Here is a 72,089-nt window from a genome sequence, read left to right on the forward strand (position 1 = left end):
TTTGAGTGAACTCCGGGAGTTGGTGATGGACAGGGAGGCCTGGCGTGCTGCGATCCATGGGGTCACAAAGAGCTGGACACGACTGAGCAACTGAAATGAACTGAACTGAATTGAACTTAGACCTCTGTTACTAGAAAATTCCTAAAGCAAATTTAAATATATGTCTATGGCTCTGCTGAATCAAGAAGCCACCAGTTAATATTTAGAAAACACCTTCTGTTTGGACTAATAACATTGTTGATAGAATTTATTATAGAGGGATAACCAAAGTAAGTCTGTGTCTGAAAACCAGTGTTAAATCAATCTCAGAGTAGAGAGAAAGAACAGGGGAGTCCAAAAATCACAAGAAGTGCAGACATGGTCTAAGATCCTTGTCCTTCTGGAGCCACACTTTCTTCAGGGTCTTCATCATTATAAATGTTCTCTGCCATTTGCCACACTTGCATGATATTATCTTCTGATATAGAACAAATCACCCAAGGTTCGTTGGGATTCCAGGAGAAAGCAGATATCTTGGCAATGTGACCACCATAAACAAACAACAATTCTGGTGGCCCATCTTCTGCATCTTCTGGGGATTGTCACTCTCTAATTTTGCTTAAATCCCAGACATTCAGTCTATGATCAGAACCATTGGAAGCCAAAATAGTCTCATTGTGAGGCGACCACTGAACCTGGAATATTTCATCCTTACGTGAGTCAAAGGAATGCAACTTAAGTTTCAGATTTCTCAGATCCCACAGAGCAACAGTCTTGTCAGCTGATCCTGTGGCAAGAATGAACTCACTATAAGGATTGAAAGAAAGGCAGTTCACTTCAGCAGTGTGAGCATCAGCTGGGTGGCTTGGCTTGGAAGTATTGTTAGAACGAGTATCCCAGATCATGAGTTTCTGATCATCAGCAACTGACCCAAAGAGGACTCATGGAGCAGATGCCAGGAGACATCTACTACTGCTGTGTGCCCTGTGAAGATGGTCTTCGCATCCACAACTTTCCCTTTCTTTGGAACAGCACTGATGTCCCACAGGCAGATGGTGTGATCATCTGAAGCACTCAGTAGGTGCCCACTGAGATTTGGGTTCCAAGAAAGCCTGTAGCCTTCCTTCTGATGTCCACAGAGATGCAAGTCTGGGTTGTACTCTCCAGAAGGGTCTAGTTTAGAAGGATGTTTTGTATAGCCAAAACCAAGAACATCACTGGATGGGGTCTTTGTTGCAATGATGCAAGGGTTCTGGGCCATATAGCATGCCCTGTTTACCTCTCCTTCAAGGTTGATCTTGATTTCTAATACAATTTGCCCACTAACTGAGCCAAAACCTCCAAATTCTCCTTTTTCACCGTTGTGTGAAGCATCAAACTGAACATCATCGTTAGGGAGCTGCATGCTGGCTATCACAAGGTGGTTTTGTTCATCTGACGTGTGTGTGTCCCCAGGAGAAGTCGATGAATACTGAAATCTTTCCCTTCTGGTCTGGTTACATCTGGAAGCCACTATGCAGTTAGGCTAGGCCACTCCAGAGCATGGGTCATCACCAAATTGTAAAGAAAAGGAGTGTTCTTTTTCCATATTTTGTATTCTTCATCCATCACACATTCTTCTACTGCATCATCAAAGGCTGCTTCCTTGTCAGCCATGGAGGGTAGGCAAGCTGGTGGGGGTCCTGTGATTTTAAGATCTTTGAGACCATTAGATCAGAGATGCTAAATAAATAGAACAAGTACTAGATTTTTCTTCTCAGTAGTAGATTTTTCTCCTGAATTCCATCAGTCAAGAATGCAAAAAGAGAATGCAGAAACTTGGGGTTTTGCTCTTTTCACTCATCCCTTCTTTCTCCTCAGGTTATTTTGATAATTTTATGAGACTTCTATCCCTATGTTGTGCCCTCTTTTTTTCTGGCTAATAATCATTGAAAATGCATAAAATGGAAAATTTACATGCTTTATCTCAATAAATGCCTAGCAGAAACTGTTGGTAGTAAGTACTGTTTTCCCCTATTTTACTAAGCTGAGATCTACAGAGAGAGAGAGAAAGAGCGCGTGCGAGAGAGCGCGAAAACCTTTCCCAAGGACACATAATAAACTGTAGAGCCAGATCTTGAATCTTAAGAGTCTGGTTTTACATTAAGCAGGATTATTATAAGAGGACCCTCCCTAGGTGCATGACCTAAGCATATAATGTGATTAAAAACCTTCAAGTGGAGTTGGGTCTATAATTGCTACTGGAATTTAATCCTAGAATCTTACTACCTAAAAGATGCATTGTAAAAAGTTCTGAGGATACCACAAAAATGAAGAATCTGTAAGTCTCTTGTAACTTTGAGAGGTTTCTAACTTTGATAAAAGTTTTAGATAACAGTAATTGCTCATCAAAATACCTTAAAGATCTTTTCATATCACAGGATACATCTCAACTTGGCTAATTTACAGAATTTATATTTTACCCACCTTATAATGTACACATAACTGCTGAAGAATTTATGTAACAATATCCATCACAACAAATACATGAACGAGATATTAGAAGTCTGGGAATTCCCTGGCAGTCCAGTGGTTAGGATGCTGTGTTTCCATTTCAGGGGGCCCAGGTTCATCCCCTGGTCAGGGAACTAAGATCCCTAATCCAATTTATTTGTAAAACCCCATTACTTAGGCAGAATATTGTAGATGAGATCCTGCAAACCATGTAGTATGGCCAGAAAAGAGGTTCATTTGTAAAACTCAATTACTTAGGCACAATATTGTAGGTGGGAAGATGGTACTGAAAGAAGAAATGAAACACAAATCTGTTTTGTATCGCAGTTTTGCTAAGGCCAACCATTGTGTGTGTGTGTGTGTGTGTGTGTGTGTGTGTTTAGGCTTCCCAGGTGGCACTAGTGGTAAATAACCTGCCTGCCAATGCAGGAGACATAAGAGATACAGGTTTGATCCCTGGGTTGGGAAGATCCCCTGGAGGGACTGACAACCCACTCCAGTATTCTTGACTGGAGAATCCCATGGATAGAGGAACCTGGCAGGCTATAGTCCATCGGGTCGCACAGAGTCAGACATGACTGAAGCGACTTAGCACGCACATACATGTGTGTATATATATATATTCCAACTGAACTCTGTAAAAGATCAAAAAATTATAGTTGTAAAAGGAATTGGATAGGAGCTCATATAAAATACTTGGAACTTTTTGCTGGAGGCAGTAACATAATTCTTTTTTTTTTTTCATAATTCTTAATGAAGAGTGCCTGTGTAGTGGTCAGAGGTGGTACTTCTAGCTCAAGAAAAAAGGGCATGGGAAAGAGCTTCCTGAAGATTCTGTTAAATTTCTTCACCTTTTGGGTATCTAGTTTCTTCATCAGTACCAACTTGATTGGGGACTGTGCTCTTGTGAGCATTAAATGAAATAATATGTATAGCTGCTGCTGCTGCTGCTGCTAAGTCGCTTTAGTCGTGTCCGACTCCGTGCAACCCCATGGACTGCAGCCCACCAGGCTCCCCCATCCCTGGGATTCTCCAGGCAAGAACACTGGAGTGGGTTGCCATTTCCTTCTCCAATGCATGAAAGTGAAAAGTGAAAGTGAAGTCGCTCAGTCGTGTCCGACTCTCAGCAACCCCATGGACTGCAGCCCACCAGGCTCCTCCATCCATGGGATTTTCCAGGCAAGAGTACTGGAGTGGGGTGCCATTGCCTTCTCCAAATATGTATAGAAACAATATGTAAATGTAGTGCTAAGGCATCAACATGGCAAGGAGGAACCAAAAAGCCAATAATTACTTGATATTCTGTATATATGAACAGATACTTTTGAGAATCCACCCTTTTTAGGTGGAGGTGTATGTTTGTTTTCTCCAAGCAGCAAACACAATGGGTATAGAAAGAAGACACTGTGACCTTCATTTAGACCAAGCTTAGGTCAATCCTGGAAAACAGTTCCAGTTCCAGGTACCTCACCAATATCTATATTTTTTGACATTAAAAAAAAAAAGTGTACAAATCGATGGCTGCTTTGGCTAAAATCCACTTGGGAACAAGGGTATTTTTTTAGTGCCAAATTACCATCTTATTTTATTCTATGGCTAAAATCCCAAGAATTGAAGAGGAGAAACAGGGCCAAAACAAGTTTTTCTATTAAAATAAAAGGCCTTGAGTGATGAATGGAAACTTGGAACAGGTTTTAACGGCAATACCGGAAGCCAGAAATTAACTTAAATACAAACTTACCAATTTCTGGCATGCATCGAGTCTCTAATAGAATATTGGTTCTAATTTTAGTGAATTAGAAACATGTCTTACTCCAGGCAGTTGGTATTCTCATTCCAGAAAGGTCAACTTGTTGCTGGATTGGCCTGGACAATTGATGCTTCCTTGCTTTGAGTCATTGATAAAATGTTGAATAACTAAGTGCTAAGATCAATGGTAAATCTCTGCAGTCACCTACAAGAATTCTCCTTTCAGGCTGAAACATTCCATTAATAAACACTTTTTGTCACTGTTATCCAAATAATTATGAAATCATCTAATTATACTGTCCATAGCCTTTCTTCCTTCCTTTTGTCTGTAAGGATATATTGGGGGACTTTATTTAATGTCTTCATGAATTCCAAATAGACTGTGCCTGTAGCATTTTCCTTGTCAATTATTCTAGCAACTGAAAATCTAAAATGCCCATGTGGAATTGTTTTAAAAGTTTATGTGGTTGGTTTGATGTTACCAGTTTTCAGTTAAGCCAAAGTGGTCCCTAGTATGAATGCCTTTGTCTCTAAGTGCTCAAAAACAGTTACTTTAGTAACAATAGTTTGGAAGGAATTTATATCAGACTCAATGGCACTTTTTAAAAAACAGGAAATTTGGTACTCTAGTCACATCTGTAAGTTCCTCTAGAACTCTAGAAAATCATTTATTACTTGGCTCACTTATAGCACTTTTATGTTTCCTATCTCCTCACTGATCTTGAGGTTCAAGTTCCACTTAAACATTTTGCTCAATGAAAAGTAAAGAATTTGAGTGAGATACTTTCTAAATTTCTCTCAACCTTTAACATTCTGTGATTTTTGGTAGGCCATCTCAATTGAAAATAGGGATAGAGAAGCAAAGCTCTCTAATTGAATACTTCGATTGTATCTGTTGTATTACACTATCTGCCCCCAAGCTCTAGTATATTTCTCCCTTTTTATTATTTATCCAAAGATAGTTTGAGTTCCTTTGTTTATTCTAAGCAATTTTCAGATGCCTCAGTCTCGAATCAACAGTATATTAATTTCTTAGAACTAAAGACTTAAAGGATCTTTCCCTAAAAGCTAATGCATTCCCTCTGGAGGAAAGGGACTGTGGAAAAAATTCAACCATTATGTTAAATGAAAAATCTTTTTTTATCTCTCCAATCATTGGATGCTGTACCTGTAAAGAATGCTATAATCATATTTGTAAACATTTTCCTTTTCAAGATGTATAAAGATCAGAAATGCAGTTCCTTTATAACAAGATGGAATTTTAAAACTATTTTGGACCACACTAAACATTGGGATGTTCATTTGTCTCTGTTTTTAAATTATACGTCATGTGCTCAGTTGGTGGAACAACAAAAATACACACCTTAAAGCTGAAAATTATAACCTTCCCTGTTTGACAGATATTCCCATAATGGTCAGCCCAAAGCCTGATCCAACTAATGAGAACACCTTGTGGTCAAAAGACTCTAGATTGTTTGCTTCCCCAAAGTAAAATGACTTGTAATGACACTGATAATAAAGGAAAATGTATGTGAATTAGGAGAGTTCACTGAGCACCAGTATTTTCTCAGAGGCTTAACTGGGTTGTGTTCTGATTGGTTTCGCTCCTGTGTCCAATGACGTCACGATAGATGCATTTCACAGATACAATTAAGGGATATAATTAAGGGAGACTATTTCAGAGTTCTTGGCTAACATGGGGGTAAACAAAATCATGGGTTTTTTTTTGTGTGTGTGTGTGTGTGGTGTTTCTCATATCATGTTACTTTCTTTGTTAGTTATGAGCAGGGAATATCTTTTTTTTAATAATTTATAATTATAAAGTAGAAAGAGTGATAATATAATAATTCTGAACAGATCCTTTCTTAAAGAGTCCAGCAACTTTACAATTAGTTCCAGGTTTGAAATATTTTGAATTTCAAATTTTAAAGGAAGTTAAATCACTGCCGACTGTTGAACCCTCTCACCATGAGATCTGGGGGGAAAAAGGGAAGCGGTAGCTCTTCTTATATCTGCTAAAAAAGGATCTGAGGAAGCGGAAATGCCCATCACTTATTTATTGAGAGGTTTCCTACGCTGTGAAAAAGATACAGACACATACAACATGGCTTCTGCTTGTAGGTTGGTTATAATTAAGATAAAGAAATAATATTAAAGCATTTGGATGAATTAAAAAATGACACATTTAGAATTCTGAATGTCAGCATTTAGAGAGATAAAAAGACCTTATGTTTAGAATAGACAATGTTTCATGGATTAGGTAGGTTTTAAGATGGATCTTGAAATATAGATAAGATTTGGAAAGGGGGAGAGAAAAAATGAAGCTATTTTTATTTGAGATAATTGTACAGTGAAGTTGTAAATTTAGTTCTGTTCAAGAAACATTATTAAGTACCTCTGTGCCAATCTCTACACTGGGCGTTAGACATTACAGCATGTTTGGCAGCAGTTCTGTACTCTTTTGCTAGCGTATCTTCACATATCTTAAAAAAGGTGAATCTCTTGTGAGGAAACAAATCCCTTAAAGGAATTCTCATGACGTAAGTCCCTTTTCTTTGGTGATATAGAAAAGGACTGGTTTTTGTTTTCAAAATATAGGATAAGCTTAACTTTGGTACACATTCATCTTCCCCATCATCACCGACTTCCTGTCTGGCATAGTTACAGGTGCTAATCTTTGTTTGATACTTTAAAGGGCCATGCTATATACAGACTGTCAACTAAGGAGGTTATCTGATGATAAGAAGTTGTTGCATTTTGATAATAATAATAATGATAATAACACTTGTCAATTATTATGTAGGTTGTTTTTCTCTTTCCAGTTTTATTGAGCTATAACTGACATACAGCATTGTATAAGTTTAAGGTGTACAGCATGATGATTTGTTACATACATCATGAAATAATTACTACAATGTTTAATGAACATCCATTTTCTCATATAGATAGAAAATTAAAGAAAAAGAAAATTTCTTTCCTCATGATGAGAACTCTTAGGATTTACTCTCTTAACAGCCTTCATATATAATATTTAGCAGTATCAATTATATTATTTATCATCTTATACATTATATCCCTAGTGCTTACCTTATAACTGGCAGTTTGTAGGCAGCCCATCTTCTAACTGGCTTCATCTAACTCCCTGTCTCCTACCCTCTCACCTCTGGTAACCATAAATCTGATTTCTTCTTCTATGAGTTTGTGTGTTTGTGAAGTATAATTGACATACAACACTATGTTAATTTCTGGTGTACAACATAGCAATTCAATATTTCTGTGTGTTACAAAATGATCACCACAATAAGTCTAGTTAGCATTTGTCACTATACAGAGATATCACATTATTATTGACTATATTCCCATATTGTACATTTCATACCCGTGACTTATTTTATAAGAGGAAGTATGTACCTCTTTAATCTCCCTAAGATTGTTTTATATACATCGTTTCATGTAATTGTAATGATTCTATGAGTTTACTTAAAATTGTCTTCCCCAATTATAATGAGTAAGCTAAAGTTTAAGTTGTAGAACATGACCAAGGCCACATGGTTAGTCATTGGCAGGGGTGTGACTGACTTCAAAATCTGTATTACTACACTGTGCTACTCTGCTTTTCTGTAGAGGTTCTTGAAGGTCTGAGGAAAGAAAGGAGTGCATAGTGGTGTGGCTGAGGCATTAGTACTAATATTCATGGACAGGGCACCTGCCAGCAGTCTAAACAGTCCCATTCCAATAACTAGTAAGGTTGGCATGAGACATGTACAGTATATGAGGAACTAAATCATTGTAATGCCAGATACAGAGTACACCATCTCCTCAGTACATCTTTGAAAAGGTGGCTGCTCTGCACTGGTGCTGTTTGCCTTCTCAGCCACTGAGGGAGTAAGCACTAGTTGAAGCTTATGATCCTGACACATCAAGATGGACAACCTGGCAGATGTCCTTGCTGGAAGATGACAAGATTACTAAGAGGAGAGGCCTGATTCTTCTCCTGAGTTGACACTTGGGGGCTTCCATTAAAAACATTACCAAGCGTCTGTCATTTTCATCTCTTCTTAAGAGCCTGTGATCTTGTCAGGGGCACAGGTCCATGCATGGGCAGTGCCTAGTGACCAGGTTCCCAAGTTGTGGGCAGAGGTGGCAGTGACTATGAAAGCCTGGGAGGAGATGAGGGAAGAAAAGGTCATTCTTCCTGACAACTCCTAACTTGATTCCACTTATAAGCCATTTATTTTCAGAAATAAGTAATGGGTGAAGACATAGGCCAGACCTACAATTCATGCACTTGAAAGTTTAAGGCTTTCTGAGATCAAATTACCACAGCAAATACAGACAGAGTTACTATAGGGACATTTGGAAGGAAGCTGACAGAGGGAGAAGTCAGAAGCCTAGGAAAGGAGATAGAATGCGATGGAAATTGCTTCCCTCCCTGCACCCTTGAGGGAACAAAGAGGGCAAATAAGAAGCAGCACATAGAAGACATAGAAGGAAGAGAGAGAAGGAAGCTGGGAGCTTCTCTGGAATAAAATGAGTTAGGTTGTGGAGCTGTCAGAGGGTGCACCCGGTGTGTGGGGAGAAGAGATGCCCTAGTCCAGGCCTTTGAAACCTGGGTGCCTTGGCTCCTTCACCCCCTGAAGGAGCAAAGCATGTCAAATGTCAGGTCTTGTTCTAGTTTTGTTGCAGTTCATAGCTAGGAAATGACCCACAGCAGAAGATCAAGGGGTGAGAGGATGCTGAAAGAAGAGAAGGAGTTCTTTTTTTTTTTTTTTTAAACAACTGGGGCAATGAGTTTTAAACTCTTGTAGAATAGATGAGAAGGCCTGGGGAAAGTGGATGCTCAGAACAGAGAAGAGGCGATGACACAGCACAGAAAGGCTTCTTCTGATCCTTCTGCCTTTCTGTTCACTGAAGGCAACTGGTTATCCTTTTGTTGCCTCTGCAGCAATACAAGGGGTGTATTACACCTGCAGAGACCAGCAGGTGTAGAGGAGTCTCGTATTTATGGAATATGAGCTGCAGCCATTGAAATTGCTGCCTGGTAGTGTAAGATAAATCCTAACCTCCCACATTTTGCTTAATAACAGCAGACTTTTCACTGCAATGCATTAACGGATTCCAACTTCTGGACAGGCTTGGGAAATCAAGAGTAACAATCTTGATGTAATGGTTTTGCAGGCTCTTGACATTGTCATCCATTAAAGAAAAAAAATTAAATCACTTGAAAGAACAAAGAAAATGTTTTGGGTGATAAATGAAAAAGATTTGAAGTAAAATGAGGAAAAGCTTGAAGGAAGAAACTCTTTAAAATTTGACCAGATTCTCCCCACTATGATCAAAAGTGGTCAAGTAAGAGCTTAGCCTGCAGCCTCATGGAACCAATATTTTACAGAATTTTAAAACCTGAAATATTGGTTATTTGCCAAGGCACACACTCAAAGGCCATTCAGCTAGGAGCAGAATCGAGTGTTGGATCCCAGGATGCTAGTTTCAGGTCTGCACTTCCCACCCCCTCCCTCTGCTCTAGAAGTTGAACACTTTCTGCAGTATTTAGGAGTATTCAGGGAAAATGCTGGGGTCAGAGAAATAATCCCCGTCATCCTCCAGAGTGCCTCTCTCGCGTTTGTTTCTTTGAACGTGAAGCCGCCGCCCAGATACCAGTACTTAGCTGAGGCCCTCTGTGTATTTTCTTGAACTGCGCTTGGAAATCTTTTCCTGGGAGCTGATAGCTCGAGTCCTAGCGATTTAGCAGTCTTTGCTAGAATCTGCTTACAAGACCGGTGCAGCAGCCGAGGGACCGTGGAGACGGGCTGAACAGGACAGTGGGGGCAGGGAGAAAGGGAGTGGCCGTGTTCCCGCGGTCTGCGGGGATCCGGCGGGTCCGGGGTGCAGGAGCTGGGGCTGGAGTGGTTGGAGCGTCTGGGCTGACTGGGTCGGTCGCCGTCCGCCACCTCGGTGCGGAATCGGAGCCGGACTTGCTGAGCACTCCTCCCCCTCCCCTTCTGCTTCCTCTTCCCTCCCCCTGGACCAGCGGCGGCGGCGGCAAGGAAGCGAAGCCAGGCAGAGCGACTCGGTGGCGAGCGGATGAGCTGGGATATGGGGAGTCAGGGCTGGCGGCGGGGCCAGGAGCCCTCCGGAGGGCCCACGAGGGGAGCGGCCCCTGGCATTTGCTAGCGTTTGCTGGCACGTGAGGTGTGGGGGAGCGGGCGCTGGGCGGCACGAGCGGAGGCGGAGGCGCGGCCGGGGTGTGGAGCAAGGCTGGGGAAGCTGCTGCCTCCGGCCCTGCCCGGCTGCCTCCGCCGTGGCCGGTGGCTATGGAGCTGGCGGGCATCAGACCCGGGGCGACAGTGCATCCGCGACCCCAGCCGCCCATGTCCTGGCTGCCGCTGTTGCAGCTTCTCCTGCTGCTGCCGGGCCCAGCGGCCTCCCAGCTGCGATACTCGGTGCCAGAGGAGCAGGCACCCGGCGCGCCTGTGGGCAACGTGGCTCGTGCGCTGGGGTTGGAGCTGCGGCGCTTGGGGCCGGGCTGCCTGCGCATCCACCACCTGGGTGCGCCCAGCCCGCGCTACCTGGAGCTGGACCTGACCAATGGAGCGCTCTTCGTGAACGAGCGCATTGACCGGGAGGCGCTGTGCGAGCAGCGGCCTCGCTGCCTGCTCAGCCTGGAAGTGCTGGCGCACAGCCCGGTGGCAGTGAGCGCCGTGGAGGTGGAGGTGCTGGACATCAACGACAACTCGCCCCGCTTCCCGCGGCCCGACTACCAGCTGCAGGTAAGCGAATCGGTGGCCCCTGGAGCGCGCTTTCACATAGAGAGCGCGCAGGACCCCGACGTGGGCACCAACTCGGTGCAGACCTACGAGCTCAGCCCCAATGAGCACTTCGAGCTGGACCTGAAACCCCTGCAAGAGAACAGTAAGGTGCTGGAGCTGCTGCTGCGGAAGGGCCTAGACCGCGAGCAGGCAGTCTTGCACCACCTGGTTCTCACAGCTGTGGACGGGGGCAGCCCAGCCCGCTCCGGCACGGCGCAGATCTCGGTGCGAGTCCTGGACACTAACGACAATTCTCCCGCCTTCGACCAGTCCACTTACCGCGTCCACCTTCGAGAGGACTCGCCCCCAGGCACGCTAGTGGTGAAGCTGAATGCCTCCGACCCGGATGAGGGCTCCAATGGCGAGCTCATGTACTCCTTGAGCAGCTACACGTCGGACCGGGAGAGACAGCTCTTCAGCATCGACGCCAGCACAGGGGAAGTGCGGGTCAGCGGAGCGCTGGATTACGAGGAGGCCTCCTCCTACCAGATCTATGTGCAGGCAACTGACCGGGGTCCGGTGCCCATGGTGGGTCACTGCAAGGTGCTGGTGGATATCGTGGACGTGAATGATAACTCACCAGAGGTGGTGCTCACGGACCTGTACAGCCCGGTGCCCGAGGACGCTGCCCCCAACACTGTTGTGGCCCTTCTCAGTGTCAATGACCAAGACTCGGGTCCCAACCGGAAAGTGAGCCTGGCCCTGGAGGCCGCACTGCCTTTCCGACTGAATGGTTTTGGAAACTCCTACACATTGGTGGTGAGTGGACCTCTGGACCGGGAGCGGGTGGCCGCCTACAACATCACAGTGACTGCCACTGACGGGGGAGTACCACAGCTCACGTCCCAGCGGACACTGCAGGTTGAGATCTCTGACATCAATGACAACCCCCCCAGCTTCCCAAAGGACTCCTACTCCATCTACATCGAGGAGAACAATTTGCCAGGGGTGTTGCTCTGCACTGTGCAAGCGACGGACCCAGATGAAAAGGAGAATGCGGAGGTGACCTACTCCCTCCTGGAGAGGGAGGTTCAAGGGCTGCCGGTCACCTCCTATGTCTCCATTAACAGTGCCAGTGGCAGCCTTTATGCTGTCAACTCCTTTGATTATGAGAAGTTTCGGGAGTTTTTTGTGATTGTGGAGGCCCGAGACAATGGGAGCCCACCACTGAGCAGCACTGTGACCGTCAATGTGTATGTAGTGGACGTGAATGACCATGCCCCTCACATCCTGTACCCTACCTCAACCAATTCATCAGTAGCCATTGAAATGGTGCCTCGAACTGCCCCTGCTGGCTACCTGGTCACTAAAGTCATAGCCATGGACTCAGATTCTGGGCAAAATGCTTGGCTCTTTTACCATCTGTCCCAGATTTCTGACCTGGACCTCTTTAAAGTAGAGCTCCACACAGGAGAAATTAGGACTACCAGGAAGATGGGAGACGAGACTGGAACCACTTTCAACCTGACCGTGGTGGTCCGAGATAACGGAGAGCCATCGCTGTCAGCCTCTGTGGCCATTACAGTAGCCGTGGTGGATAGGGTTTCCAGAATCCTCCCTGACACTCAGAGACACGTGAAAAGTCCTCGGACATACTCTGAAATTACACTTTATCTCATAATAGCACTAAGCACAGTGTCTTTTATATTTCTTTTGACAATCATTGTTTTGAGCATCATCAAGTGCTACCGCTACACTGCTTATGGCACCACGTGCTGTGGAGGCTTCTGTGGAGTGAGGGAGAGGTGCCCTGCAGAACTCTACAAGCAGGCCAACAACAACATTGATGCCAGGATACCTCCCGGCCTCAAAGTGCAGCCGCACTTCATCGAAGTGCGAGGGAACGGCTCCCTCACCAAGACCTACTGCTACAAGGCCTGCCTGACAGCAGGCTCTGGGAGCGATACCTTCATGTTTTACAACACAGGGGCACAGACAGGACCAGGACCTGGGGGAGCCCAAGCAGCGGCAGGTGACAGCAGGCACCTCACAGGCCAAAGTGGGCAGAGTGCTGGGAACCTGATTATACTAAAAAATGAAGCTGTTTCTCAACATGAGGTGAGATGGTAGTCAAGGGGCCTTCCACAAAGTCATGCATTTTTCACCCCCTCCACCACTATCATGTGGCTGGCTTTATTGAGTCATTAACAATGACAAGGGTTATCTGGCATACTGAGTATATGTAGTACCCGTGACTGAGTTATAATCTTATGTGTTTTCCTCTAGAAAAAGAGCACTAGAGAATTGTTTTAGTTTCCCTTTTCTTTTCAGATATATGAAGACTTGACTATAAAATTGTTTGAGGAATGAGGGTTTGTCTTAAGTGTGGGATGTTCAAGCACAGCTTTGTAGAGAAATAGAATAGACCCGAGAATAAGATGGTGCTATCGGGAGTGATGTTATGAGACTCAAGGAGGAAGGGCTTGTGCCATGTCATCTACAGGGAAAGTTCTCTTTTGAAACCCTAGAGGACTGTTGTTTTTTCAAAGTTCTTAGACTTCAGGGTTATGGTGGTCACCTCTGTATGCTTTCCATACTATTTATACCTTGGACTATCTACAGTGTAAAGTATCTAGTTAATATTTCTGGATATTAGTTCATATTAGTTAATCCAGTTAATATTTCTAATATTAGTTTTGCATTGTACTAATGTGATATGATCTGCTAGAAACTCTTATCAGAGTTGATGAGACCATAGAATGTGGACCTCCCCTCCTCCCCACCCCAAAGACAAAGTTTGTTTTGGCTGTTTGCTGTGGTAACTCTTCTGTAGGGGCTGTCAGAGGAGATGAATGATGGTAAGGCCGGGAATCCATTTGTCTGGTTGGGCCATGGAGATGTTAGAACGAGTGGACTAGGGATGTGAGGGTATGGTGAAGCCTGGGACAAGCTGGGGTTGGGGAGAAAGAAAGGGGGGAAGAATCCTGCCCTTAGTCACCTTTCTTGGCATTGTGTGAACTCATTGTAAGAGGATTTCCCTGCACTTAGAGTAAGTCTGATTCCCTCTTAACAGTTTCTGAAGCTTTGATGAGATGTGAAGCAGCCTCTTCAAGGCCCTCTTGTCTTTAACTTAAATGATAATACTTTAAATAATACTTCAGTATGTTCCAAAGCACACGTTCATTTACTGAATCTAGCTACAAAAGCCTTGGAAAGTGGGACTTACTGTACAGGAAGGACAGGTGTTAGCAGATACACTGGTTTTAAGTTTTAAGTAGGCATAAGGTTAGTTTGCTCATTATATGAAGGATGTATATGTTGGATAGTGCATGTGTTTTGTGTAGTGTGTTTGTCTCCACACGCATTTTCTGTGATATTTTAAATAGGATTGCAGAAGTCAAAATTTTATCTCATAAATAGTGATAAATTGTCTCTTCCCAAACAACTACTTTATAGCTAGGACTTTCAGAGGTACTGCAAAATGAATTAATAGTATTTGTCCCTCCTATATTTTTGTGATGTGTTTTCATTGACATATTGCTGTCTTTTTATCCATAGTTTCACATTCTAAATTCATGCTCATCTTCAGGAAATTAATTCATAAGCACAGAATAGAACAGAGATGGATTGAGAGAATTTCCATGTACATTGAAGGTAGATTTATCTGAGGAGCCTGGTGTTAGTCAGTGCTGAGCAGTCACCAGAGGCAGATTGCAGATTAAGAACAAGGGGTGGGGAATCAAGGAGTTTCTAGAATTCTTTGGGTCATAGCTTTTGGCAGCATGTAGGGGAGCCTGGTGGGCTGCTATCTATGGGGTTGCAGAGTCAGACACGACTGAAGTGACTTAGCAGCAGCAGCAGAAGGGCTTAATTTTAAATAAGGATGCTGTAGACATTTGCTGAACAAATTCCTGAGAAGTCTTCGTGGGCCTCTCTACAGAGAGCAGGGCAGGTGAGCTTTGCTACCTGCTGTGAGCCAGAAGCGAGGGGAGTGAACTGTTACCCTCCCTCTCCTGACTCAAAGCTTGAGACAATTTGATATGTGAACTATTTTTGTCTCACACTGACCTGTGTGTTAATATGTGCTTTCGTTCACAAACCTTTAATCTAGGGAGAAAATTCTGTCAGAAAAGTGCTTACTCCTGTGGGATTTTGCCAGGAGAGTACTTGATTTTAATAATGGCAAATTTTTGCCAGACGCTTTTGGAAATTCAGTGCCTATCTGCAGCTCCTGGAATACTTGCAGTTACGTAGAGAGAGTGAGTCATGTTGTCATAGCATGGCAAAATGGGGACGGAAACCACTCAACTCTGAAAATCATCACTGCTGGATCAGCCTGTTAAAATCTTATGTTAGGCTTTCTGTCTTCTCTACCCAGTCCTTTCAGATGGCAGGAGAATCTTGGGGTGCAATTAGTCCCATGTGTCTAAAATTAGTTGGGGACTGGAAAAGATGAATAAGGAATTTGTGCTCACTGACCACCCAGCTATATATAAAAATATTCTGCACTGCAATATATGTATGGTTTTGTTACCTGTAAGTCATATATTAAACAAATACTTATCAACATCTAGCATATGAGGAAACAGAGGTTAAGTAACATACACAGTCACTCTACTAGTGGTATTTTAAGTCATATCTGTCTAACTCCAAAGACTGTGCTGTTTGAAATGTTATAGATAGAAGTCTCATTGTTTATATTCCTGTTGATATGGGATACTCAGGCATTTAGGCTACTGCTGATTCACCTAGAAGTGTCATTTAACTGCTCTGGAAAAAGAGGAATTCTTTGCATAAAAGTAGGTCACCAATGGGAGGATCAGTGAGTAAAAAATGTTACTACCAAACTAGCATATTTTTATTTGTTTTACCATTGACAAAACCTGTTCAACAGATCTTTTATCTTCATTCTTTCTCTAGTTTCTCTTGTTGCTTATTAAATATCAGTATTTAACATCAGAATAATCTTTTGGTAGATTTTATCCCCCAGTGAGTTTATTTCATGAGCCACTTGTGCAGTGAGGTTTTTGGAGTAACTGTTTAACAATGGGGCAGAATTTTTCCTTGGAGAGATCTGAAAACCTAGTATTGAATGTAGTTGGCACCCTCTTCCGAATCACCAAGAAAAGAAACCAAAGCTTATGGTGGATTCTGTGCACTTGTGGTCCTTGCACTTGTGACTGCTGATGAGTCACTTTGAGTGCTCTGGTCAGAATTGTCCAACTGGGCCTCACTGGGACTAGTTGGCCCAAGATGTAGACATCGCAAGAGAGTAGCAGAAATGAAGTATATTTACATTCACTTTCACTTATTTTAAAGCAATTTGGAGTCACCAAATCTTCAGTTATTTTTGCTGCTGTGTGTACATATTCACTCCAATTCCTGATGTAGTAACCTGGAAAGTAACCCTCCTTTCAGTGGCAGCTAATTTTTTTCCCACAGGACTGACTCTTCTAGCTGGTGACTGACTCTGCCCTGGATCAGAATGTACACTTCGTGTAAAGTGGCATTGTAGTGAATTCATTAAAAACCTCACAGTGGTCAAAATAGGCAAAGAAATTGTGTCTGAGCTTCCATTTCAATGTCTCATCCTCATATGGTCACTTTTGAATGGGTGGGGCTGTTTTGTTTTGCCATTTCTGTTTTGCTTATAGGGCTGTTGTGAGAAAAGTTTTCTTTGGTCTAAGAATACAATAATGTATTCACTTTACCCCCTTCCTCCCCTTTTCTACATATCAGCTGAGCCAGATGGAATTATGGCTCAGGTCCTCTCTGTCTCTTTATCTTGCACATATTCTGATTGTTGATGAAATCTGTTTACTGTAGCTTGAATGTCATTGGCCTACCCTTCGTACTGACCCAGGAGTGAGCCTGCACACGGGCATCTGGTCTAACTCAGAACACTCTGCAGGGACACAGCCTGGCATATTATAAATTGTCTATTGGCATGCTGTCTGTTTGACAGAATAGCAGAGTCGATTCTGGATACTTGCCTTGGTTGGCCACCAAGTTTTGCTCTCAGTGAGAGGTCAGGATGATGTCAGTTTGCAAATGTTTGAGGAAAAATTACCACCAGCAAGCCAGAGGTTTAGCTGAACTGTGGGGATTTACAGATGTCTTCGAATGTGACTTTTGTAAATTTCACCTGGCTCCATGTTCCTGTGCATATTATAGGATGAATATAAATTTGGCTTATTTGTATGATAATATTTTGAGTATTTTAATCTGAAAGCATGATTTCAAAAATCAAAGGTCAACAGAATTCCTCTGCAGTGTTTTAAATATGCTAGCCTAAAAATTATGCAACCTTTTTTCTTTCGAGGGTTTGAATTTGACAAATGTGAAGAAATCTCCAAAATCACAAAAATTGAAGAAGAATATTAGTTCCTTGGCACATGAACAACACTGGTTCCTTTCTGGCCTTGCAGGGTCAAAACTCTGGGCTCCAGGGAAGTGAAACTGTGAGTGAACAAGTAACTGCTGTGCTCGCAGGCTGTGCATCCAGAGTTAAGCAGACCCAGCATTTTCTGTTGTACTGGACCCATTATGTATGTTTTAAAGTTATGTGTACTTTATTTTCCTGCTCTGTGATTAAGATTATAAATGACTATTTTTAGAAGTAACTATTCACCTAGAGGGGGCTTCCCAGGAGGCACTAGTGGAGGGTTCAATCTCTGGATCAGGAAGATCCCCTGGAGGAGGGAATGGCAACCCACTTCAGTGTTCTTGCCTGGAGAATCCCATGGACAGAGGAGCCTGGCAGGCTACAGTCCATGGGGTCGCACAGAGTCAAACATGACTGAGACACTGAGTGTGATCACAATTCACCTAGAAATCTCATACTTATCATCTTTTCATTTTGATTTATGAGAAGACTAATATATAACATAACAATGATTATTTTAAATGTTAGATTCCTTTTTGCCTTGATGACCAACAGTTTTATGTGTTCATTTCCTATTGCTTTGTAACAAGTCACCACAGATTAGTGGTTAAAACTAATACTCAATTATTACCTGCCCACTGTGGCTGGCTTCTCTGCTCAGGTTTTCACAAGGCTGAAAGGAACATATCTGCCAGGCTGAGTTCTCTCTTGGACACTCCAAAGAAGAATCTGCTTCCAAGTTCATTCAAGTTGTTGGGCAGAATGCAGTTCCTTGAGGACTCAGCTCCCTGTTTTCTTACAGGGAAAGAAGGGGGCCCCACGGCCCCCTCCATCTTCAGAGCTGGAGAGTATTTTGACAGTAGTAAATATTTTCTCTTGTGGACTCCCTCTCATGTTCAGATGTCTCTGATTTCTACACCCAGATTTAAAAGACTGGAATGATTAGATCATCCCACCTATATTATCTCCCTTTTTTCAAAGCCAACTGTGCCATATAGTATGACTTAATCATGGAGTAAGGCCCATCATATTCAGTCTTGGAGATTATACAGGGCATTCACACAGGGTGTAGTGATCCTGGAGGCCATTTTTGGGTTTTGCCTATCATCATTTATATTAGTGTTCATAAAATATCACTGAAAAATTTGCAGTGGATACATCTTTAGTAGATTCCTACTAGGAAGGAAAAGGAGATGCTACATGTAGTCTTGTTTCTCAAACAACCATTTATTGATAGCTTCATGGATTTCCATAATAAGAAGATAGCATTTACTTCACTGAGTAGTCCTATGATTTTATGAATGGTATAGAGTATCTGTCCTGGAAAAGGTGATTCACTCTTTTGTAGCTCAAATATTCTATAGTATAAATAGTAAATAATAGCACTACAGGATAAATAAAATCTCAGCTATAATTTTGATAGAAATTTAAATGTATTCTTGTTCTTCAATACTACATTATGTGCATGAACTACTTAATTCAGCTTTTCCACTTCTGGAATTTTGTGACTTATTCTACTGAAGGACTACTCTTTGAAACAATATACTGGGGCTTTTTACCTATAAAACTTAAGCAAAGCTCAGGAATGTACCATCCAAGTATTAGGGAACTGAACATATGTCACATTGTATCAGGTATATCGGTAGTCAACCTCTCAGCTTGAATTTTTCCAAGTTTAACCAAGTTCAGGTGAAACCCATGTACATTTTTTTTTACCTTTAATTTCATATCATTTTAAAATTAATCAATATTGGGGGAAGTCAGTAGTAAAAAAGAGAAAAAAGTATATCTGTTATTCCATGCAAATTTATTTAAAACACAGACTTTCACATTCAGTTCAGTTCAGTCGCTCAGTCATGTCCAACTCTTGGCAACACCACGCACTGCAGCATGCCAGGCTCCCCTGTCCATCACCAACTCCCAGAGCTTGCTCAAATTCATGTCCATCAAGTTGGTGATGACATCCAACCGTCTCATCCTCTGTTGTCTCCTTTTTCGCCCGCCTTCAATCTCTCCCAGCATCAGGGTCTTTTCAAATGAGTTAGTTCTTGGAATCAGGTGGCCAAAGTATTGGAGTTTCAGTTTCAGCATCAGTCCTTCCAGTGAATATTCAGAACTGATTTCCTTTAGGATGGACTGGTTGGATCTCCTTGCAGTCCAAGGGACTCTCAAGAGTCTTCTCCAGCAGCACAGTTCAAAAGCCTCAATTCTTCAGTGCTCAGCTTTCTTTATAGTCCAACTCTCACATCCATACATGACTACTGGAAAAACCATAGCTTTGACTAGATGGACCTTTGTTGGCAAAGTAGTGTCTCTGCTTTTTAATATGCTGTCTATATTGGTCATAACTTTCCTTCCAAGGAGCAAGCGTTTTTTAATTTCATGGCTGCAGTCACCATCTGCAGTGATTTGGAGCCCCAGAAAAGAAAGTCTACCACTGTTTCCCCATCTATTTGCCATGAAGTGATGGGACCCAATGCCATGATCTTAGTTTCCTGAATGTTGAATTTTAAGCCAACTTTTTCACTCTCCTCTTTCATTTTCATCAAGAGGCTCTTTAGTTCTTCTTCGCCATAGGGGTGGTGTCATCTGCATATCTGAAGTTGTTGATATTTCTCCCAGCAAATATCTTCCAGCCTGCACTTCATCCAGTCCAGCATTTCTCATAATGTGCTCTGCATGTAAGTTAAATAAGCAGGGTAACAATATACAGCCTTGACATACTCCTTTCCCAATTTAGAACCAGTCTGTTGTTCCATGCCCAGTTCTAACTGTTGCTTCTTGACCTGCATACCGATTTCTCAGGAGGCAGGTAAGGTGGTCTGGTATTCCCATCTCTTGAAGAATTTTCCACAGTTTGTTGTGATCCACACAGTCAAAGCTTTTGGCAAGTCAGTAAAGCAGTAGTAGATGTTTTTCTGGAACTCTCTTGCTTTTTCAGTGATCTGGTGGATGTTGGCAATTTGATCTCTGGTTCCTCTGCCTTTGCTAAATCCAACTTGAACATCTGGAAGTTCACAGTTCACGTACTGTTGAAGCCTGGCCTGGAGAATTTTGAGCAATACTTTGCTAGTGTGTGAGATGAGTGCAATTATGTGGTAGTTTGAACATTCTTTGGCATTGCCTTTTTTTGGGATTGGAATGAAAACTGACTTTTCCAGTCCTGTGGCCACTGCTGAGTTTTCCAAATTTGCTGGCATATTGACTGCAGCACTTTCACAGCATCATCTTTCAGGATTTCAAATAGCTCAACTGGAATTCCATCACCTCCACTAGCTTTGTTCTTAGCAATGCTTCCTAACTAAGGCCCACTTGCCTTCGCTTTCCCGGGTGTCTGGCTCTAGGTGAGTGACCAAACCATCGCGATCATCTGGGTCGTGAAGATCTTTTTTGTATAGTTCTTCCGTATATTCTTGCCACTTCTTCTTAATATCTTCTGCTTCTGTTGGGTCCATACCATTTCTGTCCTTTTTTGTGCCCATCTTTGCATGAAATGTTCCCTTGGTATCTCTAATTTTCTTGAAGAGATCTGTAGTCTTTCCCATTCGATTGTTTTCCTCTGTGTCTTTGCATTGATCACTGAGGAAGGCTTTCTTTTATCTCTCCATGCTATTCTTTGGAAGTCTGCATTCAAATGGGTATATCTTTCCTTTCTCCTTTGCCTTTTGCTTCTCTTCTTTTCACAGCTACTTGTAAGACCTCCTCAGACAACCCTTTTTGCATTTCTTTTTCTTGGGGATGGTCTTGATCACTGCCTCCTGTACAATGTCACAAACCTCCATCCATAGTTCTTCAGGCACTCTATCAGATCTAAATCTTGAAATCTATTTGTCACTTCCACTGTATAATAAAATGTATAGTGACTTTCACATTAGTTAGTTCAGTCGCTCAGTCGTTTCTGACTCTTTGCGACCCCATAAATCGCAGCACGCCAGGCCTCCCTGTCCATCACCAACTCCCAGAGTTCACTCAGACTCACGTCCATTGAGTCAGTGATGCCATCCAGCCATCTCATCCTGTGTCGTCCCCTTCTTCTCCTGCCCCCAATCCCTCCCAGCATCAAAGTCTTTTCCAGTGAGTCAACTCTTCACATGAGGTGGCCAAAGTACTGGAGTTTCAGCTTTAGCATCATTCCTTCCAAAGAAATTCCAGGGTTGATCTCCTTCAGAATGGGCTGGTTAGATCTCCTTGCAGTCCAAGGGACTCTCAAGAGTCTTCTCCAACACCACAGTTCAAAAGCATCAGTTCTTCGGTGCTCAGCCTTCTTCACAGTCCAGCTCTCACATCCATACATGACCACTGGAAAAATCATAGCCTTAACTAGATGGACCTTACATGACTATCAGCCAGACCTACTTATGAGGCAGGCAATTTAATCTCTCTAAAATTCCAGGTTTCTAATTTTTGTAATTTAAGTATGATAATGTTGCCATTGCTTGGTAGTTAATTTATTTAAAAGGATTTTAAAAGCCTATCCAATACCTGAACCTTGCTAGCTTCTGAGGATATAACTATTATTATGAATATTTGAGACTATCTGTATGTTTTATAAACAAAGATATAATCCCTTCCATAGAGATTATGGTCTAACAAAGGTGTTAGGATAAATGCAGTAATATGTATAAAGTGCTTATCCCATTGCCTGGTATTGTGTGGATACATAAAACATATTAAGCACTTTCTTCCTTACCTTTTCCCTGCCTGATCTCATTGCTGTAAGATGTATCATAACTATGATTCTGGCAAATAAATCTCAGAAGCATCGTGTCACTGAAGAATTAGTATAGAAAATAGCAGCATGACAAATTACACGTTGCTGAGGAAGTGAGATTATGTAATAGACTGAGTTTCCTGGTCAATCTTGCTAGAACTGTGCCTTTCAGCAAAATGAAGTTGGTGATTTTGTTCCCAAGATCAGCAATTTTCATCATGGATGTTACCCGATCATAGAAAAATTGGCAGCATTTACTCAACAGATGTCAGAGTCTTTCTTGAAGGAAGGGCCTCATAGCTGACAAGCTGATACCAGTGCTACCAATCATCAGGGGAAAGCTGGTGATGACATGATTAATAAAAAGTATTTTGATCATTTTTCAGGTTTACCAAATGGTTGCAATTTTCTGTGTTGCGCCCTCTACTACCACTGATAGAAAATGTGCACCCTTCATTTCATATGTAGTTTTATGCTACTTTATGAGGAACATCAGTAACAGTTTGTGAACTCAAGAACCAAGGGTGAAACAACTTGTATGTTCGTATCTTGCCAACAGAATGGAAGGGACCAGAGAGGGCAGTTAGTATGTGGGGACATTTGAGGCAAAAATATCCTAGAGTTGTAGCTTTTTCCGGCACTTGACTTGGCTAAATCTCAGAATATCATCTAACCATCCCAAAGTCTGCCTGGAAGTTGAGATTCTGATCACTTCTTTGCTGGATGTTGTGAAGAAATATATTTATGAAATACTGTGTATCCCTTGAATGAACTATAAGAATGACAGGATCAAGACTTACTGACATTTTGAAATAGTTTATTGGCATTACTGTGGCCTTGTGTCTACCAAACATGATAATTATAGTCCAGAGGAAAATACAAAATACAACATCTTTCTCTTCATCTTTCCACTCAAATAGACTTCTGTATTCAGTGACAGGACTTCTTTATTATTTTTTTTCAAAATACTTTAAAAGAAATTCAATTGAAAGATAATTGCTTTACAGCGTTGTCTTGGTTTCTACTGTAAAGTGTGAATTGGCCATAATTATATGTGTGTATATATATATGTGCATCTCCTCCCTCTTTAGCTGCGCTCCCTCTCGCATGCCACCCCTCTGGGTTGTCACAGAGCACCAGGCTGGGCCCCCTGTGCTGTGCAGCAGCTCCCCACTAGCCATCCGGTTTACACGTGGCAGTGTACACACGTCAGCGCTGCTCTCTCAGTTTGTCCCACCTCCTTCTTCCCCTGCGTGTCCATAGGTCCTTTCTCTACATCTGCATCTCTATCCCTGCCCTGCAAATAGGCCCATCAGTACCAATTTTACAGATTGACAGGAGTACTGTAATCTCTGTTCATGAAAACACATCGAGAGGAACATCTGTCACAGGTTTTATTTAATACAAATTTTGCTAATTGTTACCAGAATAGTGGTGGCGATTGATTTTGTCCCCAGTGACTCCTGAGTAGCTCCTACTCAGCGCACAACTCTCAAAACAGTCTTCTGATACTCACATTTTCCTCTGTGTCCCCTTTACTCTGAATTGACAGTTTGTAGACACAGGGCAATACATCTTTCCAACACATAGGTGGTGCAGAGCAAGTCAGGTTCTTCTTAGGTCTCAGCTGCTCCCTGTTAAGCAGAGCTTAGCAAACAGTAATTGAATAAGAAGGCAAAGCACTCAGAGGAGCAGGAAACAAGTACAATTTTATGAAAAGGATTACACAGCACAACAAGGTCAAACCCTGCCACGGTTTGTTTTCCTCTCCCTTGTATTCCTCTTCGATCAGCAGAAGAGGCTGTTATCAGTTGTTGGCATTATGACTGGGCGCATCCGTCCAGGGTCAAACATGCTGCAGTCTGCAAAGCCAGCAGCAGATTGCAGGGCTCTGCAGTCCAGCCAGACCAGCAGAACTTGTGTAGTCCTGTGCCCTGTTATAAACTAGAATACCAAACTGGGGATATTGCCTTAATGGGGCATTTGAGGGCAAAAGAAATGAAAGCTTTTCCTGTTTCAGAACAAACTGTCCTTCCATAAGTGCTGCCTTAGGAACATAGACCTGTGTTTTGTTTTTTAATGGAAGTATAGTTTATTTACAATACTGTATTAGTTTCAGGTGTACTGTGATTCAGTTATACATATGTATTCTTTTTCAGATTCTTTTCCATTTTAGGTTATTACAAGATATTAACTAGAGTTCCCTGTGGTATATAGTAAGTCCTTGTTATTTATTTTATATATACACAGTAGTGTGTATTTGTTAATACATAGACCTGTTTGGAGCAAGACAAAGCCAAAGCTGATCCTCACAGCATCATTAAATTCTGTTTTCCATGATATTTAATCTGTGCATGGACCCTGATGAACTAGTTTAATTTTCTTCTGAAGTGCTGTATGTGTGGATATTATCTTAGAGTTGCATATGAAATGGCAACTTCAATATTTTCAATAGATGCATGGAGATATTTAAGAACCAACTTACTGATGAACATCATCACTAGGAGAACATTGTTTTGCCATATTAACAGAAACTCCCTTTGTGATTTTGCAGCCACGACAGCCCAACCCTGACTGGCGGTACTCTGCCTCCCTGAGAGCAGGAATGCACAGGTATGTCTTTCCCTCCTCCTTTTGTCAGAAGTTACTGTAACTGTGATTCAGATAAACTCTTGTCTTCATAGGCCAGAAGCAGCTGTCAAAACTGAGATGTCTAAATACTTTGCCAGGGGAATGAACTTATTTTTGTCTCCATATCTGGAAGTGGTCATTGCCAAATGCTTATCAAGTGCTGCCAAATAAGAGTGCCCTGTAAAGTCACAGGCAGGCGGCTGTGTACTTTCTCTCATGACAATTTCTATAAGGAAGTAGTTTCAACTTCTTTTATCCTTTTTCCATCTATACTTTCTGACCCTGCTGTAAAATGATAACTAATACTGATGCTTTGGGACTTGAGTATATCATATAATATATGCTCGTGTTGTCCACCTTGGTTTTCCATCACCCATTGACTGTTATATCCTATTAGCCACATAATTGTTATTTTTGTCCATGTTCACCCCTATTAGCATCTCCTTATCTTTTCCATCTTGTTGCTGTCTTATTGCCTGCCCTCAGTGGTATGGACTCCTCAGAGGATGAGCCACGTGAAGGGCCTTTATTGAATATCTGGAGACTAAATCAAGCTTACTTTTAAATTAACCTAGAGTAATAGCATTACTCTAAGGCTCAGATTAAATATAATTTTGCCTTCTCTACTTTGTCTCTTTGACAGTAATTGATTAACTACGATTATTCCCAGACCTGATCTAGTATTCATGCTACAGGGCCAAATAAAAGATTCATTATTTGTAAGTGTCTTTGGGAAACCAGATGGAGAGTGCCAAGCAACTAATGTTCACTACCACCAGAATAATTTAGTTTTAAAGAGGAAATAAACTCCAGAGTTAAGCCCCTCAAAATATCTGGGCAACTTTTGAGTAGATCTTTAACCAAACCTTGATCAATTTCTAAAGAGAGAGTTTACAAAGTATGTGTTGAGTTAATGAAAAATTGGTTTTAACCCATGAAAAATGTATTAAATTCAAATAAGTCAGTATATTCCCAACCATTTTATTTCACATTGAGCAGAAATCATTATATTAGGTGCTCTTTCTGAACAAGAAGTGATCAGTTGAAGACTGAAGATCAGTAGTTGGCATGGTGAGACACTGCACTAGAATCTGGTCATAATTTTAGGCCAGAAACACTCAGGCAGATGCCAGCATACTAGGTTTCAGAAATATTCTTTCTACTTGTTAGAAGCTATCTTATGATTTTTCCTGCATCTAAGCTATTGTGGTAGACTATATGATAGGAAAAAATATGGTTTATGTTACCAACTCTTTATCTCCCAGTTGAATTAGTACTTTATTTGAAAAGTACCAAAGCTATAAGATTCACCTTTAAAACTATATTAAAATAAAATGCTAAAACATATCACTTCCTTATTCTATTTTCAAATGAAAAAAAAAGCCATATGTGCTTCTATTCAGGTTTCAACTAAGATGTCGTAAGATTCAAGTAGGATAAGAAAGGAAATAAAAATTAAAACTAAAAGTTATTTATTCCTCACAGTGTAGTACATGGAACATATGTTAAGCTGTGAACTTAAGTAATACTCATCTTTTTCATGCGTATACTTGGCTTCCTTACCTTTCTAGCCTCAGATACTGTATACCTGTCCTTTGAAAATTCTGCTTGAGCTGAGCTGGTTCCCAGGGTAGTTATATCTTCAGAGAGAATCTAATTGAATCTGTATAATTTGTTGGCAGGCTCCAGCAACCCATCAGCAGTACCTGAAGGATATTAATATTTGGAAAAAAGGAAGATTCTAGGATATAGATGAAGGGAAGAATAGCAATAGAGCAGAGCTTATTGAGTGAATTTCCACTAGATATATTGTTTGAAGTCAAAGGGTAAGAGGATATTGGGAATTCCCTGGTGGTCCCGTGGTTAGGACTCTGATCTTTCACTGCCAAGGGCGCATGAATCCCTGGTCAAGGAACTAAGATCCCACAGGCCACATGATGTGGCCAAAAAAAAAGGAAAAGAATGTTGAATTTAGAGACCTTCCTCCGTAATATTTCAAGTTTGCCTGCTCTGTTGAGTCACATGACCCTTTCCGGCAGTCATCCTCAGTTTTACTTCAGTAACTTAATTCCAAGGTGAATCAATGTCTAGTTTCACAGACTTCTCTTATTTTGCTAAAGGTTTTCTTGGGTGATATTTATTCTTAGGGTTCCATTCGTTCCTTTCTTCATCCAAAACATATTTGAGAGTTTCATATGTGCTTACATTCAGTTCAGTTCAGTCGCTCAGTCGTGTCCGACTCTTTGTGACCCCATGAGTCACAGCATGCCAGGCCTCCCTGTCCATCACCAACTCCCGGAGTTCACTCAGACTCACGTCCATCAAGTCAGTGATGCCATCCAGCCATCTCATCCTCTGTCGTCCCCTTCTCCTCCTGCCCCCAATCCCTCCCAGCATCAGAGTCTTTTCCAATGAGTCAACTCTTCGCATGAGGTGGCCAAAGTACTGGAGTTTCAGCTTTAGCATCATTCCTTCCAAAGAAATCCCAGGGCTGATCTCCTTCAGAATGGACTGGTTGGATCTCCTTGCAGTCCAAGGGACTCTCAAGAGTCTTCTCACATACATAAATGAATATGATGTTCTCTCTGCCCATGAACAGTTTACATTCTATCTCTGCTTACCGCTAAGGATCTCCCAGTTCATGTCTCACTCCTTTGCAGTATTTCATGCGGAGTTAATCTCTTCTGAATTGGGGTCCATGAGTGGTGATGATAAACTTTCTCTAGTCCCAGGATATGTAGGGTGGATTTTCTTTGAGGAAAAAATAAAGAGTGATGAAACAGAAAATAAAGTTAGGGAATAATTGGGCAAAACTGAAATAATACTGTAGTTACCAGCAAATAATGTTTGTGCTTTCCTCTGCCCTACAAAAAACCCAGAAATCAGAGAACCAGCAAAAGAAACTTGGGGCTTTTGAAAATAAGCTCTCTTCATCTGCTTGAGCATTAAGATGATAAAATGGCATTTTTTTAGCCCTATGATGGGCTTCCTGTTAGATTTAATGAACACCACACGGCATTAATGAAAACCAAAATTGCTGTAAAGATAAAACACATTTATCTCCTGCATGGTGTAGCAGGCAGTAAGTCAGCAATGCTTTTGCATTTTATGCAAGGTGACTGCTCAATGGTAATTGCTTCAGTTTAAGCACGAGTAGAAATTGTTAGCTGCAGTCCTGCCTCCAGAGATGTAAGCACTTTCTGAGGGTGGAAGGAGAGCTGGAATGACATTTATGGTCTAACTTTTATTTGGGTCTATGTGTTTACTCAGCTCTGTGCACCTGGAGGAGGCTGGTATTCTACGGGCTGGTCCAGGGGGACCCGAGCAGCAGTGGCCAACAGTATCCAGTGCGACACCAGGTAAAGACCCAGGGTCTCTCCCTTCTTGTTTGAGTTCTGGAAAGTCATCAGACGACCTGTTTTTGTAAGACCAGGAATATCAGTGGCTCTTTTAATTCTTTCTTTTCCTTACATGTGTGACTTCCTCATGTACATGAGTATACACAAGTATTTTGATTTTCTTCTTAATGTACCTCAGTGGTTGGAAACAGGTAACATAAGGGCGTGTGTGCGCATAAACTTCTTTTCTGTAATAACCAGGTACATGTCAAATACTTAGTCTATCTGAACTACACAGACAAAATCTGGTGGCCTCATGCACCGAGATGACACTGTTAGCAAAGATCTTTTGGTTAAAGATGTTGGAAATCCACTCCAAATAGTAAACAAAAGGGAGACTGATAGATTGATTAATAGATAGACTGATGAAATGCAGCTTCTCGTGGAAGTAGAAAACTTGTCGGAACCAAGGCACCACTCTGTCTGACCTCAAGTCACAGTCAGGCCTCCTTCTTTCCTGACATCTGCATCTTTCAGTAGACTGACTTTTATTGCCTTGACATGCACGTTGCCAAACGTGACCAGTCTTGCAGTTTCTTAGTGCAGAGGACCAGTGGGAACTGATTCCTAATCCAAACTTTCAGGAAAGAGAATCTGCCAGGTGACACAAGAACCCAGTGGCTGGGTGAGCATTAAAAAATTTCCCAAATTCACATTTCCTTATTTTCCTTATCTTTCCCAGTCACTAAAGCAGTGTCATATAACGTAAATATGGCTTTGGAGACCCATCCTGGTGGCAATTTTCAGAAAGGAACAAATATAGAGGTTATAAATGTTGTCTAGCATAATCCTCTATAAATAGAACATCATTGTGGTGATAATAGTTACTAATTTTTGAGACACACTGTATCCAGACACTGTGCCGTGCATGATCTCATTTACTCCCTGAGACAGTCTTACATGGGATTTATTAAATCTCTGTTGTACATAAGAGGAACTAGAGACACAGAGAGGTTAAGAAACATACCCAAGTTCACATAGTTTATGGTAGAGGTAGGATTCAAACCTAAGTGTGTCTAACTTCAAATCCAAGTGTATCTAGTTCTTCTATTCATAGCATGGCTGGCTTGCAAGAATCCACCCAAATTCGAACATATATATATATATATATATATATATATATATATATATATATATGTATGTATGTATATTCACATACATAACAGATTATATAAGTGTATGTGTAAAAAGTTCTTTCCAAAAATAATCTGGTGCCTTTCAAATGATTAGGCTGTGCAAGTAACATGTGCAGCTAAGGGCCCATTTTTGCTGGCAGCTCTTAAGAGTTTTCGTTGATTCTAATCAGCCAGCATTTGCTATTTATGAATGTTGTGTAATTCAACTAAAAGTCACATTTGTTAAAAAAAAACAAATGCCTAAGTTAAAGCAATTCATTAGAGAGCTAATATTCCAGATGGCAAGGGGGAGAACGTAAAATAGTTCATTGACAAATTTGCAACCCCAGTGCCAGTGGTGGCATAACGTGGTGGAGGAGGAAGTGGTTTTAGACTGCCAAGTGTTGCAGGATGAGAGGCATCTGAGAGGTGAGAACTGCTCAATCAAAGCAGTGCCATGAAATCACCCCTACCATCCTGCCTCCATTTCAGGGTTTTTCTTGTTCTCATAGAGACTTTGCAGGTCAGGCTGGTGAGTCCAGAACTAGCTTTGAATACATTCTCCCTTTCATTGATGGTGCTAGTTGGTGTATATTCCTAGGCAAGTGGGAAATAGGAGCTGTTTATAGATTATTTTATCTGCATCTGGCCCAGGACTCTCCTTCAAATTCAAAACAATGTTAAGAACCCATCTTTAAAAAAAATTATTGAAGTATAGTTGATTTACAATGTTGTTTCTGCTGTACAGCAAAGTGATTCAGTTATACACATACATATGTTCTTTTTTATATTCTTTTCCATTATGGTTTATCACAGGACATTGAATATAGCTCCCTGTGCTATACTATAGGACCTTGTTGTTTATCCATTCTCTGTGTAATAGTATGCATCTGCTAACCCCACACTCCCAAGCCATTCCTCCTCTAGCCCTGTTTCCCCTTGGCAACCCCAGGTCTGTTCTTTCTGTGTGTGAATCTGTTTCTGTTTTGTAGGTAAGTTCATTTGTGTCATATTTTAGAGTTCACATATAAGTGAGATCATATGGTATTTGTCTTTCTCTTTCTGACTTCCTTCACTTAGTATGATAATCTCATGGTCCAACCATGCTGCTGCAAATGGCATTCTTTCATCCATTTTTATGGCTGAGTAGTACTCTATTGTTGGAGAAGGAAATGGCACCCCACTCCAGTATTCTTGCCTGGAAAATTCCATGGATCAAGAAGCCTGGTAGGCTACAGTCCATGGGGTCACAAAGAGTCGGACACGACTGAGTGACTTCACTTTCACTTTCAGTACTCTGTTGTATGTATATACCACATCTTGATCCATTCATCTGTGATGGACATTTAGGTTGCTTCCATGTCTTGACTATTGTAAACCATGCTGCTGTGAACACAAGGGTGCATGTATCTTTCTGAATTATAGTTTTATCTGGGTGTATGCCGAGGAGTGGGATTGATGGATCATATGGCAACTCTATTTTAAGTTTTTCAGGAACTGCCTTACTGCACCAATTTACATTCCCACCAGCAGTGTAGGAGGAAGGAACCCATCTTCTTGACAGAAGATAGAGAAGGAGTCGCCATGGCTCCCTGTCCCTGCTGTCCTGACTCCTCTTGGATAATCCCTTCTGTTCAGGCCTATCCCTGGCTGCTGACTCATGAGTCAGTTTTCATGGACTGAGCTGGACAGAGCTTCCATCTTCCATGGGTGACCTCCCCGTACTTTTCAGCATACCTCTGCACCAGTGATGGGACATTAGAGAGATGCTCCTCTGTGTTCTGCTCTATTCTTTGGGTATTTTAGAGTTTTAGGACTCAAAATATGCTCTGCACTGTTTGGAGGGAACATGGGATAAAGATTTAAGATTATAGTTTAAAGTCAGATGTGAATTGAATTCCAATTCCAAACTTACTTGTTGGGTGAGCGCAAACAAATTGGTTAAATTCATGTTTTCTTTGTTACCCTATCTGTAAATTGGGTATAATAATACCAATTTTATCCAGTTGCCATGATAACTGAAGAAGAAAGAGCTGAATATAGCGCTTAACATATAGTATTAATAAATGTCTAATCTTTTCACTCCTTTTTTTCCTGGCCTACTTTTGTTTCCTGCAGTCTTTGTTGTGGCCTTAGATGGTAGCATGGTGGGCAGCGTTCAGTAGTTCTCACTTCTGAGCCCAGATACAGAGCCTCTGAAGTAGTCGGGATCATCCTGGTAGCTGTACAGTCGGTTACACCTCGCTCCCACCCCAGCCACCTTCCTGGAGAATTCATCGACATGCCCCAAAACGCTTGGTTGTTTTCATTCCTAGGTAGAGCTTGCCTTTCACGGATTCTGCTGCCCTTAGCGCTTCATGATGATGGTGTCGTTGCTTCCAAAAGGCTTCCACCTGGTGCCCAAGTCCCCGCACACTTGCTCTCTCCATCTGAGAGCTTCTCTGGAAATAGCACCGTCTCGCACCAACCCCGGCAACAGCCGTGGGAATAGAGAGAGGCCTGCTGTGACCCAGTCCTCCTTGGCATGTGTTCTTTGTAGTTGTTTTTCCTCCACTGATGAATCCTTTGGCCTTGTCATCAAACTGTTCATTTATTGTCACAGTCCCCAGAAGCTGAGGCTAAAATGCCACGCTCTAAAGGAGTCAGTGGGGACATCACCAGGTGATGTTTCTCGCAGGATGAACAAGCCAGGCATTAAACCCGCTAATCCCAATTCCTGGCCCCTTTCTCCAGCCTCAGCTCTGTGTGAGCAGATTTGGACCACAGGCTTCTTATTTCCTTAGCAGCTCAGAGAGACTGAGGAGGGAAAGAAAAGGAGCTGAGGTGGGGAGTGCACAGCTCACAATTCCTCCTCAGATGGAGGAGTGTGTTGCGGGGAGGGGCATTAAAGGGCCAGCCATTCACGCTTACAACTCTTTTAACGTTCTTAGTGTGCAATCTCTGGAGAGGTTTTAATGAGTGCCCTCTTGCACAGTTCCTAGAGGGAATCCCAAGAGATTATGAAAAGACTGTCTGTACCTTCCAGAGAGCCAGTCTGGCTTCAGGGTCCCTGGCTGCTTTGCCCTCACACTGGTTCTTCCGGGCTCCTCTTTCCACATTTCATGGGATCTCAGGACTTACTCAAGGCAACAGTACATTGTTTTTGGAGTGGGAGATATTCACTGTTTTCAGAAAGAGCTCAGGGAATTCCAAAAGGCACAGCACTGCCAAAGATAACATTATAGCTTTTCAAGCAACACCCCCCCCCCCCCACCCCAGCCCTGGGGACCTGGGGCTGAACAGTGAAAGGTTAATTAGGTAGGTGAGGCAACTCAGGCCTTGAGGCTTCTTTAGACAAGCTTAGTTTAGAGTGACTGCACAGGGCTTCTCCAAGGATGGTTCCCAGAGCCACACTGATAACACCCATCAAATCCAAAAATCTTGGGCGGAGGCCCAGCCATCTGTGTTTTAAGGGGCCCTCTAAGTGACCCTGATGAACCCTCCAAGGTTGAGGACTGGTCGAGAGTTGAGGGTATATTCCTGAGGTTTTCTCATACATTTGGAGGGTCAGAAACCATGCAATGAAGGCCTCTGTTTATGTGCCTGTTTATGATTCTTACTAGAAACAGGAAGCCTTCCCTATATCAAAGAGCCAATAACTAAGAGCTCAGGCTCTGGGTCAGAGTAACCCTATTTGAAATCTCACTCTTCCACTCAGAGGTTGTATATTCCTAGGACCATTATTTCTGAGTCCCAGCTTCTTTCTTTTTGAAATGGAGATAGTAGTGTCTACCTTATAGGGTTGATGCATGAATTAAATGAGACAGTACACACATCTGCAGAGCCTGGAGAGCAATGTTTAGTAAACGATGGTTATTTTTAGGATTTTTCAAGGTATGAGTCTACCTTTCAACGTCAGAATTTAGGTCTGAGTTGTTCTGAGTAGTCTCTGTGGGAATGCTTTATTATAGAGCAGACTTTTTAAAAAGCACCATTTTGTGCCCTTGGGGGATTGTTTTTGCCCTGGTTTGCTGCATTTCTTACTCTGTGGAAAATGGACAATTAACGTGCCCTAGTTTCATGGGGAGATTCATGCTGTTATTTGTCTTAGGGATTCCCACCTCCCTGACAAAAGCAACTCCCCACGGAAGGTCTCCACAGAGACTTCATCTTTGATTCTTCCCCAGAAAGAAGTCATGATCCTTAAATTTGGGGGAATCCATTTAGGAGCACTGCCAACATGAATTTTTCCACTTCATGAGTGGTTGTAGCCTCAGGCCTTGTCCGAGAATTTTAAAAAGCATGCTGTTCCACTAACCTGCTCACCCTCAACTTCTGCTGTTGTCATGGCAACGATAGTCCTGGGAGATGTCTGCATATCTTTATCAGGGAGAAAAAAAAATGAGATCAGCGATCTATGTGGGTGGGGCAGCTCCCTCCCATCAGTATCCTCCACTCTCACCTTGCATCTCACAGCCCAGGAATGCCAGATTGCCTTAGGGTCTCTAGTAGCCAAGAAAAACAAGTCCTTGTGTAAGATACACTTTTACTCTCTTGGTGCTGTGGAGCTCATCAGGTCTGCTGGAGTTCTCTGTGTAGCTTATCTTGTGTGTTCTGACCTGGCCTGGAGGGGTGGAGCAAGGTGTTGTGAGAAAGGGAATTAGAATCCTCTACCCAGGAGACGCCAGAAGTTTGTCTTTGCTAGCTCCATCTGTCTGGACTTTCTTCAACTCCTTCTTAAACAGCACTTGGCACCACACTTGGCACCTTCTATTTTTAATGGTCATGTAAATGAAAAACTAGAAGGAAGACTTCCTGCTTTTTCTGAAAAGTTTCTGTTGAATAGATTCTGAGATAGTTCTTTCTCTCCACTTTGTATTCCCCACACCGCTCTCATTTTTCCTACATCCATTCTTCCAGGCTCAGTAGGCAGTATACAGTCAGGGTTGGGGCTGTGATACATAGTACAAGAATTTCTTCCATGTCAGAGGCCCACAACAGATCCTGTGCCTCCTGAAAATGGAATCCCTTGTGCACTGAGGACTTCCCTGGTGGCTCAGACAGTAAAGCCTCTGTCTACAATGTGAGAGACCTGGGTTCGATCCCTGGGTTGGGAAGATTCCTGGAGAAGGAAATGGCAACCCATTCCAGTACTCTTGCCTTGAAAATCCCATGGACGGAGGAGCTTGGTGCAGGCTACTATCCATGGGGTCCCAAAAGAGTCGGGCACGACTGAGCAACTTCACTTTCTTGTGCACTGAGATGTGTGTTCCTGAGCATATATTTTGGAGAGGGAGAGTGTGGTGAGGAGGGAGGAGCAGCAGGCCTGTTGCCTTAGGCCACAGTTTCCTTCAGCCCCACAGAAGCAGAGAAGCAGCTAATGGAGGGCCAGGAAATGGAGACTCATTACAGTTACCTTAGTTATCATCGATCCTTCTAACGAGCCTCCGGAGGAGTGCAGTCTGGTCCCTGCAAACTTCATCGTGAGAAACAATTTTTGCATATGTCTTTAGAAAATAATACACTTCATTCTTCTTTTATTTGAGTGTTGCATGGAACAGGAGAGTTTCTGAGTAACCTTCCTGTCTAGCTTTCTCTATACACTGTCCTTGGTGGCTGAACTTTTAAGTCCCTTTTCGAAAGGAAAATTCAAGTTTCTACTGTGGAGATGTCAAAAGACCACAAGGAAGGGGGGTGTCACCAACTCTGCTGCCTGTCTTGGCTCAAAGATGACAGGCCACCTGTGTGTTTGAGAGCTTTGTGGGGAAGCAGAAGTGTTGGGTGAGAGTCCACACTTCATTCTGTGGGACAGATTTCTTGGATTTTATGGAGCTGGTGGGCCTGGAGCTCCTCCCTGGGAGGTGCTTGGACAAGAAAGACCTATTAATGGCCAGCGTTGAGAGCAGATGGGTAGCAATGACTTGTAATGCCTTTCAGCTTTGCAGCTCTAGCAGGCATTGCCCTCAGCCTCACCGATTCTAGTGAACTAGAAATGAAAGCCAGTCCCCAGCAACAGCATGGATCTTTAATGACAAATATTTTCAGAGCAACTCAGCCCAGATTCCAAAAGAACTCGAAAAGTTCATTTTCTCAGAGGCAGTCAACTTTGCAGTTGAGAAGGTCACTGCCTAATCTGGAGAAACACATTCAGGTCAAGCACTGGCTAGAGACCAGGGGCCTCTAGGGGAAGGTCATTATAGAGTTCACTGCCAGGAGACCTGGAAGTGAGCCTGTGGGTTGGAGAGGAGCCCCTCTCTGACTCAGCCCTCAGAGCTTGTTCCCTACGGTCAGAGAAAGGACAAGGAGCAGAGATGGGTGCAGTGTCACTCCCAGCTCAGTGAGACCAAGAGCTTCCTCGGCAGCTCCTTGCCTAGAAGGTCTGACTCCAAGGCAGTGGGCTAGCTGAAGGATGGGAGAAGGCAGTCGTGATGGCAATACTAATGGAGATAAAGGGGGGGAAAGGTGCTTGTGCTTAGTATTAAAAAAGGAAATGGAGAGCTTGGTAAAAGTCAGATTCAAGAGGTTAACTATAGAAGGTTAGGGTAGGAAAAGGTAACTTTCATGAAACCAAATTTGAATCCATAACATGACAAGAATAAATGAGAAATCTGTTGTTACTAGAGTTGTGTGCTTTAAGTACTGAATACCTAACAGAGTACCCTAAGCCTCCAGATTATAGCTGCAATTGCATGTGAAAAACAACCAAACAAACTTCAAAAGTAAGTACAGCCTGTCCTGTACAGAAGGTCTGAACAAACAAGTTTGTTGTTGATGGTCCAAGAAAGCCCGCCAGCTTGGGTGTACTTCCAACACTGGCCCAATCCCGAGTCCAGAGCTGTTGCCCTAGGGCGACATCGTGGGCCACACTGAGCAGTCAGGTGACATTCCCGCTCTTATTTTCTTTGACTCTGCATTATAGATACTTTCTTATCCAAGCACACATATGTTATATGTGTTCCCTTGACCACCTGCTGTTACCTAAAGGTCTATGACAAGGCTAGAAGCTTCAGCCAGTGTAATTGACTTACGTTAGATGCACACCAAGCTCCATGTCAGAGTTTTGTGGTGAGAAGGGTATCACTGGATGTGTAATCAGACTGAGGTGGATGCCCTTGAGCCTGGGAGCTTGGCGCCATGTTTGATGAGCCAAGGAGAAGTCCCTTTCCCTCAGCTAATGCCTATTTGTAAGGAGATTTGGAGGGTCTTTGTCATTGAAGTTTCAAAGTCTTTAAATCCCATCCTGTTGCCCCCTTGTGTTGTGGAAATAGTATTTTAGAACAAGAGAAAGGAAGACTTGATATGATAGCTATTATTTATTGGGAAATGTGATCAGCACTTTATATGCCTTGCCTACTTAAACAAGACAGAAATTATTATTCCCTTGTTCTAGATTAGGAAAATTGAGGCTCATAGGAATTAAATGACTTCCTTCTTGTCATCCTTTCTTACATCTAGTGTTTTTTGCTCACTATTATATTCCCAGTGTTGAGCTAGCTGTCTAGTACATGATGGTGCTTAATAAATATCTGTTGAACTCATCAGTGAATAACAATGGCTAAGGCAGTATCTGAATCCATTTCTGCTTGCTGCTGAACTCTATGCATTTAAAGGACACACCACAGTTACTTTGTCCCACATGCCAGGTAAAGGAAACAGTTCGGTAATTTGGAGAAAACTGTTCACTGTCTGAGCTCCAGGCAAACTGTAGGGGTCTGAATTACTTTCCCATTTCTGCTGTAATAAGTTCCCACACACTTTGTGATTTAAAACAATACAAATTTATTATGTTACAGTTCCAGAGGTCAGACATACAAAATGGGTTTTACTGTGCCACAATATAGGTGGGTTCCTGCACCATGTAACAAGAATCTACTTTCTTTAGTTTCCAATAACATGTTCCTCATTTCCATCTGAGCCCTCACTAACAGCATCTTTCAAGACCATATTTCCACAACAGTTTGTTAGTGACACTTAGGTATTCCCTAAGACAAGGTATGTTTTCCCTACCATCGTCCTCACTTCTGAGTCCTCTCTAGCAGAGTCGTTAATGTCCATCTTTCTACTAACAGCCTTTTCGAGGTAATCAAGACAGTTTCTCCATGCTCCTCAAAATCCTCAAATCTCTGTCTGTTTCCCAGTTCCAAAGCCACTTTTACATTGTTGGTAATTTTCACAGCAACACCCCATTTCCAGGTCCCAAAGTCTATATTAGTTTCTATGGCTGCCATACTGAATGACCACAAACTAGGTGACTTAAAACAGAACAAATGTATTACCTTATAGTTCTAGAAACCAGAAGTCCACAGTGGGTTTCCTTGGGTTAAAACCAATGGATTTGCAAGGCTGCATGCCTTCTAGAGGCACTAAAGGAGGATATGTTTCCTTGTCTTTTCCAGCTCTCAGAGGCTGCCTGCATTTCCAGGCTCAGTGGCTCCTTCTTCCGTATCCATGGCCACTGCAGAGCGTCTGCAAACCTCACTCTCTGGCTCTCCTACCTTGCTCTTTCCCTCGTGAGGACCCTTGTGACTACATTGGTCTCACCTAGATAATCCAGGATAACCACTCCTGCTCAAGATCCTTAATTTAATCACATCTGCAAAGTGCTTTTCTTTCTTTTTTTTTTTTTTTTTGACCATGTAACATAACATAGTCATAGGTTCCAGGAATTAGGATGAAGGCATCTTTGTTGTTGTTTAGTTGCCCAGTCGTGTCCAACTCTTTTTTGACCCCATGGATTGGGATTTCCTAGGCAAGAATACTGGAGTGTGTTGCCATTTCCTCCTCCAGGAAAATCTTCCCGACTCAGAGATCGAACACTCATCTCCTGCCCACGACTCCTGCATTGCAGGCAGACTCTTTACTGCTGAGCCACTGAGGAAGCCTGTGGACATCTTTGGGGCACCATTAGCCTGCCTATCTCAGGATCTTCCATGTGCAGGCAGAGGGGGCTCTGTGTATCTGTGTGTGTGTAAATTTCAGTGTAGGTGAAGGTAAAGTTAGATGCAAATTAGGACCCTGAAGAGGGTGTAGTCAGTGTGAACTAGACTTTAAAGGCCTTTTGAAAGCTATCAATTGTCAACAGTGTGCTGGAGATGAATTCATCACCCCCTCCCTCTCCAAATCTTAGCTAATTAGGAATAGATGCATGGGACCAACTGAGAGAATCAAAGTTCAGAATCAGGCATATTATTGGTAAAGAAGTTCTGGAGACTGTGACAGGGCTTCCAAGCTCCTGAATGCAAGGGAAGAAAGTCAAGAATGGAAGAACTCTCTCTTGGTGAGGAGGGGGACCTGTCCTGGTTTGATTACCAAACAGAGGCTGAGCTGGAGCAGACAAAAAATTAGGTAAGAGCTATGTCATGAAAGAGGGCTTCCCTGATAGCTCAGTTGGTAAAGAATCCGCCTGCAATGCAGGAAATCTGGGTTCAATTCCTGAGTTGGGAAGATCCTGGAGAAGGGAACGGCTACCCACTCGAGTATTCTGGCCTGGAGAATTGCATGGACTATCCATGGGGTCCCAAAGAGCTGGATACAACTGAAAGTTGGACTTTCACTTCACTTCACTATGTCATGAAAGAACAATAACTGTTGATGTTAACTTGGCCCAATCAGGAAACACAATCTGAGGAAGTCCCCAGCAGTCCTGTGGTTAGGACTTGGTACTTTCACTGCCTGATTTGATTCCTGCTTGGGGAACTAAGATCCTGCATTGTGGCCTGTGGCACAACCAAAAAAAAAAAAAAAAGGAAATATAATGCATTTAATTTTAGCTTATGATAATCTCCCCAATGAGACAACTTTTCTGAGAAGAGTAAGTAAGGAAGTAGAGCTAAACATGAAAAGTCCCTTCCTAGCACATTGCTGTGAGGTTGGAAGGATGGTTGGTGGGTGTTTCCTCCTCTGTGGGAAGAGCTGGAAATGTGGAGAGAGGAGGAAAGTCCCCATTCCATTGTTATGCTAAGGGAGTTGATGTACTGTTTTGTCCCAGGCTTAAGAGTATTTTCCCAAGAGTTGTGGAGCAGTCAGGAGAAGACAGGCCTCATTGGGTCATTCACAGGAAAGAGTCAATTAAAGGCCTGGCAGAAAAGTCACTGTCCCTAGGGTGATGCCAGGAGGCAGGGCACTGCCCATCATGTGCCCTGTATGGGTCTAACATCTGTGTCTAGGTGAAAGCAGATTAAAAAATATATATCTAGGACTTTCTTGAAGAAGAAAGTGTAGAGCCTGATCTGTGTATATGTACATGTTGGGGGTTGTGGGCAGGAAGGGGTACTTTAGTCACTATTTCTAAATGTCACCTTTCCTCAGGGATGCCTCCTGTGTCAGGAGCAGGGGTCAGGGTGATTGTAGGCCAATTATATGGATACACATGCACTCAGGATTCGTTTGTTTGTGTTTTAGGAGCATTTTGCATAACAAATCTATTCTCACACTAGCTACCTCCTTGAGATCCTAACAGGCTAAGCACTTCCAAAGCCTAGAGTGTCCCAGCACCCTCAGCAGCTCTGACTGGAGACTAAATCAGCCTCTTGCCTCTGACAGTGATTAGCCAGGAGACCCATGGAGGAGCCTCCTTGGAGGCCAGAATCCCCTGAGGCTCCTTGTGTCACTAAGATGTTGATCTGACTGCTATCCCTCAATCTGCAGCCAGTGGGGTTGTGTTTAGCTAACAAACAGTGTCATGTCAGTTTCCCTCTGTTGGACCAAGTGTAAATTCATTCTAAACTGCTGCCTGGGGGAAATCTCTGTAGGGAAGATGAGCTTTTCAGTGTGCTCTCTCTAATTCTAGGCACTTAGAGATATAAATTAGCTTCCTTGGTCTTTTCTCACTCAAGGTCACAGCCTTTCCTCCAGGGTACTAATGTTCTAAATGGTTGTGATTTGAAGGACACTAGGAAGGTCCTTACAAAACCTACCTGACAGACGGGTCCCTAGAACTTTACCATTAACCACCACCACTGTCGGCTTTCTCTTTTAAAATGCCCATTCTTTCATTCATCCATTCATGCATTCGTATTTTCTCTTCCTCTCTCTCTCACACACACACATACACACACACATACACGCACACACATAAAGAAGTATTAGACTATCCTGTCCAACGAAACTTTCCTTGGTTTGGCTTTAATATAGAATTTGGTTAAAGTGAAAGTGAAGTCACTCAGTCGTGTCCGACTCTTTGTGACCCTGTGGACTGTAGCCCGTCAGGCTCCTCTGTCCATGGGATTCTCCAGGCAAGAATACTGGAGTGGGTTGCCATTTCCTTCTCCAGGGGATCTTCCCAACCCAGGGATTGAACCTGGGTCTCCTGCATTGCAGGCAGATGCTTTATCCTCTGAGCCACCAGGGAACCTCCTATATTGTCATTAAACAAGCATTTGTTAAGTACCTACTTAAGGCCAGTCTCTGTTCTAGGTGATGCAGATACAATACTAAGTATAACAGCCCCGTTCTCATGATCTAGTGGGGGAGACAGAAATGTCAAGAAATAAGATGGAAATATTACAGTGTCAGGACCGTAATGGTGCCATGTATAGGCAGGTCCAATGAGGGGAAGGAAGCTGGGACAAACCACCAGGGCCTGTCAGTCCAGGATGGGACCCAGAGTCTATCTGTGTTGTATCCATACAAACCCTATGTAGACATGGTCAGCTGGCTCATGTTTCCTGAGAGGGACGTCCTCATTGTTTAACAGAGCCCAAACCCTCCCTCAGCAACCATGAATAGCAGGTATGTTGTGGTAGCCCAGAAGATGGAATTGGGAATTTAGGGGACCAGGTCAGAGAGTATGTGACATTCAATACTGTATTGAAGGATGGTACATAGATTGTGGGAAGAAAGTTCCAGACAAAGGAAATAATACATGTGCCCCCAAACCAGAATGCATAGTATTGGTGAACAGAATGAATACATTTGATGGGAAGGGTGGCGTGGAAGACTGTTGGGAAATGAGATCAGAAAGACTAGAGTCAGATTTTCTTGGGCTTCCACAATCCTGCTAAAGAAGGAGAACTTTCATTCAGTTGCTAGAAGTGGAGCGCCGCCTCAAGGTCTCTTTTTTCTTTTTAAGAATAGAGCCTCTATTGAGCCTCTTAGCTCTGCTGAATCTGCAAAAACCATCCTGTAATATGTCAAGACAAACTCATGAGCTATCACTCTAACGTTTTTTTCCACCTAAACCAGGAGTTAGAAACTCTTGAGTGTCTAGAAATGTGGGACCGAGAGGGAAATGAATGCAGCATTTTTGTAAAAGGGACTGTCCTTGGAAATGTTCTTAGGTAATTCTCCTGGACTTGGTTTAATCATGTCTAAGAAAATGTGGAATGAAGGCAAGGCTTATTAAAATTTTGCCTTGTGTTAGGTTTTTAAGGGAGGCAGTGTGGCATTGCATAGTCCCTCTGCTCCCTGTGGGACCACTTCATCATCATGCTTCAGATTTATTAATGTGTGAAAAAGGAAAGACTGTAGGCTGTTGTAAGGATTAAATGAGATGATGCCTGTGAAATGCTTAGCACAGTGCTTAGTTCATGGTAAGCACTCAAAAGTGTTACCATTTTCTCAGTTTTAATACTCCTGGTACTTAGCACAGTAAATAGGATTCCCAGTGTCTTTGCTAGAGGAAATGGAATGGTCTTGGAGTGCACAGAATCAGAGATGGTGGTAGAGGAGAGGGTTCTCTCCAATGACAGTCATTCCCCTGCTCTTGTCCCTACAGTGTTCTGACAGCACCTCCATTTTACACCCTCAGTGCAGAGATACCACGGCTTGTCTAGAAATGGTTGCTCAAGGCTGCAAAGTGACACAGCAACATAGAGCCTGGGATTGCTGCCAAGTTTTAAGAAGCGCAGATTGTGACAAAGTAAGGGAGGGAGGCAGAGAAGAAAAATCTGAAAACCAGAAGCAGTGTTCTTGCTGAGCGACACAATGGTGGCTCACACAGTTTCAGGTGGGACAGGCACACTGTGAGGGGTCACTACCAGGTGGTGGTGCCGAAGGAGGAGCCCAGTAAGGGACTCGGGTCCAGGCAAGGCTGCTGCATGGGGCCCTGCACTTGGAAAAGGCCCTGTTGGGTTTAATACTCTGCTTTTGCCATCTTGAAGTTCTTAATCTTTTTTTAACAAGGGGCCCCCCTTTTTCATTTTGCAGTGAACCCTGCAAGTTATGTAGCTGGTCCTGGATCCAGGCTACCTGGGGCAGGGACATTTTGTCTCAGCTAGTGTTTTGAGCTAGTTTTTGAACTTGCAACTGATCAAGTAGAGTGGGTTAGTATTCTGTTTTAAAAAGGTTTTATTTATTTGCTCATTTTTGGCCATGCTAGGTCTTTGTTGCTGAATGGGCTTTTCTCTAGTTGCAGCGAGTGGGGGCTACTCTCTAGCTGCGGTGAAGTTGCGGTGCATGGGCTTCTCATTACGGCGGCTTCTCTTGTTGCGGATCACGGACTCTAGGGCCCTCGGGCTTCAGTAGTCGTGGCGCAGGGCTTTAGCTGTTCTGCAGCATGTGGGCTCTTCCTAGGTCAGGGATCGAACCCGTGTCTTCCGCATTCACAGGCAGATTCTTTACCACTGGGCCACCAGGGAAGCCCTAGTATTCTTTTTAATCTCTCTCTCTCTAATTATAAAAGGACAAAAACGATAACAAATTAAACCTGTAAAAACTGAAACAAAATGAGTAGCACCTCACTCCTTTTCTCCCCAGAAATAACCACTAAAAATGCTTTAGTGTGTGTCCCCCAGATTTTTTGTTAACTATAAAGTACTATATTGTAAAACTGTGTGCATTTACATTGTTGATGTAAATATTAAACAACACAGCATCGTTTATGCAAAAATATTCACATTTCCCGCAGACCCACTCCCCTTCAGTGAGGCAACCACCATTAACAGTTTTGTCTGTATGCTCCAAAGATATTTTTTGAATAAACTTTATTTCTTTAGAGCAATTTTAGGTTCCTAGAAAAATTGAGTGGAAAGTACAGAAGGTTTCCAAATGCTTCTGTCCCCACACTGCACAGCCTCTCCCACTATTGATAACCAGACCCAGAGCCGTGCACTGTTACACCTATACTGACACATCATTGTCACCACCCAGAGCCCATAGTTTATATTAATACTAGAGTTCAGTCTTCCAAATATCTTTCAAATTTATTTTTAGTTACGTAATTGATGTATGAATGTGTTTTCTATGTTTATTAAAAATAGGTAGGCTTTCAGAAAGCAAAATGGGATAATTTTATACATATGAGTATGTAGCTTGTTTTTATTTTTTAACAAATGCTTTTCCAAGTCACTACATATAGACCTGTCTCCTTTTTCTTTAATAAGAGCATACTGTATTGTATGTCTATATTACAAGTTATTTATCAAATTTCCCTTTGGTATATATGTTTTTCAAACAATGCAGTACACATTCTATTTTTTAAGTTTAAAAATATTTTTTTAGTTGGAGGATAATTGCTTTACAATGGTGTGTTAGTTTCTGCTGTACAGCATTGTGAATCAGCTATATATATATATACACACACATACATATATGTATATGTATACATGTATCCTCTTCCTCTTGAGAGTACACTTTCTTACATATATTTTTTGTGCTCCTAGTATATATAGGATAGGGTATGAACATATCAAATTGGCAGTCTCATATCTGGGGTTGATCGGAGAAGGCAATGGCACCCCACTCCAGTACTCTTGCCTGGAAAATCCCATGGATGGAGGAGCCTGGTAGGCTGCAGTCCATGGGGTCGCTGAGTTGGACACGACTGAGTGACTTCACTTTCACTTTTCACTTTCATGCATTGGAGAAGGAAATGGCAACCCACTCCAGTGTTCTTGCCTGGAGAATCCCAGGGACGGGGGAACCTGGTGGGCTGCCGTCTATGGGGTTGCAGAGAGTCAGACACGACTGCAGCGACTTAGCAGCAGCAATAACACTTGTTATACACACCCTCTAACCCCCACCTCTATGTCACTTAACTCACTGATCTTCCAGGGACTTAGCCCTCAGGGTTGAGAATCCTGGAGCAGATAAAGGAGAGAATTTATTTGTGACTAATAATAGTAACAGCTCACCTATATTGAGCACTTAAACCATGTTTTATGGACTCAAGCCGCATATTGTTCTAAATATTTTGTGCTGTGCTTAGTCACTCAGTTGTGTCTGACTCTTTGCTACCCCATGGACTGCCAGGCTCCTCTGTCCATGGAGATTCTCCAGGCAAGAATATTTGAGTGGATTGCCATGCCCCCCTCCAGGGAATCTTCCCAACTTAGGGATTGAACCCAGGTCTCCCGCATTGTAGGTGGATTCTTTAACGTCTGAGCCACCAGGCAAGCCTGAGAATACTGGAATGGGTAGCCTATCCCTCCTGCAGAAGATCTTCCCAGCCCAGGAATCAAACTGGGGTCTCCTGCATTGCAGGTGATTCTTTATCAGCTGAGCTACCAAGAAATACTTTATATGTATTAAATCTGTTAATCTGTATAACCACCTCAGAGATAAGTCTGTTATGATACCCATTTTATTTTGTTTTTTAAAAGCCTTTTATTTTATATCAGAGTATAGCCGGTTACCAATGTTATGTTAGTTTCAGGTGCACAGCAAAGGGACTCAATCATATATATACATGTATCCGTTCTCTCCCAAACACCCCTCCTATCCAGGCTGCCAGGTAACACTGAGCAGAGTTCTGTGCTATGCAGTAGGACATTGTTGGTTATCGATTTAAAATATAGCAGATTACACCTATTTTAATATTTAGGAAACTGAGACACCTAGCGTTAATTAAGGTCACACATCTGTCTAGTAAATGCCAAGATCTAAAGCAAGGCTCTTTGACTTCTCAGCCTGTGTTCTTTAACCTCTACACACACTCTCTCTGCTGCTGCTGCTGCTAAGTCGCTTCAGTCATTTCCAACTCTGTGCGACTCTGTGCGACCCCATAGACGGCCTCCTATCAGGCTCCTCTGTCCCTGGGATTCTCCAGGCAAGAACACTGGAGTGGGTTGCCATTTCCTTCTCCAATGCATGAAAGTAAAAAGTGAAAGTGAAGTCGTTCAGTTGTGTCCAACTGTTAGCAACCCCATGGACTGCAGCCTACCAGGCTCCTCCCTCCATGGGATTTTCCAGGCAAGAGTACTGGAGTGGGGTGCCATTGCCTTCTCCAACACACTCTCTCTAAAGAGTTTAATGCCATAACAATGTCAGAGTTTCTCTACATTGTTTATTCCTTAAAACAATATTGTATTTACTCATTTACTTGTCTTTTCTACACTGTAACTCTCTGAGGTGAGGGTACCTGTCTAAGTATTATTCACAACCCTATACCCTAATGTCTAGCACCACATCTGCTTTATTGTATGTAATAAGTAAATTTAGTTGAATGGATAACAGTGCCTCTGGGAGGTCGCTACTGTTTTCATTTTATAGATGAAATTACAAGTCAGTGTCACCCACATAGTGTAGTAGAAAATAGTAGGAAGCAGAATAGCGGAGCTGCAATGTGAACCCAAGGCTTTTGGTATCTAATCCAAGGTGCCGTCCACCTTGTCTAAGCTGCTTCCATTCTGCCTGTTTCAGAGGGCTCTGGAGAATGGTTCCCTACCTAGCAACCATTTCTAAGCTGGAAGACTTCACAGCTATCTGGTTTTAATGATCCCTGGGAGGGGCAGAGCCTGATGAGAGGAAGGCCCTTGGAAAAGAGTTTCAGGAAGGCCTGCATCCGGGAATCAGTTGTTAGAAGAGTCGGGTTCCTTAGAGGACTACCATGTAGTAATAATAGGTATCCTTTATTTCAGTTTCTGCATGCTAAATATTATTCTGTGTGATTTATGAGCAGTCTCTTTTAATGATCACAGTCCCATTAGATGGATATTGTTATCTTTGTTTTACATGTGAAAGAATACTGAGAGGCCAAGTGGCTTGCTCAAGGTTACACAACAAATAAGTGCTAAAACTAGGATTCAACTCAAAATGTGTGACCCCCAAACATTCATTTCAAGCATTCTGCTACCCTTGGTTATAAGAGAAGCTGAAGCACAGGGCATTGTAAGAAGAAATTGCCCTCCCAAGACCCTGGAGGACATTAGTGATGAGAAAATAAGGTGGAGAGAACCATGTAGTCTGAGCCCTCTTAGGTGAGGGTGGGTGGGTGGGGTCACAGAAGAAATGTTATTTATTTATTTTTTAGCTGACTATGGAGAGCTAGGGAGATTTGAGACCAGCCATTCCAATTTTTGAATCTGGGTTCTCAGCACGTGATGTCTTTACAGTCTTAACCTAGAAATGGCAGAGTTATTTTGGGCACAAAGCAAGAGCTGTGGCTTTAAAAATACGCCACTGTATTTATCGCTTCCGCTTCAAGATTACTGAAAATTAGCCCAGCTGTGGCCTGAGGCACCAAGCAGCCACACAGTCTTCTCAACCCACCCAAAGCGGCTGAAACACCCAGAAGTGGCAGCCTCTGGGGAGTGGCTATCAGATTAGTTCTCCATCACCAAGCCTGCTCTCTGATCACACAAACACACCATCCTTTGCCAGCTACTGTGGGGATCAAGATGCTAGGCCTGTGAATCAGCTCAGCTCTGTCTTCTCCCCCATCCCCAAGGCTTTAATAGAAGTCAAAACATTAATAATTCTATTATTGAGCTGGAGAATCAGTACAGGAATAATTTTTCAGCTTTGTTACCCAATTGCTGTTTGAGTTAAGGCAGATAATCTTGCTGTAATTTAAGCCTTAAGTTTCCTTTTCTATAAATTGGAAATCTTATATATATATATATTTAAAATATGTTATATTTTAAATATATATAAATAAATATATTTAAATATAAATATATATGTGTGTATATATATATATATATATATATAGGAGAAGGAAATGGCAACCCACTCCAGTACTCATGCCTGGAAAATTCCATGGATGGAGAAGCCTGGTGGGCTACAGTCCATGGGGTCGCAAAGAGTCTATCGACTGAGCAACTTCACTTTCATATATGTATACATATGCAAAGTACTTAATAAAGTACTTGACCTATAGTAAGCAATCAATTGATATTCCTTAAACACATCAATCTTCTGTTACTCTGGTCTTAGTAACAGGTAAAATGGTGATGAACTTTTACTTTGTGCCAGGCACTGTGTTATGTGCTAAGGATAACTGATAACTGCAGATAAAGAATCTGCCTGCACAGGAGACACAGGAGATGAGGGTTTGATCCTGGGGTCAGGAAGATCCCCTGGAGAAGGAAATGGCAATCTACTCCAGTATTCTTGCCTGAAAAATCCCATGAACAGAGGAGCCTGGTAGGGTGTAGTCCATGGAGTCACAAAGAGTCAGACACGACTGCGCGACTAAACACACATACAAGAATAATTACATTTAATCCTATGACAGCCCTGTGAAGTGGATGCTATTACTCCTTTACACATGAAAACTGAAGCCCAGAGGTGATTAAATAATTTGCTAAACATCACATAATTTACATGGTGTAGCCAGATTTAGACCTAGTACTCTGATTATAGACCCTGAAGTCTTAAAGAGAAGAGGGAAGAATATTTTTACGTTCTCCAGTTTCCATGGAAAATTCTTTCCTCTGTCAACTGAAGGACGAAGAAGCTGTGGGGAAATGCTGTTAGTGCTAGCCCAGGTGGTTTCCGCTTTCTTCCCCTCTCTATGATCCTGGACAGGATTTGAGTTTCCAACCGTCATTCTCCTGTGTTTTGTGGGCTGTAATTACTCAGATTTACTTTGTCCAATTCATGAAGGATCCAGCAAGAGGGAGGAGGTGGAGCTTATCTAAGCAATTCATAGACCCCACTGATGGTGGAGTAGGGGGTGGGGAGGGAGCTGGAGATGTTTTACATCCTAATCTTTCAGTGCTGGCAGATACTTTTTGCCTTTTGGTCTGAGCATGTATTCAGGCCGGGCGTGTATAATTCTGCAATCTGCCAAGTTCTGGTAGAGAGAGAGAGACAGAGAGAGAAAGATAGGCAAACTGACTCTCTCTCTCTCTCTCTCTCTCTCTCTCTCTCTCTCTCACACACACACACACACACACACACACACACACACACACACACACACAGAAAGACAGGCACACAGAGAGGGAGATGGAATGGTTGCTCAAAGCTGCAGAAGGCTCCAGCGAAATTGGAACTGCTTGAAAGGCCTCAGTGGCTGGCAGGGTGGGAAAGAAGTCCAGGAGAAGCGAGATGCCGCTGTGCAGAAAGCCTGGATGTTCATTTGCAAACCCAGAATCTGCGCAGCCTTCTGTGCCTCGACCCTTTCCTGGGCAGCCAGAGGCAGCAGCAGCAGCCCAAGCCCGCGGGAGAACAAGCAATCCAGGGGAGCTGTCTAGCGGAGCCGGAAACGCCTGTAATCATTTAATAGCCTTTTCTGGCTGCACCGACAGAACGGAGTGGGCGGTAGGCAGGCTCCAGAGTGCTGTCTGGCAAGATAGTCCCTGGCTTTAATCAAAATGATGGGTTTCCTGGAAGCTCTTTATTAACCTCAGCACCAGAATCCCAGAGATGGTAACAAAAGGATGAATGGGGCGCGGAGGGGAGGGGCTGAAACCTGCAGGCTGGGCGGTGATTTTCCTGAGCTGAGCACTCACTCCCTCAGGCACCCCTCCCCCCCTACTGCACAAGTCTTTCCACTTATGCTCTCTTAGAGAGAAGCTCCTGCCTGCATCGCCATCTCCCAAGTGGGTGACTAAACAGATACAGCCGTAGAAATTGCTATACTTGTATAATGCCTCAGGGTTTTCACAGAGCCTTCCTATACAGCTCAGGATGTGGGTCTCATGACTGGAGTGAGACTCCCTAGATTTGAGTCCCAGGCTCCACGGTTAGTAATTCTTGATTGATCTTCAGTATCTTCATTTATAAAACTGACATATTTATAAAGCAGACATAGATATTGGTCATATCTACTTCCTGTGGTTCTTGTGACGAGTAGAAGTTATATTGCATGCAAATCTGCTTAGCTGGGTGCCACACACAGAGGAAGGCAGAGTAAATGTTAACTAATTCATGACTCTGATGGAGACAGAAAGGTGATCACCTCCATTTTATGCCTGAGGCAACTGAGGCTCAGAGTTTTTTCTATAAATTGCCTAGGTCTAGATACCCTTAAGGGCTTCCCTGGTGGCTTAGATGGTAAAGAAATCTGCTTGCAATGCAGGGAGCCTGGGTTTGGTCCCTGGGTTGAGAAGATCCCCTGGAGAACGGAGCTACCCACTCCAGTATTCTTGCCTGGAGAATTCCATGGACAGAGGAGCCTAACGGGCTACAGGCCATGGGGTTGCAAGAGTCAGACACGACTGAGTGATAAACACACACACACACACATACACACACACACACACACAGGTACCCTTAAGTGATAGAACCAGAGCAAGCCCTCAAGTTCAGAAGAGCAAAACAAGAGGAAGAGAGGAAAAGAGAATTAAAATCCCTCTAACATTTTCTAGGTTTGCCCCTCTAAGAACTTTCCTGAAAGTAATATCCTTAGTCAAAATGACTGTGGGTGGTTCTGTTAAGTAGAGTCCCTTGGACTGCAAGGAGATCCAAGCAGTCCATCCTAAAGGAGATCAGTCCTGCGTGTTCATTGGAAGGACTGATGTTGAAGCTGAAACTCCAATACTTTGGTCATCTGACGTGAAGAGCTGACTCATTTGAAAAGACCCTGATGTTGGGAAAGATTGAGGGCAGGAAGAAAAGGGGATGACAGAAGATAAGATGGTTGGGTGGCATCACTGACTCAATGGACATGAGTTTGGGTAGACTCTGGGAATTGGTGATGGACAGGGAGGCCTGGCATGCTGCGGTTCATGGGGTCGCAGAGTCAGACATGACTGAGCGACTGAACTGAACTGAACTGAGTTGAACTGAAAGTCAGTAGAAATCAGATAAACTGCTCCTGGCCTTAATTGGTTGTACAGACAGATTAGAATGGGAGTTGGGGGTGAGTTTACAAGTCTGGCATTTGCTTCACAATCTTTAGGACTTTCCCTGGCATCTGCATTGTCAAAGCCTCCAGCTTAATCGTTCCTAGTCACTGAGGCTAAACTCCAGTCAGAGTTAGGTCAGCATGAAAGAGGAAAAGTTGGGAATGTTTGCCTAAGGGGAGTGCCTAACATGGATTACTGAATTAAACGAAGTGGTCAGCTTCCCCTAGAAGGGAGTTTTTTTAAAAGTTGTGGATCTATATGTCTTTGTGTAAAAAAAAAAAAAGTATGTGGTTTGAATTTTTTAAAGTATCCCTATCTATTGTGGATAAACCAGTCAATTAAAAAAAAGCAAAATCTATATTTAGTGTATAATTATGACCGTACTCTGTTAAACTTTTGGGGCTTCCCTAGTGGCTCAGACAGTAAAGAATCTGCCTGCAACGCAGGGAACCGGAGTTCAATCCCTGGGTTGGGAAGATCCCCTGGAGAAGGAAATGGCAACCCACTGCAGTCTTCTTGCCTGGAGAATCCCATGGACAGAGGAGTCTACTGGGCTGTAGTCCATGGTGGCTGCAAAGAGTTGGACACGACTGAGCACACTAACACTTTCACTGTTAAACTTTTAAATCCCATTCGGCTGTAATCTGAGCATCAGGGAAGGGTTGATGTCTGTCAGAAGCCCTCTTCTGAGGACTCAGTTCAGTTCAGTCAGTCACTCATGTCCAACTCTGTGACCCCATGGACTGCAGCACACCAGGCTTCCCTGTCCATCACCAGCTCCCAGAGCGTCCTCAAACTCATGTCTTTCGAGTCGGTGATGCCATCCAAACATCTCGTCCTCTGTTGTCTGTCCCCTTCTCCTCCTGTCTCCTGCTATCTAGGTTGGTCATAGCTTTTCTTCCAAGGAGCAAGTGTCTTAATTTCATGGCTGCAGTCACCATCTGCAGTGATTTTGAAACCCAAGAAAAGAAAGTCTGTCACTGTTTCCTTTGTCTCCCCATCTGTTTGCCATAAAGTGATGGGAGTGGATGCCATGATCTTAGTTTTTTGAATGTTGAACTTTAAGCCAGCTTTTTCACTCCGCTCTTTCACTTTCATCAAGAGGCTCTTTAGTTCCTTTTTGCTCTCTGCCATAAGGGTGGTGTCATCTGCATATCTGAGGTCATTGATATTTCTCCCGGCAATCTTGATTCCAGCTTGTGCTATATCCAGCCCGGCATTTTGCATGATGTACTGTGCATATAAGTTAAATAAGCAGGCTGACAATATATAGCCTTGACATACTCCTTTCCCAATTTAGAACCAGTCTGTTCCATGTACAGTTCTAACTGTTGCTTCTTGACCTGCATACAGGTTTCTCAGGAGGAAGGTAAGGTGGTCTGATATTCCCATCTCTTTAATAATTTTAAGACTCTAGTAGATCCATTAATTTGGGTTGTGGCTTGTCTCAGTTTTGTCTTTGTCAGCCAGTGTGCTGGGTCCCTGGGAGCAGAGGGGAGGGGACCTGTGAGAGGTCCCAGGAAGGGGAAGGGAGACAGTACAGAAAGAGGAAGCATTCCTTTGACTCACCTGGGACTGGCCCTGGGCTGGGGTTAGGGGCAGAAAAGGTATGTTTTCCTTCTCATCTTTTACCCATCTTCCTTTCTCATCTGTCTCATGAGATACCTTCCTCAAGTATCTCATTGATTCTGCCCCCAAAGTCACAGTATTTTATAAACAAAGTCAGCCAAGGGTTTCAGTGCTCTTGGTCAAAAGGGACTCAAATGAAGAGGTCAGTAAATGTTGTTTGCCAGATCCTTTAAGCTGTTATTTCATCCAAATGAACACTCAGAGATGTTTGCGCATACATTGGCCTGAATAGGTTGAGTACAAGGATCCAGGAGACGCTGGAGAAACCAGATCCTGTTCTGCTCTGCAGAAGCTGAATATGGGGTGGATGTACCTGAATGGTTCTCTGATTGCTTCTTAGAGTGGAGGCTGAGTCAGACCCAACCAAGACTCCCAGCACAGGCGCAGAAGCTCAGTGACATATAAAAGAAGCTCATTAACTCTTAGCAGTCCAGCTGTGAGGGGCTGTTTCTGCCAATAGGCATGGTCATTCAGGTCCCTTAACTCTGCCAGATAAAAATATCTCTGAGCTTGGCTTCTCCAGATGACCATCCTGAAGGCCTCATGCAGGGTCCTGGCTGTGGTCAGAAAAAATTTCCATCCTAGGCTTTGAGAGCAATTGAAGGGCTGTGGAGTGGCGTTGAAACTGAGTTCTCCTAGACGCCAAGTCAGGAGCTTTTAAATACATTTCCCACTTTTGTCTCAGTCTCTCTGAGGTAGGCCTGTAATTGAAAGGTCAACAGGCAGATTCTGGGTGAGTGCAATTGCAGATCTGATTATCTTAGGTGAATCAAAGAAATCAGTCTTGGGGACAAAATATCTATTGCTGTCTGTCCAACGGGCTTCCCAGGTGGCAGTAGTGGTAAAGAACCTGCCTGCCAGTATAAAAGACACAAGTTTGATCCCTGGGGTCAGAAGGATCCCCTGGAGGAGGAAATGGCAGCCCACTAAAGTATTCTTGCCTGGAGAGTCCCATGGACAGAGGAGTCTGGTGGGCTGCAGAACATGGGGTGGCAAAGAGTCAGACACGACTGAAGTGACTTTGCACACACACACATGCCCTCTTCCAAAGAGCTATATTGTCAGCTCTGCCAGGGAAGCATGGTGAAGCACAGGAGTTTATGGGAGAAAAGAAACTCTTCTACCCCCTTTCCCTACTGTCTGCTGGTATTTGGATAAACCTGCAGTATCTTTACCCTGCCCTTCTAGCCCTGAGAGCTGTGCCTTGTATATTGCCTGTGTGTGATTCCATTTGTTGAGCTCTTACATTGGGCTGGAGACAGCCTCAGCACTTCACATGCATTTCCTAATTGTCTTTAGGGACTCCGAAGTGCAGCAGAGGGAAGTTGTTTGAGCTACTGAGGAATTGGCACCACTTTCATTTCTCACATCAGTCCTTTCATTCATCCATCTAGCAAGTATTTATCAAGTATCTGTTATGGGACAGGAATTGTGCTAGACACTGGCTACACATTGGTGAATAAAACAGATATATTTTCTGCTTCTCTGGACTTTACAGTGATAGAGGTGAAGGGAGGTGCTGCTTGGCTAGGATGACTGTAGAGTGCCTGTCTGAAGAGGTTCCAATTAAGCGCAGACTTGGAGAATGAGAGTCTAAGCATGAAGGGGAGATCATTCAGGCAAAAGGAGACCGTATGTGTACAGGCCTTGAGGCAAAAGCAATCCCAAGGGGTATTAAGGAATTGAAAGAAAACTTGTGTGGCTGGAAGATAGTGGTAAGAGGGAGACTTATAGATGAAATCGGAGAATAAAAAATTAACAGGTTATTGAAGGGCCTTATATACCATGTTAAGGAGTTTGATTTTTTTTTCTCAAGGCAATAGAAAACATTCAAATAATTTTAAGTAAGGGAAGTGATATAAAATAATTTCTATTTTTAAAGGATTTTACTGTGTGTATATTATACTTCAGTACTTTTAAAAGGGAGAAAGACTTAAAGGAATAAAGGTAACTCCGGCTGTGTGGAAGATTAGAGAGAGGCAGAAGTAGAAGCAGTTTGAGCAAGGAAGAGGCTGTAATTGTTGTTAATTCACAAACAAGATGTAGTAGTGGTATCTTGAAAAAAGGTAGCAGCAGTGAAGTTGGGGAGAAGAGGACACTGGTTACATTTAGGAGGCTGAAATGACAAGTGTTGGTATATTATAAATGAAGAATGAAGAATAGAGACAAATGAATAATGACTCTGGAGTTTCTGCCTTGAGCAATGGAGTGAATGGAGTATCGTCGACTGAGATGAGAGATTTAGAAGGGAACAGAGGAGAAGAATCATGAGTTTGATTTCAGATTGCTTCTGTTTGAGATGCCCATGAGACTGCCAAGAGGAGATACCAGACAGGCAGTTGGATACATGAGATTAGAGAGAGCTGTGGACTTTGAATTTGTATCTCATCAGCATATTTAGATGGTGTGTATACCCATGGACAGGCTGAGATCCTAAAAGGAGAGAGTGAAGAGAAAGAAGAAGAAAAAGTCTAGGACCAAACCCAAGGAAGCTTCAGCGCATTGATGAACAGTATCTTGTGAGGAAACTAACAGCCCGAGAGAAGGGTCAGGAGAATAGCTTTACTAGCAACTCATTAAACATGTCTTTCAGGACCGCCCTGGTGGGAAAGTGGTTAGGTCTCTGTGTTCCCAATGCAGGGGACACGGGTTCAAATCCTGGTCAAGGAACATAGATCCTGGATGCCATGCAGCATGGCCGATAAATAAATAAATGTTTCAAGAAGGTTTGAAACTAATGCTGCTGAGAAGTTCAATAAGATGTGACTGAAATGTGATCACTAGCTTTGGAAATAATACAATTAGTGAGCTTGCTGTGAGCAGTGTTAGAAAAGCAGTGCTCAAGGATGCCAAATTAGAGGAGATTGACAAGTGATGGGAGGTAGGGAGATGGAGATAGCATATGCAGAGAATCCCAAACTACAGTTAAACATAAACCATTTGTCTGGCGGTTCATGGCCCCTCCAAAGGAGCAGTGTCAGATACATGAGCCTTCTGTGATGCCAAAGAGTTCCAGTGTCATGGCCCTTGGGATCACTTTGCCCAGACAGACCATTACTCTTCTTCTCCAGCTCTGACTTCTACTCTTCTAGATGTCTTTGGTGCACTTTAGGTGTGTCTTCCATTAGAAGACTCTTGGAAAATTCTTGCATTGGGAACCCCTGTGGATGCATAATCTTTTTCCTCAAATCTCAGTGCAAATTTCACTTCTCTTCTAGAATCTTGTTTGAATTTCTCAAGTGTGATTAATGATTTTTGCCTCTCAGTCCTATAATACTTTGGGGCTTCCCTGATGGCTCAGTTGGCAAAGAATCCACCTGCAGTGTGGGAGACCTGGGTTTGATCCCTGGGTTGGGAAGATCCCCTGGAGAAGGGCATGGCAACCCACTCCAGTATCCTTGCCTGAAGAATATCCATGGACAGAGGAGCCTGGCGGGCTACAGGCCATGGGGTCACAAAGAGTTGGACACGACTGAGTGACTAAGCACAGCACCCATATATATCTTTTATTTTTAATTGAGATGTAATTGACACATAATATTATATCAGTTTCAGGTGTACAATATGGATTACTACCTGTATATGTAGGAAAACGATCACAATAAGACTAGTTAACCTGTCAGTACACATAGTTACAAAAACATTTTTATAATGATGGGAACTTTTAAGATCTCATCTTTTAGCAGCTTTCAAATCTGCAATACAGTGTTAGTAACTGTAGTTACTGTACATTACATCCCCATGACCAACTTATACTATATCTGTAAGTTTGAACCTTTTGGCACCCTCACCATCACCACCATCACTACACCCCACCTCTAGCAACCACCGGTCTGTCTTCTGTATCTATAAGCTAGATGTTTTGTTTTTTTATATGCCACGTGTGTGACATTATATGTATTTGTCTTTCTCTGTGTTATTTTGTCAAATATTTAAATATTGATTTATTTCACTTAGCATAATGCCCTTGAGGTCCATTCATGTTGTCACAAAGGGTAGGATGTCATTCTTTTTTTATGGCTGAGCTTTATATATATCCATCACATTTTCTTTATTCATGAACCAGTAGATACTTAAATTGCTTCCATATCTTGCCTACTATAAATAATGCTGCAATGAACATGGGGTACATATATCTTTTCAAGATAGTGTTTATGCTTTCTTCAGATACATACCCAGAAGTAGAATTGTTGGATCATATGCTGGCTCTATTTTTAATTTTTTGAGGAATCTCTGTATTCTTTTCCATAGTGACTGTGCCAATTTGCATTGCCACCAACAGTGCACAAGGGATCCCTTTTCTCTGTACCCTCACTGACACTTGCTATTTCTAGTTTTTTTGGTAACAGCCATTCTAACAGGGGTGCGGTAATAGCTTATTGTGGTTTTGATTTGTAATTCTCTGATGAGTAGTGACATTGGGCACCTTTTCATGTACCTGCTGGCCATCTTTATGTTTTCTTTGGAAAAAATGTCTATTCAGATCTTCTTTCCACTTTTTAATCAGATAGTTTGGGATTATTTTGATACTGAATTCTATGACTTCTTTATATATTTTGCAATTTTTTTCTCCCATTCCATAGGTTGCCTTTTTCATTTTGTTGGCTTCCTTCTTTGTGCAGAAGTCTTTTAGTTTGATGTAATGTAATTTGTTTGTTTTTACTTTTGTTATCAGATTCAAAAAAATCATTGTTAAGACTGATGGTAAAAAGCTTACTGTTTATGTTTTCTTCTAGGAGTTTTATGGTTTCAGGTGTTATGTTCAAATTTGTAATCCATTTTGAGTTAATTTTGGTATATGGTGTAAGATAGAGGCCCAGTTTCGTTCTTTTGTATGTGGCTGTCCATTTTTTCCAGCATCATTTATTGAAGATGTTCATCTTTTCCCATTGTATATTCTTGGCTTGTTTGTCATTAATTGACCATTTTTGCCTGAGTTTATTTTTGGGCTCTGTATTCTCTTCCATTTATCTCTGTGTCTTTTTATGTCATACTGTTTTGATTAATTAGCTTCATAATATAATTTAGAAGCTTCATGCCTCCAGCTTTGTTCTTTTTTCTCAAGAATGCTTTGGCTGGGATTTCCCTGGCAGTCCAGTGGTTAAGACTCTGCACTTCTACTGCAGGAGGGCACGAATTTGATCTGTGGTCAGGGAACTAAGATTCTGCATGCCACACAATGCAAAAACAATACAAACAAACAATACAATACAAACAAACAAAGACAAAGAATTTGGCTACTGGGTTCTTTTGTGGTTCCATACAAATCTTAGGATTGTTTGTTCTATTTCTGTGAAAAATGCCATTGGAATTTTGATAAGAATTGCTTTAAATCTGTAGATTGCTTTGAGTAGTATGGGCATTTTAGCAATATTAATTTTTCTAATCCATGAGCATGGAATATCTTTCCACTTGTTTCTGTCTTCTTCAACTTATTTCATAAATGTTGTAAAGTTTCCAGTGTACCAGTCTTTCATCTTCTTGGTTAAATTTATTCCTGGGTATTTTATTGCATATTCTACTTTAATCCAGTACATTTCCTGCCCCACTCCCAGGCAGGGTAATCACAACCAGATATTCTTTAGGGAATTCTTCACAAAGAACCAAAAACATGTTATTAGAAACTTAGATTTATGGACCCAGTGGTGAAAAAAATCTGCCTTCCTGCTTGTTTCCAAACACCGGCCTTGCCCTAGGCTTGAAGAAATAACCCATGATTTCATGGGTGCTGTGCAGCCTCTCCTGTGTTCAGTGTGGCACATGGAAGACATATGTTGACTCTGTGACTGACTTGCAGTGTTTTGTCTTGCAGAACCAGAGGCAGGAGAGGTGTCCCCTCCAGTCGGGGCTGGTGTCAACAGCAACAGCTGGACCTTTAAATATGGACCAGGCAACCCCAAACAACCTGGTCCCGGTGAGTTGCCAGACAAATTCATTATCCCAGGATCTCCTGCAATCATCTCCATCCGGCAGGAGCCTACTAACAGCCAAATTGACAAAAGTGACTTCATAACCTTCGGCAAAAAGGAGGAGACCAAGAAAAAGAAGAAAAAGAAGAAGGGTAACAAGACCCAGGAGAAAAAAGAGAAAGGGAACAGCACGACTGACAACAGTGACCAGTGAGGTCATCTAATGGAAACAAGCCACTTAGCCAATTTTTGTAATAATGGCAGACCTCTCCCATGTAGCAACTCCCTACTCCTTTCTCCTGTCCACACAGACCCTCTCTTATAGACCTCAGAAATCTGCAGAAAGTTCCCTGTGTCTGTCTAGATCACATTTAACAGGTTTTTGTCTTAAAAGCTTTGCTAAGTCTGGTGTTAACTCTTTCTCTCCACTCTGGCTTGTTTGCAGAACCTAAAAAGCAGACCCAAGTTTCCTTTCTCCTCCGCCGCAAAGGAGAGGCTTCCCAGCCCCGCCAGTGAGAGGTTGGACTCTCTGCCCTGTGCTCCGGGGATCCTGTCTTGATGACACTTGCAGGGCAGGCTGAAAGGTTTTGAGATTGAGCAGCTTGAGTGTCTGTGGCTACTGGGTATGTGTGGCCACCGGGGATAGGTGAGTGTCAGATGTTGGCTGGGATGGGCCAGGTTAGACTAGGAGGGTTGGGAAACAAAGGCAAATCAACAATGGGAAGTATGAAATGAAAAAGGACCAGACTTTCTAAATCTTTACAACTCAAGAGGTGGTGGCCACCCTCTAGCAGACAAAATTCCCTCCAGTGACAAGGCTTTAGGAATCCCTAAGTCTCTTGGCTGTGGTATCATTATACCTAAAACCTGCATTTTTACCTACAAGCCTGTAGTTCAGTGTTCCATGGGGGGGTGGGGGGCCAACCAGGGCAACAGAAGCAGATCTGATGTGTTTCCTGTATATGTCCTTGTGCTCACTTTATTAAAAATTCTTTTGCACACAATGTTATGAAAAGGTCAGATCCTTTTCCAACAACACATATGCAAAAGCAAAAGAAAACCCCAACACCTCACTTTATGCTGTTTGTTGTTTGATAGATTTATTTAAAAAAGAGCAAATCTATAACTATAAATCTTTAAAGAGAAATATGATTAATACAACTCCCCTAAACTATCCTCGAAAGAGAATTTTGTCTACAGCCATTTAAATGATCATTGCTGCTACAGAAGTGCTTTAAGAGAATTGCCTGAAACATCTGTATTATACCGGCCACCTGCCAATCACAGCTTTACTCTTTCAGGTCACTCTGGGGCTGCCTCTTGCATGTATTAATGACTAAATAAAAGGATCTTTCTCTCTCTCTCTTTTCTAAAAAACAATTATGTGCACTTTGAATACACAACCTTCTCTAGCCAACCCTATCAAGACCCAGAAATTGAAGAAAAATATTGTTTTCTCGTACATAACAGTGAGCAGACTTTTCAATCCTTGAATTCTGTGATTTGTCTTGGAGTGCTAGCCAACACCTTCTCTTTGGTTTAGTTTTCCTTTTCTATAACACTCTGAATTGCTAATCTTGCTAACACCTATGATATTACCTGAACTCAATCTCCCATATGTATGCTGTATGCTATTATAAGACTCCTGAAATATATTTACTCTGTGCTTGTGTATGTGAATGTTATTGCAACTATTACCTAGAGTGAACTTTAAGCTTTATTGTTGAATGTAATTCCATTATATTTCCTTTTGTACACCTGTGAAAAAGTGGAGTAGTGTTTTTTTAACCATTGTTAATCAGCTTTTGTGTATGAAAGACACAGTAAAATTTCTTTCTTAAATCAAGATTCTGGTGATTCAAGGAATTTTATTTGTGGTCAGCCAGGAGCCATCTCTTGCCAAGACTCTGGCTGGCAAGGGAATGGATAAAGCTGTTTTTTTCTAGTAACAATTCTGGAATGCATACTGAAGATATTCCCTGAGGGTGTGTGCAAGCACAAAATTTACCAATTTGACCTCTTTGAAGTTGCAGAATGCTTTGAAATTCTAACAATACCTGGAATATCAGCTCATAGAAAATAATAAAATTTACTGCCAACCTTAAATAAGAAATTTTAATTTTGTTTAAATGTACGGTTTAAGAAGTTTGATTATATTATCTTTTAAAAGTTAACATAAAAGAGGTAGGAGTCTGTTATTAAAGCAAAAGCATTAAATCTAAAAAAAAAACCTGTTTTGTCTACTTTTAGCTTCATTCTCCCATTTTTTGAAGGGTGTGTAACTTCAGCTCTGCAGGATTGCATGGGGTAAAACTTCTTGCTAACACATGTGAATCATTGCTACATTGTAGGTTGTGATCATTTTGCCCCACTGAAACCCATGTATCTGACCTTACGTGCCTTTTGAATACTAGGAGAATTGGGCTAATTTATTAATGATGATAATTATAATGTATGTGTACAGCACTTTTTACATTTGCAAAGTGCTTTCCAATCCATGTTAGTTACTAGTTATTACAGCTGTAAGGATAAAACACATCATGTGGATTCATTTTTGATTGGTGCTATTGGTATTTCCTCTGTATTGCTAATAAATGGAAAATGGTGGTATGAAAGAAATGGTGGTCATTTCTAAGTATAAAAGTAGGAGCAAATAGAACACTGATTATCATTAGCTATTATTATTGAAGAAGGTTGCAGTGTGAAACTTAGTGTATCACTCTCTGGCTGTCTCCCTGGCTATTATGTTCATTACTAAGGCACGACACCCAATGGAATCAAGAATCAAATTCCACAATATCACCGGAACAGGCAGCCAGGAGATTTCTGGGTCACATCCCAGTACACCATTTCAGTCTTCTCTAATAAGAATTCCAGCAAACCAATTTTAATCACTAGAGCCCTCCAGTCATCTAGTTCATATTTTGTTTAGCCCTTGCATCTCTCCACAATTGGGAAATCAAATAATGCCCCCAAGAAATTAACTTTTATTGAGTACAGGTGTATGCCAGCCCATGTAACAGGTAGGCTCATAGTACATGTTCTGTAACAAATAGATGATATTTTCCTTCTGTAGTTAAAATTTTATGAGCATGTGCTTAAAAAAAAAACAATTACTGACAATAACTTGGAGATTCCTCCAGGTCAACTTTTAAGTCATGCTTTTTAATTCCTGTACAAATCCCATATGATAGCCAGATCAGAATGTCATAATGTACTAAATTTTTTTCTCTATTAATGGACAGTTGGGTTATATCCAGATTTTTGCTACTAGAAACAACAAATAGCACTTATATGCAATGATAAATTCAGTTGCTGAACTTTATAAAACCTGGTCTAGGTGTATCCCAAAGAGGAAATGTGGAAGGCTTTTATGAATATTACGGAACTCCTGCAATAACTGCAGTCCTCTATGTGAACATACACTTATTTTTAGCACTGAGCAGTCGATTATGGCTCTATTCATATAGATGACCGATGAAAAACAGAATAGACGTTCACAAGAAAGACAGAAGTGAGCAAGATTTGTTTTCATTTCTTATCCAAAATCATTTCATAGGAGCTCCATTTCACCCAAAGACTTTTCTTCTTCCAATTGTAGATTGAGATGCATGTGTCCAGGAAGAAGAAATTTTCCTTTATCCTTCTACATTCTTCTGGCTGACTGAAGAAAGAAATTGACATGAGACTGATTAACAGGAGAAAATCAAACGGAAGTTTAATAATAGGTCTATGTGGGAGATACCCAGGAAAACTGAGTAACTCACTAAGATGCCCAGAACCCTCACCTTAAACACCATCTTCAGCTAAAGACAAAAGAGGATGTTGGGGGTAGCAGTTTGGGACTTTAAAGGAGAGGAAGGCAATTCACATGGAGATATAAAAGCAAATGTTTGGTAAACGAAAGTTTGCTGGGCCTGCAGAGACAATGGGACACAGAATGGACTCTAATCTCTATCTAGAAATCTCTATCTAGGCCCTGCCCGATTTCCCCCTAGTTTTTCTTTGCATATGTCTGATGACAGCACTATTCTGCAAACAGGCCCTTTATCTAAATTCTTTTTTTTAAAATTGAAGTGTAGTTGGTTTACAATGTTGTGTTATATCTAAATTCTTCAGGCAGCTAAGTGGGAAGTAAAAAGAGAGACTTCCTGAGTCTTCAGTTTCTTAAAAATAATCAGCCTAAATTAATCCTCATGCCAAAGAGATGCATTCTGGGTGGAAAATTTTGTCCCCTGCACCAGTTTTGAAACATTGATGTTGGGCTTGTTAGGGAGCTGTAGCTGGGATGGGGGCTACCCAGATGAAGCTCGTGGTAAAGAACCCACCTGCCAATGCAGAAGACCTTAAGAGATGTGGGTTCAGTCCCTGGGTCGGGAAGATCCCCTGGAGGAGGGCATGGCAACCCACTCCAGTATTCTTGCCTGGAGAATCCCCATGGACAGAGGAGCCTGGCAGGTTACAGTCCAGAGGGTTGCAAAGAGTCGGACATGACTGAGCGACTGAGCACACAGCACAGCTGGAATGAGCAGTACTGGATCAAGCCTAGGGGTGCTTGTAGGACAGGGAGGTGGGTTTTTATAGACTGAGTTTAAATCTGATAGTAATTTTAGTTTCTTTGCATAAATTTGGGATACTAGGGCCAAGAGGCTAAATATCAAGTCTGTTTCTGCTGGTTAGATGTACATTGTGGGAGAGATTCTTTGACTGCAAGTTAAAGACTAGCTCTACCTATTAGTAACTTAAGCTAAAAAGGACTGTCTAGTATAAGGCTACAAGTTTACCTCACTGAAACTAAGAATAAGAAGGCAGCTGGGCCTCCAGAAGGGACCAGAGACTAGAAAGCCAGAAGAAATATTAAAAACATTTTTTTAACTTTATCTTTAATTATTTTTCATAGTCTGTTTTATTCTTCCTTATCTCTACAGACCAGTTTTTTCTTCTTTTCTTTTCCACAGCTTCTAAATTTATTTGCCCTTAATTCTAGTGGTCCATAAAAACCTACCTTCTCTTTCTAAGTCCTCTTTCTAAATTCTTCATGGTGAGAAAACTTGACTGCATCACCTTCAGTCAGGTGGCCACTCTTGGACCCATCAGTCGTGGGCCAGTGGGTTATGGATGGGAAAGATAGTTCCCCATAAAGAAGAGTCAGACACTTAGACACAATTTTAATAGCTTGCTAACAGCTAACATTAATTACCCAAATGTATACTAAACATCAGTGTATAGCATCTTAGAGCCTAAAGGGAACTTATTTAATAAATGACAAAATTGAAGAGAAATGACTCTTTCCAAAAGTCACATAGCTAGTCAATGACAAAGCAAAGTCATTATTCTGTGACCATGGACTGAAAGACCAGAGGCCACCAGGAGTGAATAACATTATCTATTTCATTATATTCTTGACAGTCATAAGTAGTATAGTTTAGGGAGGCCATGTTATTTCACTTTTATTGGTGTTTAGTCCAACCCTTTTGCAACCCCATGAACTGTAGCCCACACGCTCCTCTGTCCACAGGATTTCCCAGGCAAGAATACTGGAGTAGCTTGCCAATTCCTTCTCCAGGTCAGGGATTGAACCTGACTCTTTGTGGTCATCATCATCTTTTTGATGACCACTGTGTCTCCTGCGTTGCAGGTGGATTCTTTACCCCTGAGTCACCTGGGAAGCTTATAGAAAGCTTATTTCACATAGAGTAGTATATCATCCTTAAATATGTTTTAATTCCTCTTTTTAATCGAAGTAGAAACATTAATACTGATTTTATTGGTTCTGAAAATAGAACACAATTATATATACATATATTTTTAAAATAAAATATGCAGAAGCCAAGAATTTAGAAAATGAAGTATCTGCAGAAAGCACCATTAAGGAGTTTCAATTCTATTCTTCCAAGTTTTTTTCGATGCATATTGCTGCTTGAAAGTACCTGATAAATAGCGCCTTTCTTCCTTGTCCAGAGTAATGAATAAACTTATAAATAAGATGAATAGAAGGCAAAAACGTTACTCTGATTCATGTAAAGATGAATTAGAGGATGTTGATTAGTGTGGGTGCCAGAGTAGGGACTGCTAAATGAACTCCGGAATTATTCAGGGTTTCCCTCCTAGTTAGTATCAGGCAGGAGAGACAACCTGGCGGAGCAGAAATGAGGTGGTATCCCAGTAGGCAGCACAATTCCAAGCAGAAAAGGGGCACAGTTGAGTCAAGTATTCTATCTGAGTTGGACATTACAGGGCCTTCTCAGGACAGATCCACCATGTCCTCCGCTGGCCTCCTGTTTGTAAAAGTTTTCCTTTCCCAGGCCTCCCCTGAGTCACAAGGGGACGGCTCAAGAGTTAATGATTGAAAGAATGTGAACAGATAGTAACAATAAAAAATAGCAGTGGGGTCAGGAGTACTGGTAACCATTTAAACACTAAATCAGCCAAATAGCAGTCACAGAATCTTTTTGTTGCCCCAGAAGGACACAGAAAACAGTTGGATGCACATTCCTGAGTTATTGTACAGCTACTGAAACCCTCACCAGATGGGAGAGGTTAACTGCCTAATGACCACTGGCCCCTAGGCTGGCTGGAACCAAAGACTGATAATGTTAAACACCTGTGACACTGTCCCGTAACTTCACCATCAACCAATCAGAACTGTGCATGAGCTGATCATGCACCCTGCAGCTCTCCTCCCTTAATTGCCTTTAAAAACTCTTTCCAGAAACGTCTTTTGAGCATTAACTGCTCGATGTCTTTGCTGAGCATCGTTCTTTCCTTCACTACAACCTGGTGCCTGTAGGCTGGCATTCCGGCTCACTGATCAGCGGACCAAAGTTTGATTCCTGTCAGTTTTAACTTCCCCACATTGCCCATCAAATGAATCACTGCAATTCGACGAGGAAGCGTGCATATAGGAGTATAGAGAGGTAAGACTGCGACTAGGTTCCCTTTGCACAGAAGGGAACACTCAGAGTGAGAGATGCATTTTTCCCCCATAAATATGTATTTTAGAGGGTCATACTAGTCTTTCTGTAACTTGGTTTTTCCCACATAAATATAAGTCTTTTAAGTTATTTGCATATATTCTATGATATAACTACACTTATTTAACCAGTCTGTTAATAGATATTAAAGGTTTTTCAGTTTTACTACTGTAAACAGAGCTCTAATGAATATTCTTTTACCACGTTTGGCATATTGTCCAATTTTCTTTCAGGACAAGTTCCAAAAAGTGGAATTACTAAGTAAAAAATATACACATGAAACTTCTTATATATTTTACAAAATTGGCTCTTAGAATTGCAGTATACTCCCACCAACAGTTTATAAGAATGTCTAGGGTTTACCTGGTGGCTCAGTGGTAAAGAATCTGCCTGCCAGTGCAGGAGACACAAGAGATGGAGGTTCAGCCTCTGGGTCGGGAAGATCCCCTGAGAAGCAAATGGCAACCCACTCCAGAATTCTTGCCTTAGAAATCCCATGGACAGAGGAACCTGGTGGGCAACAGTCCATAGGGTTGTGAAGAGTCAGACACAACTTAGTGACTAAACAACAACACGTATAAAAAAATAATAAAAAAATTTAAAAATTAACATAAGAATTTCTACACCTGGCTAAACATTGAATGTTATCAGTCATCCTCGTTTTTTGAAAATATAAGCAAAACATTGTTGTTTAATCTGTATTTCTTTGATTACCATAAATTGCAATTTTCCCCCATCTCTTCTATCAGAAGATGATGATTTGACTGGTCTGATTTACTTCATTGTGGTATAAACCCTGACAGGTGCCTGACTTCAGCTTTGATTGCAGAGGCATCCACTTTAAAGGGGCCTCCATTTCAAAGATGCCTGTCCTGAGTAAACACAGCAGCAGCCACTTGACTAGATAAAGAGACAGGCTGCCCCCTACCTCTTTTGATTTTGAGATCTTGGTCAATTTTGATAACTGACCATTTGGGCCTAGTTTTCCCCTCCACCTCTGTGCTTTGAATTCCCTCCTTATGTTTTAAATTTACCAATAAAGAGTAAGCTCAGAAACCCTAGGCCCCCACCCTTGACTCCAATAAAATCAGAATGCTAAGGTGCACATATGTTTTTTGCTTTCTCTCTCTTCCCTTGTCCTCACTGTGGCCCTAGTTATATGATTTCCAGGATCTCTAAGTATTAAGCCTTTCCCCCTCAAGGTTTCCTGGTGACTATTGCTGAGGGTGTCTTGTAATCATAATAAGTACCATAAGGGCCAGTCCAGCCACAACAGTGGTTATTGATAGGCTGAGACTGGCACAAAACAGGTGTCAGTTATTTACCAGAATATGAGATGCCTTTAAGAATCTGAGCAGCAAATCTGGCTTCAAAACAGAGTGAAAAATTGATGGTGTTATTTGGCCCAGCAGATGTATTAGGCAGATTACAACGTGTGATCTCAGAATCGATGTTCAGTCCATATATTTGTGCAATGGACAATTACTGTAATAAATGCAGACTTGACAATTCAATAGAAGGAACATAGTGCATTAGGCCTGTGTCCCAGAGGGCTTGCTGGATCAGGAGCTCTGAAATCATCCAGAACAGTGGGCTGAATGTCTTGCTTGCAGAACTCCACCCTTCAGTCCTCATAGTGACTGGAGGCCAAACCAGAGCACACAAGATTTTGTCTTCCATTTTTCTGAAAAGGAGCCCACATGTTATTGATCCTGGTTCTCTAGGCACATTGACAGAAGTTTGACTAACTCGCCAAGTAGCAGACTTGGAGCCTTTTCTGTATGGGTTTTAGTGTAACTGGAAGAGGTTGGTAACCAAGCCCAAGTTCAGCTGCTCACTGTTCATCTTGAAAGGTAAATACTCTAGAGACAGGTGTTAGTGGAAATGGTGAAGTTGTTTTATTTGGGAAGCCACCAACTGGGATGATGGTGGACTAATGTCCTAAGATGATCTCCAAGTTGCTGGTTAGAGGATGAGGTTTTAAAGGGAAGTTTCAATGTGTTGATTTTATATCCTGCAACTTTACTATATTCATTGATTAGCTCTAGTAATTTTCTAGTGGAGTCTTTAGGGTTTTCTATGTAGAGGATCATGTCATCTGCAAACAGTGAGAGTTTTACTTCTTCTTTTCCAATCTGGATTCCTTTTATTTCTTTTTTTCTTCTGATTGCTGTGGCCAAAACTCCCAAAACTATGTTGACTAGCAGTGGTGAGAGTGGGCACCCTTGCCTTGTTCCTGACTTTGGGGAAATGCTTTCAATTTTTCACCATTGACAATAATGTTTGCTGTGGATTTGTCATATACAGCTTGTATTATGTTGAGGTATGTTCCTTCTATTCCTGCTTTCTGGAGGGTTTTTATCATAAATGGATGTTGAATTTTGTCAAAGGCTTTCTCTGCATCTATTGAGATAATCATATGGTTTTTATCATTCAATTTGTTAATGTGGTGTATTACATTGATTGATTTGTGGATATTAAAGAATCCTTGCATCCCTGGGATAAAGCCCACTTGGCCATGATGTATGATCTTTCTAACATGTTATTGGATTCTGTCTGCTAGAATTTTGTTAAGGATTTTTGCATCTATGTTCATCAGTGATATTGGCCTGTAGTTCTCTTTTTTTGTGGCCTCTTTGTCTGGTTTTGGTATTAGGGTGATGGTGGCCTCATAGAATGAGTTTGGAAGTTTACCTTCCTCTGCAATTTTCTGGAAGAGTTTGAGTAGGATAGGTGTTAGCTCTTCTCGAAATTTTTGGTAGAATTCAGCTGTGAAGCCATCTGGACCTGAGCTTTTGTTTGCTGGAAGATTTCTGATTACAGTTTCAATTTCAATGCTTGTGATGGATCTGTTAAGATTTTCTGTTTCTTTCTGGTTCAGTTTTGGAAAGTTATTTTTCTAAGAATTTTTCCATTTCTTCCAGGTTGTCCATTTTATTGGCATATAATTGCTGATAGCAGTCTCTTATGATCCTTTGTATTTCTGTGTTGTCTGTTGTGACTTCTCATTTTTATTTCTAATTTTGTTGATTTGATTCTTCTCCCTTTGTTTCTTGATGAGTCTGGCTAGTTAAAGCTTTTGCACAATGAAGGAAACTATAAGCAAAGTGAAAAGACAGCCTTCAGAATGGGATAAAATAATAGCCAATGAAGCAACTGACAAAGAATTAATCTCAAAAATATACAAGCAACTCCTGCAGCTCAATTCCAGAAAAATAAATGACCCTATCAAAAAATGGGCCAAATAACTAAACAGACAGTTCTCCAAAGAAGACATACACATGGTTAACAAACACATGAAAAGATGCTCAACATCACTCATTATCAGAGAAATGCAAATCAAAACCACAATGAGGTACCATTTCACGCCAGTCAGAATGGCTGCTATCCAAAAGTCTACAAGCAATAAATGCTGGAGAGGGTGTGGAGAAAAGGGAACCCTCTTACACTGGTGATGGGAATGCAAACTAGTACAGCCACTATGGAGAACAGTGTGGAGATTCCTTTAAAAACTGGAAATAGAACTGCCTTATGACCCAGCATAAGTGTATGACACTGCTGGGCATACACACTGAGGAAACCAGAATTGAAAGAGACATGTGTACCCCAGTGTTCATCGCAGCACTGTTTATAATAGCCAGGACATGGAAGCAACCTAGATGTCCATCAGCAGATGAATGGATAAGAAAGCTGTGGTACATATACACAATGGAGTATTACTCAGCCATTAAAAAGAATACATTTGAATCAGCTCTAATGAGGTGGATGAAACTGGAGCCTATTATACAGAGTGAAGTAAGCCAGAAAGAAAAACACCAATACAGTATACTAACACATATATATGGAATTTAGAAAGATGGTAACGATAACCCTGAATGTGAGACAGCAAAAGAGACACAGATGTAAAGAACAGTCTTTTGGACTCTATGGGAGAAGGCGAGGGTGGGATGATCTGAGAGAATAGCATTGAAACATGTGTATTATCATATGTGAAATAGGTCGCCAGTCCAGGTTCGATGCATGAGACAGGGTGCTCAGGGCTGGTGCACTGGGATGACCCAGAGGGATGGTATGGGGGGGGAGGTGGTGGGGGTGGTTCAGGAAGGGGAACACATGTAAACCCATGGCTGATTCACGTCAGTGTATGGCAAAAACCACTACAATATTGTAAAGTAATTAGCCTCCAGTTAAATAAATTTTTTAAAAATTAAAAAAAAAAAGGTAAGTTTCAGGGGTGTCCAGGCAGGAGGCCAGGTGCTGATAATCATCTCAAAACTGGTCATGGAGCGCTCTGGTCAGTGTCAGCTTGATGGTTTTATGCCTGATTCATTTTCTACTCCAAGGTAGGTCTGCTCCCACCTCCTCAAGGCCAGACTCTAGAATTCTTAAGCAAGCAAGATCAATTCTCTCCTAGTTAGCTAGACATTATCTGTAACTCTTAAGACATGCCAGAGTCAGGAGGAGAGAAAAATCCAAGTTTTAAAATCTGTGCTGCTGAAAATGGAGCATCTTATGCTGCAGTCACATTAGATTTAATAGTACCAACAAAAGCAAATTTAGACATGTAAGTCTAATCACACATCCAGAGACATAACTGAGTAAGGATCTTAGAGAAAGGTTAAGCACAGAGGAAGCATTTAATAAATGTGACACATTTTTTATAAGTTGACATGTTTTATAAGTATGGTATATGAGTCCATTTTGAATGAGTGAGAATCAATTTTTTTTTCTTTCTCCCTTTTCCCATCTCTTTTTCACTCTCTGGCCCTTCCCCCCTCTTTTCTGCCTTTCCTCACCATTGTATCTCTCCTCCATATCTTCCTCTCTTCTTCTCCCTCCTTCCTCCCTTACTAATTTAATTAAACCTTTTTCTTGTCAATGAGAGGTTATGATTGAAATTCCCAATAGCAACTCAGAGTCAACAAAACTACAAAAAATAAATTTACAGAAAGTGAATCTGCTTAATATTTACTTGGACTAAAAAGTAGTTTTTTTCAATTCAGTTTTTCTAATTTCATATGGGACATAGTCTTTCCTCATATTTGCATGCTTTACAAGTAAGTTGATATCACCCTCCTTATATCTCAAGGGTTTCTACTAGATTCTTTCAAAGTCACTTTTAAAAGAAAACTGCACATTTTAGATTACTGGTCAGAAGGGGAAAGTGTCCAGAAAGGGTTGACCACTTGCAGAGACAATTATCCTCTTCTAATTAATAAATCAAAAATCACATAAATTTGTACTTTTTTTTCACTTCTTTCCCTCTTTGCCAGCCTATGGAGTGCCGAAGTAGAGGGCTAAGAGGAGGAAACTTGGGAGATGGGCTGAAGGCAGACAGAAGGGTTTTCACCGACACATCAGAATGAAACATGAAGAGTTAAATGTAACATAAACTATAGAAGAATTAGAGTAAGACAAAAGCACATGTCTAATAAAGGCAATAAGTTAAAGCTTAAATAGATTGACTATATACATTTCTTTTATATCCCTAAGTTAAAGCAAATGAGCTACCAAATATACTAACAGAAAATAAATAAAATAATAAAGAATGAGGCTTCCCAGGTGGCACTAGTGGTAAAGAGTCCTGCTGCCAATGCAGGAAATGCAAAAGACATGAGTTCGATCTCTGGATCAGGAAGATCCCCTGGAGTAGGAAATGGCAAGCCACTCTAGTATTCTTGCCTGGAAAGTTCCATGGACAGAGCAGCCTGGTAGGCTACAGTCCATGGGGTTGCAAACAGCTGGACACAGCTGAGCACTTAAACACCCTTTAGCACATAATAAAGTATAACTTTTATTGTATAAAGACATTATACAATTTGATAAGAAAGATGCTCAGGCTCTAAGAGATATGAACAACCAGAGAATTTAAAAATATTTTGTAAAGTGTTCCACTGTTCAACCTCATTAATAATCAAAGGTAAAAATCAATTAGATATCATTTGTGGCCTATTCAATTTTTTCACAAATCCATAATTTCCAGTCCTTACAAAGATGTGAGATGACACATTTTCTCTACTCCTTCCTCCATTCTGGGAGAGCTCTAAAATGACTCAGTTCCTCCAGTCTCTTCCCAATCCCTCACTGCATAAGGGAAAAGACATCTGATAGAGTTTGAAAGGCCTACAGACACCATTCCTGTTCTTTTTTTTCCTTTCCTCGTGGATTCAGCTCTTTCCACTGGAGCCTATGTTCTAACTCCAGCCCTACTGGTTTGAGAAATGCTACCACCTGTGTTTAATTCTTATTTTTTTTTAATTTAAAAAAATTAAAAATTTTTTTTCTTTTGGTCATGCCTCACAGCATGTAGAGTCTTACTTCCCTGACCAGGGATCAAACCCTTGCCTCTTGCACTGGAAGCTCAAAGTATTAACCACTGGACCACCAAGGAAGTCCCTATGTTTAATTCTAGAGATCAGACTAAGAAGCAAATTTCCTAATATCAGACTTAACAGTGATAAAGGGGCTATTTTCATCTCCATATATTTTCTTTGTTTTATATTTCCATTGCTTTACATACTGGACACAAAGAGGGGTACTACTTATTGGGGCCTGTCAAAATTGAACATTTTATCAGTGTGTATCCAAAGCTTTAAAGGTGTTCAAAGCCTTTTACCCACTTCTGGAAATTAAATTACATTTAGACACTAAGCTTTATGCACTAAGATCTTCATTATGTTTTAATTATTAATGATAAAATAATGGCTAGTGAGCCATTTCCCTGGTGGCTCAGAGGGTAAAGCATCTGCCTGCAATGCGGGAGACTCGGGTTTGATACCTGGGTCGGGAAGATCATTTGGAGAAGGAAATGACAACCCACTCCAGTATTCTTGCCTGGAAAATCTCATGGACAGAGGAGCCTGGTAGGCTACAGTCCATGGGGTCGCAAAGAGTTGGACAGGATTGAGCGACTTCACTAATGACTAGTGAATCAATGTTGCATCCACTAACATTTCACGACAAGGCAAAAATCAAGATGCAAAAGAATGTACACACTTCATTCATTCAACCAATTTTTTTAGCTTGTACAATGATTTGAGAACTTTGCTATGTAAATCACAAAGAAAAAAGTCTACACAGAAGTACACCAAAAAATCTTAACAATATTTTGTTTTTGTGAGTTTTGTTTTTATTTTATTTTTTCGATGTGGACCATTTTTTAAAGTCTTTGTTATAGCATTGCTTCTGTTATATGTTTTGATTTTCTGGCCCTGAGGCACGTGGGAGCCCAGCTTCCCAACCAGGGATCAAACCTACACGTACTGCTTTGGAAGGTGAAGTCTGAACCACTGAACCACCAGGGAAGTCCCAACAATGTTTATTGTTAAGAAGTAAGATGAAGACTGATAGCCTCTTCCCGATTACATGTTTCCTTTTAACTTGACACGTGCTACCTTTCTGATTTTATAAAAATATATGTCATTGTTGTTTAGC

At 41.9% G+C, this 72,089-nt stretch overlaps 1 protein-coding gene and 1 pseudogene across 1 annotated transcript; one reads left to right on the plus strand and one right to left on the minus strand.

The window, feature by feature from the left end:
• Positions 1-362: 362 nt before the first annotated feature.
• LOC128051157 (histone-binding protein RBBP4-like) lies at positions 363-1,635 on the minus strand (annotated as a pseudogene).
• An 8,900-nt stretch (positions 1,636-10,535) lies between these two features.
• Positions 10,536-57,895, plus strand: PCDHAC2 (protocadherin alpha subfamily C, 2). Its single transcript, XM_052643647.1, has 4 exons — positions 10,536-13,088; positions 24,621-24,679; positions 27,968-28,056; positions 57,585-57,895. Exons 1-4 carry the CDS (start codon positions 10,536-10,538, stop codon positions 57,893-57,895), a joined length of 3,012 nt encoding a protein of 1,003 aa, XP_052499607.1.
• The last annotated feature ends 14,194 nt before the right edge of the window (positions 57,896-72,089 follow it).

This window comes from Budorcas taxicolor, chromosome 7, assembly GCF_023091745.1.
Source record: "Budorcas taxicolor isolate Tak-1 chromosome 7, Takin1.1, whole genome shotgun sequence".
In the NCBI taxonomy this organism is placed as follows: Eukaryota; Metazoa; Chordata; class Mammalia; order Artiodactyla; family Bovidae; genus Budorcas; species Budorcas taxicolor.

Coding starts and splice junctions, on each gene's coding strand:
- PCDHAC2 (XM_052643647.1), top strand. CDS start 10,536: ATGGAGCTGGCGGGCATCAGACCCGGGGCGACAGTGCATCCGCGACCC. Junction 24,680..27,967: donor CTGAGAGCAGGAATGCACAG/GTATGTCTTTCC, acceptor GTGTTTACTCAG/CTCTGTGCACCTGGAGGAGG. Junction 28,057..57,584: donor AGTATCCAGTGCGACACCAG/GTAAAGACCCAG, acceptor TTTGTCTTGCAG/AACCAGAGGCAGGAGAGGTG.